General features: G+C 33.7%; 1 long non-coding RNA gene and 1 pseudogene across 4 annotated transcripts; both read left to right on the forward strand.

Moving 5' to 3' along the window:
- The first annotated feature begins 14,924 nt into the window (after positions 1 to 14,924).
- Positions 14,925 to 17,889, forward strand: LOC107888866 (uncharacterized). Of its 4 annotated transcripts, none has more exons than XR_005901620.1 (7): positions 14,928 to 15,308; positions 15,423 to 15,525; positions 15,739 to 15,781; positions 15,965 to 16,274; positions 16,375 to 16,495; positions 16,982 to 17,189; positions 17,644 to 17,889. It is a non-coding gene; the product is annotated as an uncharacterized lncRNA (long non-coding RNA). The 4 variants fall into 4 exon arrangements; XR_001681526.2 differs by having other exon boundaries at positions 14,931 to 15,308; positions 16,340 to 16,495; XR_001681527.2 differs by having other exon boundaries at positions 14,925 to 15,308; positions 16,982 to 17,889.
- An 11,385-nt stretch (positions 17,890 to 29,274) lies between these two features.
- On the forward strand, positions 29,275 to 44,333 carry LOC107889990 (1-aminocyclopropane-1-carboxylate oxidase homolog 1-like; annotated as a pseudogene).
- Positions 44,334 to 72,089: the final 27,756 nt, after the last annotated feature.

Raw genomic sequence — 72,089 nt, forward strand, 5'->3', positions numbered from 1 at the left:
TTCGGGCCATGATATTAGCACTTCGGGTGTAATGACCCCAAATTCACGGGCATCAAAAAAGTGCAATATCAGGCCTCCTTCTTAGTAAACCGAATTAGTAAATAATTATTAGAAGTAATTATGAGTCTAGTAGTGAGCTTAATTAAGTTTTAATTAGGCTAATTTAGCTTAATTAATAGTAATTAGGAAAAAGGACTAAAATGAATAAAGGGTAAAAATTGAATTATAGATTAGAAGAATATAAAAGGGACTAAATAGGAATTAAGCCTATTTCAATGAAAGAGGCGGCAATGTGCATAAAAATCTTAGATTTTTATGTTGATTAAATATTAAATTATATTATATTATATTATATTATATTATATTATATTATATTATATTATATTATATTATTATAAATAAACTATATGTGTAATAAATATATGTGGACAATTGTAAAATACTAATGTATTTTCTTGTAATTTAAGTAAATAGATATTTATTATTTATTAGTATTATTTTATTAAATTATAATTTATATTAAATATTATTGATATATTATGAAATAAATTGAAAATAGACAAGTGTATGGTGATTAAATGATACATATGTAATGCATATATTTATACAATTGTAATATATTTATTTAATTACTTTTTATTTAAGTAAATAGATTTTTATACTAAAATATTAAATTATAAAATAAATTAAGATTTTGATAAATGTTGGGTGATGATTTAGTACAAGTGTATTAATAAAAATACATACGTTTGTAATATTTATATCTAATTAGTAAATAGAGATTTATTATTTATTATTATTAAGTTAAAAGATATTTATTAATTAAATAATTATATTATAAGATTTTTGTATTATTAACAAATTAAATGGTGACAATTGTATAGATAATAATAATAATAATAATAATTATTATTATTATTAGTATCATTATTATTATTATTATTATTATTATTATTATAAGATATAATGAAAAAGAAAGAAACAAAAGGAAAGAAAGAACAGAGACTTTCGAAAGTAAGAAGAAATAGAAAGAAAAAGGGGAAATAGGGTTTTTAAAGCTTGAAGTTTAATTTGGTAAGTCAATTAAGCCATTTTTACTTAATTTTGATGTTTTAGAAGCTTTAGAACAAAGTTTTGTTGAAATTAAGTTGATGTTTTGGAAGTTCTTAGGTCTTTGAACATAGTTCATGTTGAACAAAAATGATGAATTAGGGGTTTAATTGAATGAATTTCAAGTTAGGATTGAATAAGGGATTAAATTGTAAAAGAAGCCATAAGTTTTACATAGTAGGGACTAAATTGAAAGAATTTCAAAATTAGAGATTTATGATGAAATTTTAATAGATGTGTATAAATTTGGTTGAAATTTGAGTAGAAATGAAGTATGAATTGAGTTAGGAAAGTAGATAAATCTAGTTAGGACTAAATTGGAAATTAAGGTATAAATTGAATAGAAACCCATTAATAGTGTAAATTATTTTTATTTTTGTAACTAACAAAGAACCCGAGGCATCGGCATACAAAGGAAAAGAGAAGGCTAGTGAGGATTAAAATGAGGAATTCACGTTTTGTATTACTATAATTCAAATTATTTACTTATTTATTAAATGTTCAATTAATTTATGTGTATTAAGTAAATTTTAAGGTAAGTGTTATTGTTGAATTGTATGAAAATTGAATTGAATGATGAATATGTATTGCAATTGAATTGCATGTGGATTGAAATGGAAAAGTGTATTGAATTGAGTTGAAATTAAATTGAGAATGAAATTGAAATTGAAAAGTGATATGGAATACCCTATTAACTAGTCGAGCTGAGTCGGATATAATTGGCATGCCATAGGATTGGAAGAGTACAGGTATATCGGCATGGCTGATCAGGCACTTTATGTGTTGTATTCAAGCATTTTATGTGTCGTTTTAGGCACCTCGTGTGTTGTTTCAGGCACTTTATGTGTCGTATACTGCTTCTGATATATTGATCAGGTACTAAGTACTGTTTTAGGCACAATGTGTCGTACTGGTGTGTTTGGTTGGAATTCGTGTATCCGCCAAGGTCCGGGTTTGTTAATAGGGTGAATAACTGAAATGAGAAAATTAAATAAATTTGATTGATCGTACTATTAAAAATATGATAAAGAAATTATGAGTTGAATTGTGAATTGAATTGAAATGTGAGATTTGAAGCATGAACCACTACAGCAAAACAAGTTTTTAACGTCGTTAAGATAAAAAACGCCGCTATAGATCTAGCATTAGCGGTGCTTTTTGAAAAACGCCGCTATAGGTTGACCATTAGCGACACTTTTCAAAAAATGCCGCAAAAAAATTAAGCACAACGCCGTCGTTTTATGTTGAGCTTTAGTGGCATTAGAGACACTTTTTGAAAAACGCCTCAAAAAAATTAAGCACAATGTCGTTATTTTATGTTGAGCTTTAGTGGCACTAGCGGCGCTTTTTGAAAAACGCCGCTATAGATCGAGCTTTAGTGGCGCTTTATCAAAAATGCCGCAAAAAACATTTTATCTATCTATTTATTATTTAACTGATTTATTTATATTAATTAAAATACAATTTATTTTTAATTGAATATTTAAATCCTTCAGAAAAAATAATGACATGTTGAAAAAGTTTGAAAGTAAAAACATAGAAAAATTTATGTTAAAAATGAAAAAATTAAAATTTCTATTATTTAAAATAATTTTAAAGTTTTTTTAGTATATGACTGATTGTTTTTTAATTTATATATTAAATGATTTCTTATATAATCGTAAAAGAGATAATATTAATTTTAAAATATTGAATTAATTATCATTATAGTTTAGGGTTTATGATTTAGGGTATATGATTTAAGGTTTAAGGTTTAGGAGTTACTATTTTAAGGTTTAGGGATTACAGTTTATGGTTTAAGGATTGTGGTTTTGTGACAGCCCTATTTTGACCCTAGTCGGGAAGTGGTTTCGGGACCACAAAATCGAGTCGAAATTTTTTTTTCTACATGCTCATTTCTATGTCTATTATATGTGTTTAAATCATGTGTGAATTTTTTTTTTTTTTGATGTTTTGATATAGTCATTTGATGTGAATTTTCCAAATAGGACTTGAGTGTGAAATATGAGAAGTATAATGGGTAAATTTATGATGACCAACAAATGCATGCAAATAAAAAAAATGTAGACTTGTATGTCAATTTACCCAAAATACTTTGAGTGGCCAGCCATGACAAGATCATTTCCACTCAGTTATGTTTTCTTGCAATATTAAATTGATAATGAATTAAATGAATTAAAGATGAATAAAAGAATAAGCAAAAAAAATATGTGTTAGTGTAAGGAGAAACCAAAGTTGGTTCATCCTTGTTCCTCCATTGCTGTAGCTAGAAAAGAGAAAGAAGAAAATTTTTGTTAAAATTTTCAGCTAAGGAAATTGCTAGAATAAGGTATGTGTAATGCTACTCTTGGAAATTCATGCATAATTTGAATGGTTAGTTTGAATTCTACCTATTTCATGGTTTGAATTTTTGTTATTTTGGAAGATTGATATTCGGCCATGGAGGTTGAAATTCTTGGTAGATGTTTTGATGTCATTGGTATGGAAATTTATGTTGGATGTGTTGAGTTTGCTAGTTGTTTTGGCTTGAAATTTAAGGTTTTAGTATTTGATTATGTGATTGTCGAATTTAAATTTACGGAGAAAAAAATAATAATAATAATAATTAAGCATTCGGTCATGTTATAGATTCATGATGAAAAATGTTTAATGCTTTATATGTTATATATATGTGCTTGTAAGTGAATTTGAGTTTTGTTAAATTGTTGAAGGGAGGTGTCGAATGTGGTTTTTGAAAGCGTCTTAAGGAATAATATTATTGTGGCTTGAGTTTAATGACATTCGCCAAAGGCCCTATGTGCTAGCAAATTCGGATATAAATGTTTAGGTGTTATTCATATTGTATTTGATGTTTTGAAGAATAAGTAGTGGTTAATTGAAGTGAAGAAGGTTAAATTTTGAGTTTTAGTTAAGTTTGTGCATTCGGCATATTGCCATAAATTGAAATGGTGTAATATGAAAGTTTTTAAATAGTTCATAATTATGTGGTGATAGAAACATGAATGAATTTTTGTTAAAAGTGCTATGAACATGTTAAAGTTTGATCGATTGGATTTTAAATTCATTTTATATTCGGTCAAGAAAAAATTATATGAAGCTTGAGTAAGGTTAAATTGTAAATGCCGAATGAGCTATAGGAGGTGCGGATAACTTTTTTGCATTTGAGTGTGTGTATGCCATTTAGTTGGTGACATTCGGCATTACTTAATTAACATTAGAGATAAGTGCATGAAAGGCTAGAAATTTTAAAGTCGGTTATGACCTTGATTAGAGCAAGATAGGATCGGCCATGAGCATGATTAAATGGTTCAGTCATTGTTTGGCATAGGTGACCATATTGATTGTTTGTTATAAATGAAGTCAATTGAAATGGTTTTGATCAACTTGTGATTTGACAATTAAAATATAAATAACCATACCTGTAGAATTTATTAAATATATAATTTGTCTTAACGTATACATGCTTATAATTCTAAACTTGATAATTCCTAGTAATGTGTTCGGTTGTGCATGAGTAGGGAATATATATATGGTGTTTAGATAATTAGTTATTAAGGTCATTTGTACCTTAACTATATGATATACATGTATTAAATTAAATTGCCTATAAGTGATTAAATAGTAAATGATCTTAGTTAAGTAATTAAATAAATCTAATTGTTTTAAATTAAGCTCAAGAGCAAAGAGGGTCGAAGTTGGATAAGGGAAAAGAGAAAGTAATTGAGTAGCCTTTCCGTAACCGTTCAAGTATATCCGAGGTAAGTTTTGAATAGTCACATTTAGTACGTAATTGATAATGTCTTGATATGTGTATGATAACTGTGCTGCGATCTATTGATTCTATTTGAATATAGTTGAGTGACAAATAATTTATGTCTAAGGCTTAAAGCCGAATAGACATTAGAAGTTAAGCTTGGAAAGTAAAATGGACATATATTCTTATGTATGTTATTGAGCCAAAAGTTATATGAAAGGTGCCCATGTTATGCTATTATTCGAATGGAATAAATGAACTATGATTGTGAAATGTTAAGTGAATTGAATTTTCTTGCGAATAAGTATGCATGACATTTAGTGATGTTTATCCGAACTTAAGATCCGCAGGCTATGTGCTGGAATTATAACCGGACTTAAGGGCCGCAGGCTACGTGCTGGAAATATGTCCGGGCTAAAGTCCCGCAGGCTTCGAGCTGGTATTATACCGGGTTTAAATTCCCGCAGGCTTGTGCTGGTAATTGGTTTCAAGTTCTAAGACCTGACAAGCTTAATGCCAGTAAGTTAAGTAAGATTACGATATTGAATGTTCGCAGTAAACCATCGTCGAGTAAGTACTATACATTTAAGATGTTCAGGTACGTATTACTTACTCATCGGTGAATTAATTTCGAAGTGAATCATTAGCATCAAAGAAGAATATATATATATAAATATTAGTGATGGTTATATTTGCAAATATGAGAATGATTTAATCACTCATGGTATATTTGTATATGAATTATATGTTAAAATTACTTTCTGTACTCATGTACATTCAGTCAATGATTTTGTGAATTATTAGTATTAAAGAATGATACTTAAGTGTGAATGATTGTTATATCTACGAGTAAAACAATGACCTATTAGGTCAAATGTTGTTAATATATGAGATTATTTGATTTAAATGCATCGTATGAACTTTAAGTAAAAGAAATATATGTGCTGAGAAATCTATGTATATGTTTATGTGTATTCGGCCATGAAGCAATTTGAATTGAGAATAAGTCCGTTTAAATGAATGTTTCGATTTTCGATAAGTCGTTAATTGTTTGTGATGTTTAAAACTTACTAAGCTTTGAAAGCTTATTCTGTTCTTTATTTCTCTGTTTTATAGATTGTTGATTTTGGCCACCGACTCGGGGATCGTCAGTAGTTCATCACACTATCGATCTTTTGGTACAGTTATATTTTGGATTCGATACGGCATGTATAGTTTAGGCTGATGATAACGATGTTTTGAAATTGTAAATATTTTGGCCATACGAAAATGGCATATAACTTAAATATCAGTATGTATTTCAGCTCGATCTCTGTTTATGTTTATTGACAATGTGAATGAGATAATTAAATGTTTAGTTCGGTCATACCTCTTAGCCTTAATCCGGCGATTAGATTTGGGTTAGGGTGTTACATTTTATTAGTATCAGAGCTACGGTTTAGTCGATTCTAGGACTAACGTAACGTATATGAGTCTAGCTATACATGCCATATAGTGTTAATACAATAGTGTGATGATTTCTAACAGTTAAAAATGTGTTTTCGTATAGTAATAGATCCCGATCCCGATCGAGTGGTAGCTGATGATGTAGAGAGTGTAGCGCCTACTCCCGCACACGGGACAGAACCGATGGACTCTCAACTTATTGCAAGCAATCAAAATGACGAGGCTAGACAAGCCTTTTATAATGTGATGAATGATTGGTTTAACCAATACATTCGAACTAATGCGGCTACTCCACAACCCCCACTTCCGAGAAATACACCCCCTGCACCCACGATACCTCCGGTAATTGATCAGATGAGGTTGAATAAGCATCCAGTTGACAGAATTCGAAAGCACGGGGCTACTGAATTTAAAGCTACAGACAGTGATGATGCCGAGCAAGCTGAATTTTGGTTGGACAACACTATTCGAGTACTTGATGAACTATCTTGCACACCCAATGAATGCCTGAAATATGCTATATCTTTGCTACGTGATTCTGCCTATTATTGGTGGAATACATTGGTTTCTGTGGTACCCAGAGAGCGGGTGACGTGAGAGTTCTTCCAAACTGAATTCTGGAAAAAGTATATCAATCAGAGGTTCATCGATCATAAACGGAAAGAATTTCTTAAACTTAAATAGGGTTCCATGTCAGTTACTGATTATGAATGGAAGTTCGTCAGACTTAGTAGATATGCTCGATAATGTGTATCGTCTGAGGCTATTATGTGTAAACGCTTCGAGGACGGGCTAAATGAAGATATTAAAATGTTTGTTGGCATTCTTGAAATCAGAGAGTTCATAGTACTTGTTGAGCGAGCTTGCAAAGCCGAGGAGCTTAGTAAAGAGAAAAGGAAAGCTGATGTTGGAGCTGGAGAGTTTCGTAAAAGATCTTCGGGAAAGCCTTTTCAGCAATCATCGAAGAAATTTCAAGATGATTCGGGCCAATCTAAGAACACTTCGGGCTTTTCCAGACGAGAACGTGATCGACCTCCTATGAGTACGCGAGCCACTTCAGTTGCCAATGTTGGAAATGATCGTCGGGATAGGACCGAGTGCAAGTTTTGTGGAAAATGGCATTAAGGGAGTTGTAGATTTCATGATCACTCCTGTTATAGATGTGGATCATCCGATCACTTCATCAAAGACTGCCCGAGATTGTCAGAGCAAAATGTGAATCAGAGTAGGAAACCGAGTACTGCTACAGCTCAAGGTAGACCACCTAGGAATACGGGGAATGCTAGTGGCGGTCAGAGAGGGTCTAGATATGCTACGACCAGATTCGAGGCTCGTGCTCCTGCTAGAGCTTATGCTATACGCACACGCGAGGATGCTTCTTCGCCTGATGTTATTACCGGTACTTTCACTCCTTTTGATACTGATGTGATTGCATTGATTGGCCCTGGTTCTACTCACTCATATGTATGTGAGACTTTAGCATCCAGTAAGACTTTACCTGTTGAGTCTACTGAGTTTGTGATTCGAGTGTCGAATCCCTTGGGTCGATATGTGCTAGTCGACAAAGTGTGCAGGAAATGTCCCCTGATAATCCGAGGTTCCTGTTTTCCAGCCGATTTGATGCTTTTACCGTTTGATGAATTTGATATTATTCTCGGTATGGATTAGTTGACCGTACATGATGCAGTTGTGAATTGCAAAAGAAAGACTATTGATTTGAGATGTGCAAATAATGAGATAATCCGAGTTGAGTCTACTGATTTGAACGGGTTACCAGCAGTAATATCCTCAATGTTGGCTCAGAAATATGTAAAAAAAGGGTGTGAAGCATATCTTGCGTACGTACTTGATAGTAAAGAGTCAAAAAAGAAACTTGAATCAGTGCCAGTGGTTTGTGAGTATTCAGATGTTTTTCCTGAGGAGTTACCGGGATTACCACCTGTTCGAGAGGTAGAGTTTGGCATTGAATTTGTACCTGGGACTACACCAATTTCGATAGCTTCGTATCGTATGGCACCAACCGAATTGAAGGAATTGAAAGCTCAGTTGCAAGAGTTGATGGATAGAGGTTTCGCTCGACCAAGTTTCTCACCTTGGGGTGCACCAGTATTGTTTGTGAAAAAGAAAGACGGAACCATGAGAATGTGCATCGACTATCGTCAATTAAATTAAGTGACAATAAAGAACAAATATCCGTTACCGCGTATTGATGATTTGTTTGATCAGCTGAAGGGAGCCTCAGTCTTTTCAAAGATAGATTTGAGATCGGGTTATTATCAGTTGCGAGTTCAAGACTCAGATGTGCCTAAAACTGTTTCCAGAACAAGATACAGTCACTACGAGTTCTTAGTGATGCCGTTTGGACTCACTAATGCCCCTGCGGTGTTTATGGACTTGATGAATCAGATCTTCAGACAGTATTTAGACCGGTTTGTAGTTTTGTTTATAGACGACATTTTGATCTATTCGCGAGATGAAACCGAACATACCAAGCACTTGAGATTAGCGTTGCAGATTTTACGGGACAAGCAGTTATATGCTAAGTTCAGTAAATGTGAGTTCTGGTTGAGAGAAGTTAGCTTTTTGGGGCATGTGGTATCTGCATCGGGTATTCGTGTTGTTCCGAGAAAAATATCAGCCATACTTGATTGGAAGCCTCCTAGAAATGTTACTGAAGTTCAGAGCTTTTTGGGACTTTCCAGTTACTACAGACAGTTTGTAAAGGGTTTCTTGATGATAGCCACACCAATGACGAAGCTACTTCAGAAAGATGTTAAGTTTGGATGGTCAGAAAAGTGCCAGAAAAGTTTCAACCAACTGAAAACCTATTTGACTGAAGCTCCAGTGTTAGTGCAGCCCAAATCCAGTAAAGAGTTTGTCATTTACAGTGATGTGTCCTTAAATGGGCTGGGTTATGTATTGATGCAAGAAGGTCAAGTTGTAGCTTACGCTTTGAGGCAATTGAAGCCACATGAGAAAAACTATCCGACCCATGATCTCGAATTAGCTGCCATCGTTTTTGCTTTGAAAATATGACGACACTACTTGTTTAGAGAGAGGTGTCATGTATATTCGGATCATAAAAGCCTTAAATATTTGATGACTCAAAGAGATTTGAATTTGAGACAAAGACGTTGGCTTGAATTGTTGAAAGATTACGAGCTTGTCATTGACTATTACCCGGGAAAGGCTAACGTGGTTGCCGATGCTTTAAGTCGCAAGTCACTGTTTGCTTTGTGAGCGATGAATGTACACTTGTCCGTTTCATCCGATAATGTGTTAGTAGCAGAATTAAAAGCCAAACCGTTATTGATTCATCAAATATGTAAAACTCAGAAAATCGATGATGAATTGGTTGCTAAACGAGTTGAATGTGTTTTGAATGTGGATTCAGAGTTTCAAATTAACGACAATGATTATTTAAGGTTCAAAAGTCAGTTGTGTGTTCCAAGAAATTCGGAACTTATTTCGATGATTTTGAGCGAAGCTCATAATAGCCGAATGTCGGTCCATCCTGGTAGCACGAAAATGTGCAATGATCTAAACGTCAATATTGGTGGCATGGTATGAAACGTGATATATCTGACTTTGTATCGAAGTGTATAATTTGTCAACAAGTGAAATCAGAACATCAAGTGCCTTCAGGGTTACTTCAACCGATCATGATACCCGAGTGGAAGTGGGATTGAGTTACGATGGATTTTGTGTCTGGGTTACCTTTGTCATCGAGCAAGAAAGATGCGATATGGTTTGTTGTGGATAGATTGACTAAATCAGCTCAGTTCATTCCCGTACGTACGGATTTCTCACTTGATAAGTTAGCCGAGTTGTATGTCTCTCAGATTATCAGATTACACAGGGTACCTATTTCAATTGTGTCAGATAGAGACCCAAGATTTACATCAAGGTTTTGGAAGAAATTACAAGATTCTCTGGGTACCAAACTACATTTTAGCACTGCGTTTCATCCTCAGACAGACGGTCAATTAGAACGAGTAATTCAGATACTCGAGGATATGTTGAGATGTTGCATCCTTGAGTTTAGTGGTTCATAGGAACGGTATTTTCCTTTGATTGAATTCACTTACAACAATAGTTTTCAATCAAGCATTAAGATGGCACCTTACGAGGCTTTGTACGATCGTAAATGCCGTACACCGTTGTTTTGGACTGAGCTCAGTGAAAGTAAAATCTTCGGGGTTGATTTGATTAAAGATGTTGAACAGAAAGTAAAAGTGATCCGTGAAAGTTTGAAAGTAGCTTCAGATCGTCGGAAGTCACATGCGGATTTAAAACGAAAAGACATTGAGTATCAGGTTGGAGACAAAGTATTTCTTAAAGTTTCACCTTGGAAAAAGGTGCTCAAATTTGGTCGTAAGGGCAAATTGAGTCCGAGGTTCATCGGGCCGTATGAAATATCCGAACGAGTTGGGCCGGTAGCATACAGATTGATTTTGCCCCTTGAACTTGAAAAGATTCCCAATGTTTTTCATGTTTCGATGCTTCAACGTTATAGATCCGATCCATCGCATGTAATTAGTCCATCAGAAGTTGAGATTCGATCTGATTTGAGTTACAAAGAAGAACCAGTTCGTATATTGACTTGTGAGGTAAAGGAGTTACGGAATAAAAGAATTTCGCTAGTGAAAGTATTATGGGTTAAGCACGGGGTGGAAGAAGCTACTTAGGTGCTTGAGGACTCTATGAAGAACGATATCCTAACTTATTCACTGGTAAGATTTTCGGGGACGAAAATTTCTTATGTGGGGGAGAGTTGTGACAGCCCTATTTTGACCCTAGTCGGGAAGTGGTTTCGGGACCACAAAATCGAGTCGAAATTTTTTTTTAAATGCTCATTTCTATGTCTATTATATGTGTTTAAATAATGTGTGATTTTTTTTTTGATGTTTTGATATAGTCATTTGATGTGAATTTTCCAAATAGGACTTGAGTGTGAAACATGAGAAGTATAATAGGTAAATTTATGGTGACCAACAAATGCATGCAAATAAAAAAAATGTAGACTTGCATGTCAATTTACCTAAAATACTTTGAGTGGCCAGCCATGACAAGATCATTTCCACTCAGTTATGTTTTCTTGCCATATTAAATTGATAATGAATTAAATGAATTAAATATGAATAAAAGAATAAGGGAAATAAAATATATGTTAGTGGGAGGAGAAACCAAAGTTGGTTCGTCCTTGTTCCTCCATTGTCGTAGCTAGAAAAGAGAAAGAAGAAAATTTTTGTTAAAATTTTTGGCTAAGGAAATTTCTAGAATAAGGTATGTGTAATGCTACTCTTGGAAATTCATGCATAATTTGAATGGTTAGTTTGGATTCTACCTATTTCATGGTTCGAATTTTTGTTATTCTGGAAGAATTGATATTCGGCCATGAAGGTTGAAATTCTTGGTAGATGTTTTGATGTCATTGGTATGGAAATTTATGTTGGATGTGTTGAGTTTGCTAGTTGTTTTGGCTTGAAATTTAAGGTTTTAGTATTTGATTATGTGATTGCCGAATTTAAATTTAGGGAGAAAAAAATAATAATAATAATAATTAAGCATTCGGTCATGTTATAGATTCATGATGAAAAATGTTTAATGCTTTATATGTTATATATATGTACTTGTAAGTGAATTTGAGATTTGTTAAATTGTTGAAGGGAGGTGCCGAATGTGGTTTTTGAAAGCGTCTTAAGGAATAATATTATTGTGGCTTGAGTTTAATGACATTCGGCCAAAGGCCCTATGTGCTAGCAAATTCGGATATAAATGTTTAGGTGTTATTCATATTGTATTTGATGTTTTGAAGAATAAGTAGTGGTTAATTGAAGTGAAGAAGGTTAAATTTTGAGTTTTAGTTAAGTTTGTGCATTCGGCATATTGCCATAAATTGAAATGGTGTAATATGAAAGTTTTTAAATAGTTTATAATTATGTGGTGATAGAAACATGAATGAAATTTTGTTAAAAGAGCTATGAACATGTTAAAGTTTGATCGATTGGATTTTAAATTCATTTTATATCCGGTCAAAAAAAAATTATATGAAGCTTGAGTAAGGTTAAATTGTAAATGCCGAATGAGCTATAGGAGGTGTGGATAACTTTTTTGCATGTGAGTGTGTGTATGCCATTTAGTTGGTGACATTCGGCATTACTTAATTAACATTAGAGATGAGTGCATGAAAGGCTAGAAATTTTAAAGTCGGTTATGACCTTGATTAGAGCAAGATAGGATCGGCCATGAGCATGATTAAATGGTTCGGTCATTGTTTGGCATAGGTGACCATATTGATTGTTTGTTATAAATGAAGTCAATTGAAATGGTTTTGATCAACTTGTGATTTGGCAATTAAAATATAAATAACCATACCTGTAGAATTTATTAAATATATAATTTGTCTTAACGTATACATGCTTATAATTATAAACTTGATAATTCCTAGTAATGCGTTCGGTTGTGCATGAGTAGGGAATATATATATATATGGTGTTTAAATAACTAGTTATTAAGGTCATTTGTACCTTAACTATATGATATACATGTATTAAATTAAATTGCCTATAAGTGATAATAGTAAATGATCTTGGTTAAGTAATTAAATAAATCTAATTGTTTTAAATTAAGCTCAAGAGCAAAGAGGGTTGAAGTTGGATAGGGGAAAGAGAAAGTAATTGAGTAGCCTTTTCGCAACCGTTCAAATATATCCGAGGTAAGTTTTGAATAGTCACATTTAGTACGTAATTGATAATGTCTTGATATGTGTATGATAACTGTGCTGCGATCTATTGGTTCTATTTGAATATAGTTGAGTGACAAATAATTTATGTTTAAGGCTTAAAGCCAAATAGATATTAGAAGTTAAGCTTGGAAAGTAAAATGGACATATATTCTTATGTATGTTATTGAGCCAAAAGTTATATGAAAGGTGCCCATGTTATGCTATTATTTGAATGGAATAAATGAACTATGATTGTGGGATGTTAAGTGAATTGAATTTTCTTGCGAATAAGTATGCATGACATTCAATGATGTTTATCCAGACTTAAGGTCCGCATGCTATGTGCTGGAATTATAACCGGACTTAAGGTCCGCAGGCTACGTGCTGGAAATATGTCCGGGCTAAAGTCCCGCAGGCTTCGAGCTGGTATTATACCGGGTTTAAATTCCCGCAGGCTTGTGCTGGTAATTAGTTTCAAGTTCTAAGACCTAACAGGCTTAATGCCAGTAAGTTAAGTAAGATTACGATACTGAATGTTCGCATAAACCATCATCGAGTAAGTACTATACATTTAAGATGTTCAGGTACGTGTTACTTACTCATCGGTGAATTGATTTCGAAGTGAATCATTAGCATCAAAGAAGAATATATATATAAATATGATTGATGGTTATATTTACGAATATGAGAATGATTTAATCGGTCATGGTATATTTGTATATGAATTATATGTTAAAATTACTTTATGTACTCATGTGCATTCAGTCAATGATTTTGTGAATTATTAGTGTTAAAGAATGATACTTTAGTGTGAATGATTGTTATATCTACGAGTAAAACAATGACCTATTTGGTCAAATGTTGTTAATGTATGAGATTATTTGATTTAAATGCATCGTATGAACTTTAAGTAGAAGAAAAATATGTGCTGAGAAATCTATGTATATGTTTATGTGTATTCGGCCATGAAGCAATTTGAATTGAGAATAAGTCTGTTTAAATGAATGTTTCGATTTTCGATAATTCTTTAATTGTTTGTGATGTTTAAAACTTATTAAGCTTTGAAAGCTTACTCTGTTCTTTATTTCTCTGTTTTATAGATTGTTGATTTTGGCCACCGACTCGGGGATCGTCAGCAGTTCATCACACTATCGATCTTTTGGTACAGTTATATTTTGGATTCGATACGGCATGTATAGGTTAGGCTGATGATAACGATGTTTTGAAATTGTAAATATTTTGGCCATACGAAAATGGCATATAACTTAAATATCAGTATGTATTTCAGCTCGATCTCTGTTTATGTTTATTGACAATGTGAATGAGATAATTAAATGTTTAGTTCGGTAATACCTCTTAGCCTTAATCCGGCGATCGGATTCGGGTTAGGGGTGTTACAGGTTAAGGTTTAGGGGTTGATGTTTAAGGTTTAGAGGTTTAGGGGTTTAAGGTTTATATTTTATGGTTTAGGATTTAGAAGATAATGGTTAGGGATTTAGGGTTTAGATTAATTAGTGTAAAAAATATATGTTAAAATTTTGAAATGTCATTATTTAAAATAATTTTAAAGTTTTTTTTTGACATATGACTGATTGTTTTTTAATTTATATATTAAATAATTTCAAATTCTAAAGATTTCAAATTTTAAATAATTTTCAAGATTTCAATTTTATCTAATTCTTTTAAATATTACTTAAAGTTTAAAAAATTATTTATTTAAATGAAAAAATTAAAATACTATTATTTAAAATAATTTTATATATTGTTTTTAATTTATATATTAAATAATTTCAAATTTTAGAGGCATTAACGACATTTTATTGACTTTTTAGTGGCGTTTTCGGTAAAATGTCGCAATAAGTGGGATTTAGCAGCACTAAGAAAAGAAACGCCATAATTTTATCCCCAATTTTATCTCCAACCTAGATACCCGAACAACCTTAATTTTTCCCCCTAAAAATTTTCCCCAAACCTAAATTTTCCCTAAATCAAAATCCCAACCCATCTCTGCATCGCCGGAATCGACCATCTGCTGCGTCGTCGTCGTGCTCCTCTGTCGCAACCAATCTGTAAGCAAGACACAACGAGATTAACCCAAAACCCTCACTCAGCTCTTTTTGTCATATTCTTCTCGGTTCTCATTCGTCTCTTTTGGCGGAACATCTTATTGTTTCGAGGGGTTGTTGTTCAGTTTCAAGGTTTCTTGCTTTTATATTTTTACAAGTTTCAATCTGCAGCTATGGGAAAAGCAAAAAAAGCCCCCAAAAACGTGTAAGCTTATTTATATTCTTGTATGCTATTTCTAATTCTTCTTTACATTGTTTTTTTTTTAATTTAAGATTTTATTGGTTCCTTTCCAATTTTGTTGATTGTTATATGGACCAGGCCGAACGTTTCTTCAGCTCTTTTCTTTACACACAATACCTCCTTGGGACTGCCTTATCGTGTTTTGGTTGATAACAACTTCAATTTCTCCATCTAGAACAAAGTAAGCGCTTCGTAGTTCTTGCCCTCCTGAATTTTGTTTTAGGGTTTAATTTGACTATGATAATAGTAAAATTAGGTCTGTTATAAAATGTTTATAATCCCCTCTTGCAAAGTAAAAAAAATAAATTGTAATGTTAATTTTATCCACATGCTCTTTTCTTATGATTCCTTTTCTTGTCATTGATAATTCTTAAACATTTTTCCCCTTTGGTAGTTGGATCTGAAGAAGGGAATGATGGACTGCTTATATACAAAATGTGAGTTATGGAGTTGGTTTTCCTTTTAAACATTACTTTGAATATATTGTACATTTTTCCTAATTGCTTATCACTTGAATATTTACAAAGCTGGAGAACTTGCTGTAAGTTTGCGATCGAAAAAATAAAACATACCCGAGTTCGATTAACATAGATGATTTATCTGTTTCATTTTTGTTGCAGTTGTGCTCTATAACTCTTCTCACAGGACTCTGTATATTGCTTCGAAGTGCAACAAAGATAACACACAAAGCACAATCAGTTACATCCCTTGCTTCAAAGTGGCATGTTTGTGCAACACTAGATTCCTTTGATGAAGGCGAGACCCCGAGGACTCCGGCCATCCATGACCAACAAGTGTTACCACACGTGGGTGCAAATGGTGTATCTGAAGGTGACGATCCCAGTGAAGAAGAAGACGAGTTGGATAACTGCAAGCGGATCCCAGCATATGCTTATAGTACCATTTCAGACCACAAGAGACAAGCTCTAGGTAATATATTTTATGTCACTTTTTTAATTAAAAAAAAGAAGCTGACTGTGTTGGTTTTCGTATAGGTGTTGATTTGCATTGATGGTTGCTTTGATGACAGTGACGTATTTTGAGAAGAATCAAGGTGGGATTACAGTGTATGGGATAGCGTTGGATATGAGCACACTGCACACCATTTTTGGGATTATCATTTGTTCTATGGATACTTGGAAAGACCATTGGTATTTCTTGATTTTCAACTTGATCGATTATTAAATCAAATGCTTTCTTGCACAACTTTTCTAAGATTTTGAGCTCATGGGACAGTTATACTTTATGGGTCTTATTTCTAATCCTCGTATCTTGATATTTGGTAGAAGGAAAATTATTTGATATGTTTATAAAGGAGTTTTTAGTTCCATATATGAAAATTTTCTATTATTTAAGCTCCTATTAAATTAACACATAAGCTGCAAAACCTGGCTGCCACTATTTGGCTCTTTTGATATATTCAATCAAGCAGTAATATATCTAAATCATATTAACCATTAAACAAAATCAATCACACTGTTCACTTAAGTTTAATAAATCTGTCAAAAAAACCTCGATAAATTACCTTCTTTACTATACTTCTCAAGTTATTTTCCACTTTCCCCCCTTAACATGATTTGGCTACATCCATGCTTGTTTTGTCTTTATACTAATTGCTTCTGATAATTCTATTGCAGTGATTGTTATGCATATGCTCTCGACATAGGCTAGAGTAGTTCATGTCGAAGAGTAGTTCATGCTCTAAGAGTGACAGTGACGAATCTTTTAGTGCTTGAAGAAACTAGCTCTGATGACTCATCACTCGCTAAAAAGAAATGAAGCTGCCAATCCCAATTTAAGATGCCTACAGTAAGCAATAAGACAGAAGTGAAAACTGCAATGGAGGTATGTAGAGATTCATTATTGCTATTAATGGACGGCTTTTGGAAAATATAAGTTGATGATGAGGAGTTTCATGTCATTTCAGTTACATCTCATGTAAACACAGATGTTAAATAAAAAATTTTAAAATTTTATATATTTTTTTATCTCAAGTTTTTTTCAACTTCGTTTTATTTACATTACCTCGCGGCCCCCTCTTTCACTCGCTCGCTTCCCATTTCTGATTTTTCAGTCACTCTCAGGTAGTTGTTTCTTTTCTTTCTCTATTTGATTACAAAGAAATTACAATTTTTTTTCCTCTCAGTAAACAAAAGATTTGTTTTTCTTCTTTTTTATGTAGAGTCTATACTCTATTAGATCTGTATTTAATTATTAGATTCTGTTTTCTCCTTCTTCTTTTTCCCCTGATTCTCACATGATTCCGTTTCTTATTTGTTTTGCTTTTTGAGAGTAACAGGTATCTGAAGAATCAGCAAAATGGTTTCCTTTGAAATGAAGTGAGCTTTTATGTTCCATTTTCAGATATCTGGACTTGGTTCTTCGTTTATCTTGGGATTTTTATTTATTATTATGCATGTTGGTAAAATTTTGTAACTACTTTGAGGCAATTTGGGAATGATTTGATGTGCTAATTTATATCAGACGTTAAATTATGTTTGGCAAAGTGTCGAATATATTTCCTTAGAAAGAATATTTTTTATTATTTGTGATCTAGTTTAGTGTTGATATCCTTAGCATTTGTGTTATTCCGACTTGCTAAGATACACAGATTGAGTAAAACTGATTCATTCAAAGAGATATCAGCTGAGTATTTAATACATGCCAGTAATTAAATGTAACCTCACTAACTACATAACAACTGAACTAACTAACTAGTTTGACTAACTATTACAAATAACATTTCTTTTATTCCATAACGTGGCTCCTGCTTCTCGACTTTCTCTGGTTCTGCATGTTACTCCTGGACAAACAACTCCAAGTTTGCTTCTGAATTTGTCGAACAAACCAATGGGCAAAGGCTTGGTCAGGACATCTGCGATTTGTTCTTGTCCAGATATATGGACAACCTCAAGCGATCTATTCGCTACCTTTTCTCTGACAAAAAATAAGTCTAATTCAACGTGTTTGAATTTAGAATGCATAACAGGGTTGCTTGCTACATTGACAGCAGCTGAGCTATCACACCAAACCAGTGCTTTATTATGAACTGAATCACCTAGTTCTGACAGCAACGACTATATCCAAACCATCTCTGCGACATGCGCAAGGCTGCGATATTCAACCGCAGCTGTGGATCTCGACACTACTTGTTGCTTTCGGGAACTCCAGGAAATTGGATTTCCTCCAAGAAACACACAAAAACCGGAGGTGGATCAGTGATCGTCAGTATCAGACCCCCAACTCGCGTCAGAGTAGCCTTCGAGAAGAAGTTTTGAGCTGCGGGTAAATTGTAATCCATAATCTAGTGTTCCTTGCAAGTATCGGAGAATTTGTTTGACAGCTTTGAAATAAGCATCCAAGGGCTTATGCATATACTGACACCCCTTGTTGACAGAAAACGCAATATTTGGTCTCGTGATGATGACATACTGTAAGGCGCCCACAATGCTTCTAAATAAGCGTTCATCCTCCATTGGATCTCCATCATGAACAGACAACTGGCTAGTGGTTACCATTGGTGTAGGAGAGGCCTTCGACTTATCCATGGAGGCTCGTTGAAGTAAATCCACTATGTACTTCCTCTGGCTCAAAAAAAGTCCACTCGGAGTATATGTAACCTCAATGCCAAGAAAATAATTCAAACGACCCAAGTCCTTCAACGAAAATCGATCATCAAGATCCTTGACAAACTGATCAATGCCACAAGAGTCCAGGCCAGTGACTATTATGTCATCAACGTAGACTAAGAAATAGATAAATCGAGACCCTATTCACCGAATGAAGAGAGAACTATCAGCCTTGGAAGCAACAAATTGCAAAGTCAGCAAGAAATCTCACAGTTTATGAAACCATGCACGAGGGACCTGTTTAAGGCTATAAAGTGCCTTGCAAAGTTTACAGACAAGCTGTCGACCATCAGGGTGGTGTTGCTCAAAACTAGGCGATTGTTGCATGTAAATCTCCTCATGCAGGTCCTCATTCAAGAAGGTATTGTTAATGTCGATTTGTCGGAGAGACCATCCTCTAGACACAGCAAGAGCCAAAACTACATGGATCGTCGTTGGCTTGACCACAAGGCTGAAAGTCTCCAAAAAATCTATGCCTGCCTCTTGTAAATAGCCCTTAACAACTAACCTCCCTTTGTAGCGGGCTATCGAACCATTTGCATGTCGTTTAACCTTGAAAATCCACTTGCAACCAACAGCACGATGACCTGCAGGTAATGGTACAAGGTCCCAAGTGTGATTAGCTAATAGAGCCCCATATTCGGCTTGTGCAGCCGCAGTCCAGACAGGACTTTTAAAAGCCTCGGCAATAGTGGATGGCTCTGCTTCATGCAATGTAGAGGAAAATAACTTTGGTTTAAAAAATTCCATTCTTCGAACGAGTTCGGATCGGGTGCCTATTAACAGGAGAGGGTGGCTGTGCAACAGTAACACTGGGAGCATTAAACGTAGACAAGTTGGCCAACTCTCGTGGTGAAGGGACCGAAGGGACAGGACTAGGAGAACTAGGTTGCTGTGTGAAGGAGCTAGAAGAAGTAGGATTCGGTGATGCCACCACAGGAACGTGAGAGTGGTGATGATGAAACCAAACAGGAGGCACAGCTGTGGGTAGAGAAAACCTAGCCTGAAATGGAAAATTTGTTTAATCAAACAAAACATGACAAGAAACAACAATACGAACATTCTCAGTAAGACATTTGTAACCCTTCTGATTAGGACTAAAACCAAGAAAAACACATTTTTTAGATCGAAATTGAAGCTTATGCTGCTGAAAAGGCCTCAAGTACGAAAAACATTCACTCCCAAACACCTTCAGTTGAGAGTAGTCAGGTTGAGCCTTATATAGTTTCTCATAAGGAGTTTTATGTTGCAAAACATGCGTTGGTAACCTGTTGATAAGATGGACAGCATGAGAAAAAGCAAACGACCAGTATTCCAAAGGTATTGACGCCCGAGCTAGTAGAGAGAGACCCATGTCAACTACATGTCGATGTCTTCTTTCAGCGACCCTGTTTTGTTCTGAGGTATACGGACACGTTAGGCGATGCTGAATTTCCAGTTGAGAAATATTAGCGGATAAGGAATGATACTCAACCCCCCATCTGTCTATACAATTTTGATGTATGCCCCAAATTATACTTGAACCATCTTGTGAAAATGAAGAAAACAACGAACTACTTCTGACTTGGATTTAAAAAAAATAACCATGTATATCGGGTATACATATCTACAAAAGAAACATAGTATGAAAAACCATTGGAGGACACATGTGAAGGACCCCAAACATCTGATGCCACTAATTTAAAAGGAACTGAATACACTGTTTGTGAGGTACCAAAAGGCAACTTGTGAAATTTTCCAATCTTGCAAGGTATACACATAAACTGTAAGTTGCTATGCTTGAAAGAAACATTAAAAAAATTCAAAATAGGAGGAAGAGTATTATGACAAGGATGGCCAAGTCTATCGTGCCAAATTTCAACGGATGAAGGAGTCTAAACATTGCATACAAGAGGAGATCCAGAGCTCGAAGCAGAACTAGGTCTGACAGGTAGATCGAGAGAAGTCAAATCTATACAAGCCATCATGCATATGACCCTCCAGTAAAATCTTTCTTGTCTGAATGTCCTTCATAAAACACAAAAAAGGATGAAATTTGAAAAACACCGCATTATCTCTTGCAAATTGACCTACGGAGATTAAATTTTTACAACCTGTAGGAACATGTAGAACATTTTTGAGGTGTAATAGTCGGAACCAGCAGTAAAGGTAGAAGAGCCTATATTAGCAATGGAAACGGACTAACCATTACCCAGGGCTACTTGGCTTGTACCTGTGTAATGAGAAGCACTGTTGAGGCTAGTCATAGTCGGGGTGATGTGATTGGTAGCACCCGAATCAGGATACCAAGTTTTATTAGCCACATAAAAAGGCAAACACTGAGAGGAGGGCAGAAAGGAAGGCATCGAACATGAGTTACAGCTGTGAGTCAAGGAGCAATGGGAAATAGGAGCTTCATCAAGACGATGGTAGTTTAAGGACAGTGAAGAACTCGAATCAGGACCTGAAAACTCTCATCAAAACGGTAATAACAAGTCTGCACCAAATGTCCTATTTTCCCACATAATTGACACTGTGGTTTAGAACGAGACCACCCTCGACCCGAACCACGAGCATGGCCACGAGACCATCCACGAGTTTGACCCCTGTGTCCATGATTAGAACCACAATTAGATGCAGAACCAGTATTATCGAGAAAACCTTGCTGTGATCGAGACACCAAGTTGGCTTGCAAAGAAATGTCAGTTAAGAGAGCCAATTGTCTTGCTTCACAATCAAAAAGGATCTCAGTGACCAGCTCAAGACTTATTGGAGTGGCAAAAGCAAGAACCTGAATGGATTCAAACTCGATAGGAAGGCCAGCCAAAATAACACTGACCTGTTCTTGTTCCATAACCAGGCTACCAGCTGCAGTCAGATTATCGCTTAAACTCTTGACCTTGGAGAGATAATCTTTAACGGTAAGATTGGCTTTCTTTATCGAGTATAGCTCATGACGCATACTGGAGGGCTTGATATTGGACCTTGCACCAAATCTTCTGTCAATGGTCGTCCAAATTTCAAGACTGGTCTTAGCCGCAATTATATGCACCAAAACTTCATCAGAAACTGTGGACAGAAGCCACGAGGCCAGGAACTTATCCTGCTTGTTATGTACAAGAAACGCAGGATTGGCTACAAGATGACCATCAGCACCAGATATAAAAGCAGGGGGAGGGAGAACTATGCTTAAGACAAAACCTTGAAGACCATAGCCTTCAAGAATCAATAGCAATTGATGCTTCCACAAAAGAAAAGTCTTCTCACTGAGTTTAATAGTATCATGTTTGGCAAAATAATGAACACTAGTCGAGGGAAGAACTCTAGGTTGATGGACAGCTTCATCAGGATTGGTAGAATGCCGAGACATGTTAACAGTGGGCACAGCGTCAGTAGCCATTAACGCGAGGGAAAGAAGAAGGGAAAAAAATTATACCAAGAAACCCTTGGCTCTTGATACCATGCTAAGATGCACAGATTGAGAAGTAAGCTGATTCATTCAAAGAGATATCAGTTGAGTATTTAGTACAACATGTCAGTAACTAACTTTAACCTCGCTAACTACATAACAACTGAACTAACTAACTAGTTTGACTAACTACTACAAATAACATTTCTTTTATTCCATAACACGACTCTTCATTTGATGGATACATTTATGCGTTAAAGATCCCATCTTCTTATCTTGATATACGCTATATTTAACAAACCTTGTCGGGTTTCTTACTTGTCATGGTACTGCTGTTTTATATTAGGATAACCCGATATTAGTATATAAATTTGATTGCTTATACTTAAGATGCACAGTTTTATGGTTCCACAAGTCGACGTATCATTGCATCTTTCAAGCTATTTTTATCTCGAAAAACTATTCATGTGATAAAGTGCTGAATTTTTCAAATATATTTATTTTTTTAGGCTCACATTAAAAAGATTATGCAAGCAGATGAAGATGTCGGGAAGATTGCATTAGCGGTGCCTATTTTAGTTTGTGAGCAGCTATAACTTTCTACGGTTTGCCAAAATAATTCTCTCATGCATGTATATTACTTCATCACGCTTCTTTCCGTTACTTTGCAGCAAAAGCATTGGAATTGTTTGTACAAGACCTTTATTGAAGCAATGGTTAGCATGTAGCAATCACATGTTTTATTATTATTACTATTATTATTATTTGGATGTAATGATGTAACTTAGTTGTATTCCAACTAAGTTTGTTAGTGGTAGTAGGTGGTGATTTATTTTAAGTGGATGTAATGATAAAACTTAGTTGTATTCCAACTAAGTTTGTTAGTGGTAGTAGGTGGTGATTTATTTTAAGTGGATGTAATGATAAAACTTAGTTGTATTCCAACTAAGTTTGTTAGTGGTAGTAGGTGGTGATTTATTTTAAGTGGATGTAATGATGAAACTTAGTTGTATTCCAACTAAGTTGTCAAGTTGTAAGCTTGTATAAATAGGCTTTATGCCATTTTAAAAAAATGAATGAATTCAATCAAGATTTCATCCATATACTCTCTATTTTAGCTTTGCTTAAAATTTATTTCATTTTTCTTCTTTGTTTCTGCCGCAAGTCTCGATTCTTGCTCGGCAAGCTTTTTGTTGAACCTTGCTATTTGTTGCACTTAGCTCCAACAATTGGTATCAGAGCCTATTTCTTAAGGGATCTGTTATACAAATTCATGGCTTCATCAAGCTTTTCACCAGCTGCACCTCAAGTCTTCAATGGAGAAGGCTACCACATATGGGTGGTTAAAATGAAGACCTACCTACAAGCTTTCGATCTGTGGGAGGTAGTCAACTCAGATGTTGAACCAGAGCCACTTAGAGGCAATCCAACAGTGGCTCAAATCAGGCAGCATGCTGATGAGAGGACCAAGAGGCACAAAGCCATGTCTTGCATCCAGAACTCAGTGTCAGATGTGATTTTCACAAGGATTATGGCCTGTGAATCACCAAAACAAGCCTGGGACAAGTTGCAAGAGGAGTTTCAAGGGACAGAGAGGACAAGGCAGCAACAGTTGCTGAACTTAAGGAGAGATTTCGAGAATTTGAAGATGAAGGAAGAAGAAACTGTCAAGCAGTACTCTGACAGGATTATGGCTGTGGTTAACAGCATAAGGCTCCTTGGAGAGCAGCTCAAGGAAGCTAGGATAGTGGAGAAGGTTATTGCAACTCTGCCCGAGAGGTATGAGGAAAAAATCTCATCTCTCGAGGACTCAAGGGACCTGTACACCATCTCCCTGACAGAGTTGATCAATGCTTTATATGCTCAAGAGCAAAGAAGAGCAAGCAGACTGGAGGAGCATCAAGAAGGTACCTTTCAGGCAAGAACAAACACTGCCTACAAAGGCAAGAAGGCCTGGAGAGACAAGCCAAGGACTGATGTTGCAAGAAAAGAGGGTCAGACTTGCAAGCACTGCAGAAGGGCTGGTCATCCAAAAGAAAAATGCTGGTTCAATCCAGATGCTGTATGTCAGCATTGTAAAAAGAAGGGTCATATTGAGAGAGTCTGCAAGAGCAAGGCCAAATCAAGGCAGAGTCAGTTTCAACAGAAGAAAGCTGAGGCTCGAGTAGCTAAGGAGGACAGTGACCAAGAGGAGCAAGTCTTTGCTGTGTTATGCTCAGCTGCTCAAGAAAGGTTCTCATCTGGTTGGCTTCTAGACAGTGGATGCACCAACCACATGACACCTGATGCTGCAATCTTCAAGTCTTTAGACAGAAGCTGCAGAACTAAAGTCAAGATAGGAAATTGACATTTTATTCAAGCTGAAGGCAAGGGTGATGTGCTGATATGCACCCCCACAGGTGCCAAAGTGATTTCAAATGTGCTTTTGGTGCCTGAAATTGACAAAAACCTGCTCAGCATAGCACAGTTGCTGGAGAAAGGTTATTCTGTTGTGTTCAAAGATAACCAATGCCAAATCAATGATCCAAGTGGATCCAAGCTGATGGCAGTTCCTATGGCTAATAAGAGCTTTGTAGTTGACTGGACCAGGGAGTCAGATATTGCCTACACAGTCACATCAGATGAATCCAAGCTTTGGCATCAAAGACTGGGACATGCCAACTTCAGATCGATGGCTCGAATGGTCAGAGAGGACTTGGCTGAAAACTTCATCAACTCAGTGGATCATGATGATGTGTGTGAAGTGTGTCAGCTAGGAAAGCAGGCCAGACTCTCATTTCCCTCGAATCAAGCCTGGAGAGCCTCTGAAAAACTCCAACTGGTACACACTGATGTGTGTGGCCCTATGAGGACTGAGTCATTAAGTGGAAACAGGTACTTCATACTGTTCATTGATGATTTTTCAAGATATTGCTGGCTTTACTTCCTAAAATAGAAATCAGAGGCAGCCTCAGCGTTTTGGAAGTTCAAGACTGCTGCTGAGACTGAAACAGGTTGCAAGCTGAAGTCCATAAGGTCTGATAATGGGACTGAGTACACCTCAGCTCAGTTCCAAGCCTTCTGTGATAAGGCAGGCATCAAACATCAACTTACCAACACATATACACCTCAGCAAAATGGTGTAAGTGAAAGGAAGAATAGGAGTTTGATGGATATGGCCAGGTGCTTGATGATTCAGAAGAATCTGCCTAAAGCACTATGGGCAGAGGCAGTTAACACTGCAAACTACATTCAAAATAGGCTTCCAACCAAGGCCTTGGATCAGAAGACTCCATTCGAAGCCTGGTTTGGATTCAAGCCATCACTGGCTCATCTGAAGGTCTTTGGATGCATCTGTTATGCTCATGTACCTGCTGTCAAAAGGGACAAATTGTCTGAAAGGGCTCGACCTGGTATTTTGGTGGGCTACAGCACTGTTAAGAAGGGCTATAGGATCTTGGATCCTTCAACAAAGAAAGTGTCAGTCAGTAGGGATGTGGTATTTGATGAAAAGTCATGTTGGAACTGGTAAAAACATGAACCTGAGGAAGTTTCAGAAGAACTTGCAGCAGATCAAACTGAGCCAGATCAAAATGTTCCTGAAATGGACATTGATGATGAACCAGTTAGAGGAACAAGACCATTGACTGAGATTTATGAAAGAGCTCATGTAGCCATAGCTGAACCAAGCAATTTTGAAGAGGCTGAAGCTCAGCAAGAGTGGAAGCAGGCAATGGCTGAGGAGATTAGCATGATTGAGAAGAACCAGACTTGGGAATTAGTTGAAAGGCCAGTCAAAAGGAAGATAATTGGGGTGAAATGGGTTTACAAAGCCAAGCAAAATGCTGATGGTACATTGAACAAACTGAAAGCAAGGCTAGTTGTCAAGGGGTTCAGTCAGAGGTATGGCCTGGACTACCTGGAGACCTTTGCACCAGTGGCCAAGCTAGACACCATCAGATTACTGATTGCCTTAGCAGCACAGCTCGAGTGGAAGATCCATCAACTCGATGTGAAATCAACCTTTCTGAATGGTTTCTTAGATGAAGAGATCTATGTTGAACAACCACAAGGGTTTGAGATAGCTGGCAGAGAGCATATGGTCTACAAACTGAAGAAGGCCCTATATGGCTTAAAACAGGCTCCAAGGGCCTGGTACAGCAGAATCGATGGCTACTTGACTAATTTGGGATTCGATCGAAGCAAGAGTGAGCCAACACTTATGTCAAGAAGCAAGGAACACAAACACAGCTCATTGTATCCCTATATGTTGATGACCTGCTGGTGACAAGAGGAGATCGAGCAGTGCTGGTCGATTTCAAGACCAAGATGCAAGAAGTATTTGAAATGTCTAATCTAGGGGAAATGTCTTATTTCCTTGGAATGGAGGTGACTCAAGCACAAAATGGGATATTTCTAAGTCAGAGAAACTTTGCCACAAAGATTCTGACCAAGTTCTCCATGCAAAACAGTAAAGCAACTAAAACACCTGTTGCTGTTGGAGAAAAACTATCGAGCCAAGGTGATTTTGAGAAGGTTTGTGAAACAACCTACAGAAGTCTAGTTGGTTGTCTGTTATATTTAACTGCCACTAGACCAGACATAATGTATGCTGTAGGATTGCTCTCAAGGTTCTTGCATTGTTGCAATAAAAAGCATTTACAAGCTGCTAAGAGAGTGCTTAGATATGTCAAAGGCACTTTGAGCTATGGTTTAAGGTACAGCAAGGAAGGAAATCTGAAGCTGGTTGGCTACACTGATAGTGACTGGGCTGGCTTGATAGATGACATGAAAAGCACCTCAGGGTATGCGTTCAACCTTGGTTCAGCCATGTTTTACTAGAGCTCGAAGAAGCAAAGTCTGGTGGCTCAATCTACTGCTGAAGCAGAATATGTGGCAGCTGCAAGTGCTGTCAACCAAGCCATTTGGCTAAGGAAAATCTTAGCTGATTTGAAAGTGCATCAAAAGGAAGCTACTGAGATCTTCTGTGACAACCAATCTTCAGTTGCAATTGCTAAAAATCCAGTGTTCCATGGAAGAACAAAGCATTTCAGCATCAAGTTGCATGTTGTTCGAGAAATGGAGCAAGCTCAGGAAGTGAAGCTGATCCATTGTAATTCTGAGGATCAACTTGCAGACATTTTGACTAAAGCCCTTAATGTCACAAGGTTCGAATGTCTAAGAAGGAAGCTAGGTGTTTGCTCCATGCAAACCAAGGAGGAGTATTGAAGCAATGGTTAGCATGTAGCAATCACATATTTTATTATTATTACTATTATTATTATTTGGATGTAATGATGTAACTTAGTTGTATTCCAACTAAGTTTGTTAGTGGTAGTAGGTGGTGATTTATTTTAAGTGGATGTAATGATAAAACTTATTTGTATTCCAACTAAGTTTGTTAGTGGTAGTAGGTGGTGATTTATTTTAAGTGGATGTAATGATAAAACTTAGTTGTATTCCAACTAAGTTTGTTAGTGGTAGTAGGTGGTGATTTATTTTAAGTGGATGTAACGATGAAACTTAGTTGTATTCCAACTAAGTTGTCAAGTTGTAAGCTTGTATAAATAGGCTTTATGCCATTTTAAAAAATGAATGAATTCAATCAAGATTTCATCCATATACTCTCTATTTTAGCTTTGCTTAAAATTTATTTCATTTTTCTTCTTTGTTTCTGCCGCAAGTCTCGATTCTTGCTCGGCAAGCTTTTTGTTGAACCTTGCTATTTGTTGCACTTAGCTCCAACAACCTTTGTGATCATACGTATGAGATTGCTATTCAGAGGGGAGCAAAAACCATGAATTCATTGCATTTGTAATTGAATAATTAGCGTTTTCTTTTTGTGCCGTGCAATATCTGTGGTCAACTTTAAGGTTTGATGTTCTTTTCTGCATTTATTATGCATAAATGTTCTTTGAATGCTTTGTTTCAAATTTCTTGATTAGTCTACATGTATTAGCGATGTAGATAGGAACAAAACAAATACAAAATTCCTTGAAACTGTCCATTCTTAATTTACTGGAAACATTGCTAGAAACTTCAATTGTCTTTTGAATATATTATGCTTTCTTCTATTATCTTTCCTCTGTAATAAGTCATGACTTATTGGCTTGCAACGTTTAGATGTTTTGTTGTTTTTATTAGTTAGCACTAGCAACTCATAAGCATATGACTTAAATAAGGCCTGGCACAAGACCACCACCAATCCTTCCTGACAATAGTGATGCTGTATTTCTTTGCCTCTTTTGCTTGTTTATGTTTAAATTATTTGATATATATTGCTTAGAGAATTTGAATGGTTATTTGTGTTATTATCTTGCTTGGATTATGCTATTTCTTTTGTCTCTTAGCATTTTTTGTGTTTAACAGTTTCTTATGATGTTCTGTAGGGTCTATCTGCCCTTAACTGTACAGATTTGTTTTGATGACAAAAGCAGCAGGTAAAGCATAAGTTACTGGTTTATTGAAGTTGAGAACTTAAGGCTTCTCTTCTTGCTTGTAGTGCATTTCTTATCTTCGTATTAAGATAGCATCTCCATTACCAAGTTTAGCCTCTTTACGTAGCATTTGAGTTGTGGCTGTGCAGTTTGATTTTTAAATAATTACTACACATTCACTAATTGTAGCTTTCTTCATCTTATCAGCAAACTACTAGCAATGCTATATGATTTAAACAATGAAATATGGTTGTTGTTGCAATAAATGCTATTCTTATAGCTCTCGGTCCCAAAACTCAAATCCTAGTTTGTCAAAAGATTTAAGATTTGTCCATTTTATGGTTTGATATTTACCGTGTAAGCTGTTAGAGTTACCATAATATAGCCCTTTTATATTTTGACTGGTGGCAAATGGAACAGGAAAAACCAACTACATTAGATTGCGGTCCAAGAACAATTTGCAGAAGGCACATAATGACTAGCTCTTACCTCTACAAATGCTTGTGGAAGGCATTGCAACAGCGAATAAGAATGATATTGATCAACAAGCAGTTGACACCGAATGTGCTCTGAATCCGAATTCAGGTGTGAGTTTCAGATATTTTATGTGCAAAAAAGTATTAGAGTGCCTTATGTTTGTATGTTAGTTAAGCAGATTATAGATAGAACTGCAGGATCAACTAACTAGTTTATCAAAAACTACACCCAGTTTTGTAATCGTCTACTTGCATATTTGCATATACTTAATAATAATCTCGTGTCAACTAATTATTCTATTTTTTTATTTAATTGTTTTGTTTTTATCGTTTTATTTTTATTTGAGTTGAAAGAAGAAAAACACGAATTGCAATTTTGACTTAGAAAAGAGAATATTCATTAGCAGCTTAATCAATTTAAATAATCAATGTTGATATTTCACATGGGAATGGATATTTAAATCTTATATTTTACATGGTTATGATTTAAGTCCTTATTTCATTTAAGTAACTTCTATTATAATATCTTATTATATTGATATTTTTATATTTAATCTAATTTTTATTATTTATTTTAGTTTTGATTCTAAATTTTTATTTTAATATTTAAAATAACTTGAGTACTAACTTTTGGATTTTAATTGTGTTATTAATTTCTTATTTTAAGTTCTAAATTTAAATTCATTAATTTTTATATTTAGTTTTAAAGTTAAAATTTTAATAGAAAATTTTAATTTAATTAATACTTTTTTATCCTTAAAAGTATATAGTTTAAAGTTCAAATTTCAAAAATAAAACATAATATAATATTTATCATAGAAATAAATATTATTTGATTAAAATATTTTTTTAAAGGTCATGTTCTTTAGCGACGTTTGTGGAAAAAGCGCCGCTAAAGGTATGTTCTATAACAGCATTTGTGGGAAAAGCACCGCTAAAGGTCATGCTCTTTAGCAGCGTTTGTGGGAAAAGCGCCGCTAAAGGTCCTGTTCTTTAGCGGCGTTTGTGGGAAAAGTACCGCTAAAAGTCATGTTCTTTAGCGGCGTTTGTGGGAAAAGCGCCGCTAAAGGTCATGTTCTTTAATGGCGCTTTTAGGTCATGTTCTTTAGCGGCGTTTGTTGTAAAAACGCCGCTAAAAGTCATGTACTATAGAGGCATTTTTGTACATAAATGCCGCAAAATATTAGCGGCGTTGTCTTTAGCGACGTTTTTTGCGGCGCTTTTTAGCAGCGCTTATATAGGCCCAAAAAAAGGCCAGTAAAAACCTGTTTTGCTGTAGTGAACTTAAGGTTCATGAATTTGCTAAAATATCGAATTATTGATATTGAAACCAATTGAATAAATGAAATGAGAAAACCGAATGAATTTGATCGATTGAATAATTGAAAGTATGAGAAAGAGAAATTATGAATTGATATGTGAATTGAATTTGAGATATGAGATTTGAAAGCATGAACCTAAAGTTCATGAATTGATTAAAGTGCAAAGTATTGATATATGATAATTGTTGATAATTGTTATAAATAAGATATTATGTTGAATGTAGAATTTGTTCTTATGATTTACTATATTACAAGTTGATGATAAAATTTATTAAAATTATATAGTTTGAATTATGGTAATACCATTGAGTATAGGCATACTCAGCATACAGTTGTTTTCGTTCGCAGGTCAGTAGAAGTCAAGGTCTCAGTTCAGCAACCAAAGCATTCCCGACTTCAGCACAAAATTGGTGATGTAATCTTTCTTTTGGTGAAAGTGGCATGTACTTATGTGTAGTATAGGTCATGTCCATAGGTCAAGTAACTTGGGTTGTAGAGAACGGTATATAATGTTTGAATTTAGATTTAATGAAATGGTATGCAAATTTATATGATATACATGGTATAATTGGTGCTAAATTTAGAATGGAATGAAAGAAATTATAAGTTAATTTTTTAATGGTAATATGAATGTTCCTAGAGTAAATTATCAAATTAATGTTATAGGTATGATTTAAATACGATTAAATATGAAATTGCATTGGTTGAAATATTTGTCTTGGATTGGTCTCGATTTGAAACTTGAAGGGAAGGTTAGATATTTATAAAGGGGTTATATTGAGTTCACACACAAAAATAAAAAATAATAATTTCCAGAGCACCCGAACAAGTCCCAGTTCACCCCTCTTACGTATTTTTGGGCCTCGAAGATCCATTAAAAGGACTTTATGATTAAATTATAATAAGTTTTTAATTAATTATGAATTATTCGTAAGTTGTTCGATTTGTCTGGAAATGCTCATTAACCCTATTCTGGCGACGGTTTAGGGTTAGGAGGTGTTACATCAGGTGCGAGTTATATCGGTTTGGCTTCAGACCATGAATATCGGCTGATTTGGCTTTGGGTCATGGTATATGTACTTATTGTGCAAGACTTCTGAATGTTCGACTTTTATTCCGAATGATTCAACGGGTAAATGAATGATGAGTTTGAGAATGAGATTGGTACGAGATAGTACAGGTATGTGTATAAACCTTATTAGCTTTGAATCGAGAAAGTGTGAAGAAAATATGCTGTTTTGTGAATTAGTAATTGAAAGGTTTGGTAATTTATGTGAATTCATGTATTTACATTCAAATGTTGAGGTATGTGTTTATGGTTATATTGAGTTTATTTCATACGAGCTTACTAAGCTATAAAGTTTACTTAGTTTATTGTTCTATGTTTTATAGTGAGTTTAAAGCTAGCTTGGATTTGGGGATCATCGGAGATTTTGTCACACTATCCTACAATCAATTTGGTACTTTTAAACTTATGTTTTGAGTATATGGCATGTATAGGGTGCAACAGTCCGATTTTGACCCTAGTCAGAATAGTGGTTTCAGGACCACAAATTCGAGTCTGAAAAATATTTTAATATTATTTTCTGTGTCTGTGATATGTGAATTTACATCTATGAAATTTATGTGATTTAATTTGTTTGTTTCTGTGCTTAATTATGAAAAATGATTAAATCGCGTAAAGTGTAAAAGTTGAGTGCTAGATTCTAAATCATCTATTTGGCTTGGCTTTTAAAATAAAGGCCCTTGCATGTCAATTGGGCCATTTTACTAATGCATGGACAAGTATGGACACTAGTGGATGGAATTTTTATTTGTTAATTAAAAGGCAAAATTGGAAAATGCATATTAATGTATATTATAATGAAATGAAAACATGAAATTGGCCATATTATCATGCATATAGTCGAAAATCAAAGGAAAAGAAAAAGGAGGAAGTTATTTTAGGTTTCGGCACTTTGATTTCTTGATTAAGGTACGATTTTCACTCGGTTTTTGATAATTTCTACGTTTCTGTGATCGTTGCTTCGTGTTCTTCAAAACCCATGTTTGAATTTCTGATTTTGTTGAAGATTATGAAATGTGCCATTGATGATTATATGAGCTTTGAAATGTTTTTATATGGATTATGAAAGATATAGTTGAGATTGTCATGTTTTATCTTTGGATTTTTTATGAAATTGAGCTATTTGGGCTAAATTGTGAAAATAATATTTTGGGGGACAAAAATGTGAAATAAACATGTTGTATGGGATTATATAGAAGCCATGAAAATTCAGCTAGCGCTTGTTGCAAAGAAATTTTGTATATTGGTGATTTTTTTAAGAATGGACTAAATTGTCAAAGTGTGAAAATGTAAGGGCTAAAATGCAAAGTGCCCTAAATATGTGTTCATGGATTATATTGAATGAAATGAATGATTGAATGGTTGAATTTGTATTATATTAGATCAAAAACAAAGAAAACAAACTTAGATCGGGGGAAGTCCAAAATAGTTGAATAGATGACTCGTTTTATCCGAAATCCGTCTGGGGTAAATCAAATTACAATTACGTGTTAATTGAAATAAATTATGCACATATAAACTGTAATCTGTATTGCATGGTCTTGAGTGCCTGATGAATATCTTTGGAGTAAAGTATGATAATATGTTAATATCTGAAAAGCTCTGTATGTTTCTAAGAAAAGTTGACATCTGTCTAAGACATTGTGTAAGACTATGTCTGGGACACAGGCCTCGATTGAGATTTACTTATAAGACCATGTCTGGAACATCAGCATTGTATCTGATTTCGTGTAAGACCGTGTCTAGGACAATGGCCTCAATTGGGATTTACGTATAAGACCATGTCTGGGAGATCGGTATCGTATCTGATTTCGTGTAAGACCCTGTTTGGGACAGAGGCATCGATATTGAATTACATTTAAGACCACATCCGGGACGTCAGCATTGTACTTGTTTATGAGCATCTGTATTGTTTCTGACCCGTCTAATGATAGTGTACAAAATTTGAGATTGAGTATATGAAATGTATAACCTATGCAGATACGTTTGTATCGTACTAAATTTTTTAATATGAAAAATTTTGTCTCTGTGAAATATGTATGGAAATGAAGCATGACATATATGCAAACAAAGGAGCATCGTTAAGTTTATGAATTATTCTATGAAATGGTTATGAATCTATATGGTTGAATTGTACTTATATGCTTTAGTAGTTAGACCAAATTGTATTAGGCTTACTAAGCTCTTTGTAGCTTACTCTATGTGTTTACTATCTATTTTACAGTTATCGTAGCTACTGAAGGCTCGGGGATAGTCGAGGATCGTCACCACACTATCAATCTCATTTTGGTACTTTTGAAAGTGTAAATATTTTAAAGTATGGCATGTATAGGCTAGAAGGTCTATGTATATAAGTTTTGTTGTGTATATATTATGCCATGAGAGTTGGCTAACAAATGAAATGTTGTATATAGTTTTGGTATTTGGTTGATGGTGCCAAATGGTGTATAGTTGTAGTTTTTTATGATTTAATATGTTTTTATTATAATGAAGCATGTTATGAGTATGGAATTGGTTGAAAATTTTAGGTACAAATGTTGTTTATTATGGCTTCTAGGGATGACCTTTAAAAGGGGTGGCAATTTGGCTTAAATCAAACCTGCATGGTGCCACATGGTCAGGGGACAAGGGCGTGTCATGTGGCCGTGGGCTAAAGTCAGTAGCTAGCTAAGTATCACACGGCTGCAGAACACGGGTGTGTTTGTTGGCCATGGGTGAAAGTCAATATGCATGCTCTGTTTTGGCACGACTAGTTCACATGGGTGTGTCTGATGCCCGTGTGAGGTACACGGCCTTGACGCACAGGCGTGTGACCTCAACAGAATTGAAAAATTTTCTATGTTCTGAATTTTATGAATGTGTTCACTTTAGCTTTAACCGTTTTTAAACATATGTTTTAGGTTTTGTAGATCATCTTAAGAGATGATTGCTTATGAAATGATGTTAACTAATATCTGTAATTTTGAATTGATCTGAAATGTTCTGTCTGTCTGGTAATGCCCCTTATCTATTCCAGCAACGGATATGGGATAGGGGTGTTACATTTTATTGGTATCAAAGCTATGGTTTAGTCGGTTCTAGGACTACTATAGTGTATGTGAGTCTAGCTATACATGCCATATATCTGAATCTGTGATAGTGTGATGACTCTTGACATTGAAATGTGCTTTTATATAGAAAATGGATCCCGATAGAGCTGTAGCTGACGATGTTGAAAGCAATGTGCCTGCTCCCGTGCAAGGGACGGTGCAAGCTGATTCTAGACCGACTACAAGTAGCCGTGATGGTGAGGCTAAGCAAGCCTTCTATCAGATGATGAATGAATGGTTCACCCAATACATTTGAACCAATCCGACTGTACAACAACCTCCACCCCAATTAATCCTTCTCAAATGCTTGATATGCCACGAGTGAATCTGGTACAGTTGAGTAGACCAACGATTGATAAGATTAGAAAGTATGGGGCTGAAGAGTTTCGAGCTACAACAAATGATGATGCTGAAAGAGCCAAATTCTAGTTGAAAAATACAATACGAGTGTTTGATGAAATGTCTCTGAGTCCTGAGGAATGTGTTAAATGTGTCGTTTCACTTCTGAGAGATACGACGTATCATTGGTGGAAAACTTTAATATCTGTAGTCCCGAGTGAACGGGTTACTTGGGATTTCTTTCAATCTAAATTTCGGAAGAAATATATCAGTCAGAGATTCATTGATCAGAAACGTAAAGATTTTCTCGAGCTTAAACATGGCCGTATGTCTGTTACTGAATATGAACGTGAATTTGTGAGATTGAGCCAATATGTTTAGGAATGTGTATTGAATGAAGCAATAATGTGCAAAAGGTTTGAAGATGGACTAAACGAAGATATCCGTCTGTTAGTTGGGGTTTTGGAAATTAAAGAAATGGTAGTGCTCATTGAGTGAGCATGTAAAGCTGAAGAATTAAGTTAAGAGAAAAGAAAAACTGATTCTGAAACTAGAGATGCTAGAAAGAGATCTTCGAGTAGTTCATGTCAATCTATGTCAAAGAAATTTCGAGATGATCAAAGCCATCTAAATGCTAATATGGGACATTCAAACCGAGATCAAGCTAGATTGTATTCAAACTTCAGAGTCCCTGCTACTTCCATTGTAAGTGTCGGGAATGTCCCATCTGAGAGACCTGAATGTAAACACTGTGGTAAAAGACAACCGGGAAATTGTAGATTGAATGACCAAGCCTATTTCTGATGTGGATCTCTGGACCATTTTGTAAAAGATTGTTCTGAACCTGCTGAGCAAGAGAATGTACACAATCTGAGACCGAGCAACACCTCAGCTAGAGGTAGACCTTCTAGAAATGCAAGAAATGCAAGTAGTGGTCAAAGAGCTACTGAAGATACTATTGTTAGATCTGAGGCCAAAGCACTTGTCAGAGCCTATGCTATCTGAGCTCGTAAGGAAGCCTCGTCTCTAGACGTGATTACTGGTACTTTTACTCTCTATGATACTTTTGTGATTGCATTGATAGATCCTAGATCAACGCATTCTTATATTTGTATGAATTTAGTGCACAGTAAGACTTTGCCTGTAGAGTCTACTGAATTCGCAATTAGAGTATCGAACCCCTTAGGAAAAAGTGTATTGGTTGATAAAGTCTGCAAGAATTGCCTGTTAATGATACGAGATATCTTTTTTCCTATTAATCTGATGCTTTTACCTTTCGATGAATTTGACATAATTCTGGGAATAGATTGGTTAACTTTGCATTATGCTATTGTGATTTACAAACGAAAAGTCATTGATTTAAGGTGTAAGAATGATAAAATAATTTGAATTGAGTCTAGTGATCCAAATGGACTACCAGTTGTGGTATCTGCAATGAAAATACAGAATTATATGAAGAAAGGTTGTGAAGCTTACTTAGCTTATGTGTTAGATTCGAAAGTGAATGATAAGAAAGTTGAATCAGTGCCTGTTGTTTGTGACTTCTCTGATGTGTTTCCTGAAGAACTACTTGGTTTGCCTCCTATTCGAGAAGTCGAGTTTGGCATTGAATTAGTACCTAGTACTACTCTGATTTCAATAACTCCGTATAGAATGGCTCCGACCGAGTTAAAGGAATTAACATCTCAGTTGCAAGAATTGACTAATCGAGGGTTTGCTAGACTGAGTTTTTCACCATGGGGTGCTCCTGTTTTGTTTGTGAAAAAGAAAAATGGCACAATGAGAATGTGTATTGATTACCGACAGCTTAATAAAGTGACTGTAAAGAACAAATACCCTCTGCCTAGAATTAATGATTTATTCAATCAGTTGAAAGGTGCTACTGTGTTTTTTTTAAGGTAGATCTGAGATTGGGTTACTACCAGTTGCGAGTAAAGGATTCTGATATTCCGAAAAATACTTTCAGAATGAGGTACCAGCATTATAAATTTTTAGTTATGCCTTTTGGTTTAACGAATGCACCTGCTGTATTTATGAATTTAATGAATAGAATTTTCAGACCGTATCTTAATCAATTTGTTGTTGTATTCATTAATGATATTTTGATTTATTCACGTGATGAATCTGAGCATGTTGAACATCTGAAAATAATGCTACAGACTCTGCGAGATAAACAGTTGTATGTAAAGTTTAGTAAATGTGAATTCTGGTTGCGAGAAGTTGGTTTTCTAGGTCATATTGTATCAGCTACTAGTATCCGAGTTTATCCAAGCAAGATTTCAGCTATTCTGGATTGGAAGCCTCCGAGGAATGTATTTGAAGTCCGCAGTTTTCTGGGACTTTGCGGTTACTACAGACGATTTGTAAAATATTTTTCTATGATAGCAACTCCGTTGACAAAATTACTTCAGAAAGATGTGAAATTTGAATGGTCTGAGCAATGTCAGAAAAGTTTTGATCAGTTAAAATCTCTGTTAACTGAAGCTCTAGTACTGTACAACCTGAGTTAGGTAAAGAATTCGTTGTTTACAGCGATGCTTCGTTGAATGGACTCAGTTGTATTTTAATGCAAGAAGGAAAAGTTATTGCTTATGCTTCGAGACAATTAAAGCCGCATGAGAAGAACTATCCAACACACGACCTTAAGTGAGCTGCCATTGTATTTGCTTTGAAGATCTGGTGTCACTATCTGTTTGGTGAGAAATGTCACATGTTTCCTGATCATAAAAGTCTAAAGTATTTAATGACGCAAAAAAGATTTGAATTTGCGACAGAGAAGATGGTTAAAACTGCTAAAAGACTACGAACTTGTGATTGATTATCACCCGGGAAAAGCAAATGTGGTTGCTGATGCTTTGAGTCAAAAATCGTTATTTGCAATGAATGCTCATTTAGTTCTGTCTGATGATGGTTTAGTTTTAGCTGAATTAAAAGTGAGACATTTGTTTTTACAACAGATTATCGAAGCTCAGAAGGTTGATAATGAGATTATAGCTAAATTAACTCAGTGTAATTCTGATTCTGATTCTGAATTTCGAATAGATGATGATGATTGTTTGAGGTTCAGAAATAGACTTTGTGTTCCAAGAAATCTGGATTTGATTCAAACGATTTTGAGTGAAGTCACAGTAGTAGATTTTCTGTACATCCGGGAAGTGCAAAAATGTATAACGATTTGAAATAACTATATTGGTGGCCAAGAATGAAAAGAGATATTTCTAACTTTGTTTTGAGATGTTTAATCTGTCAGCAAGTTAAAGCTGAACATCAGGTGCCATCTGGGTTATTACAACCGATTATGATTCCGAAGTGGAAATAGGATCGAGTGACCATGGATTTTGTTTGGGGTTTGCCTTTGTCTCCGAAAAAGAAAGATACAATTTGGGTTGTAGTTGATTGTTTGACAAAATTAGCTCACTTTATTCCAATTCAGTTTGATTATTTGCTTGATAAGCTAACTGAGTTGTATATTTCTGATATTGTGAGATTGCATGGTGCGCCATTGTCAATAGTGTCTGATAGAGACCCGAGATTTACATCGCGATTCTAGAAGAAATTGCAAGATGCTCTGGGTACTAAATTGCATTTTAGCACCGCTTTTCACCTGCAAACAGATGGTCAATTAGAATGGATTATTCAGATACTCGAGGATATGTTGAGATGTTGCATTCTTGAGTTTGAAGGTACATAGGAACAGTATCTACCTCTGATTGAATTTGCTTATAACAATAGCTTTCAATCGAGCATCAAAATGGCACCGTACGAAGCCTTATACGGTAGAAAGTGTAGAACTCCGTTATACTGGTCTGAGCTCAGTGAGAATAAGATTTATGGTATTGATTTGATAAAAGAAACATAACAGAAAGTGAAAGTAATCTGAAATAGTTTGAAAACTGCCTCTGATCGTCAGAAATCTTATGCGGATTTAAAAAGAAAAGATATTGAATTTGAGATCGGTGATAAAGTGTTTCTGAAAGTATCTCCGTGGAAGAAACTGTTCCGATTTGGTAGAAAAGGCAAATTGAGTCCGAGATTCATCGGACCATATGAAATCATTGAGCGAGTTGGGCTGGTTGCTTATAGATTGAGGCTACCATCTGAGTTGGAAAAGATACAGAATGTATTTCACATATCGATGCTTTGAGGGTACAGATCTAATCCGTCCTATGTGATATCCCCTTCTGAAATTGAGATTCATTCTGATATGACTTACAAAAAAAACTGATCCATATTTTAGCTCGCAAGGTTAAAGAATTGTGAAACAAGAAAATTCTTCTAGTTAAAGTGATACGGCATTGTCACGATGTTGAGAGGCTACGTGGGAGCTTGAAGATTCAATGAGACAACAATATCCGAATCTATTTAACGGTAAGATTTTCGGGGACAAAAATCCCTAAGGGGGGGAATTGTAACAGTCCGGTTTATCCTAGTCGGAATAGTGGTTTCGGGACCACAAATTCGAGTCTAAAAAATATTTTAATATTATTTTCTGTGTTTTTGATATGTGAATTTACATCTGTGAAATTTCTGTGATTTAATTTGTCTGTTTCTGTGCTTTATTATGAAGAAGGATTAAATCGCGTAAAGTGTAAAAGTTTAGAGCTAGATGCTAAAGCATCTATTTGGCTTGGCTTTTAAAATAAAGGTCCTTGCATGTCAATTGGACCATTGTACTAATGCATGGATAAGTATGGACACTAGTGGATGGAATTTTTATTTGTTAATTAAAGGGCAAAATTGGAAAATGCATATTAATGTATATTATAATAAAATGAGAACATAAAATTGGCCATATTATAATGCATATAGCCGAAAATCAAAGAAAAAGAAAAAGGACGAAGCTATTTTAGGTTTTGGCACTTTGATTTCTTGATTAAGGTACGGTTTTAACTCAGTTTTTGATAATTTTTATGTTTTTGTGATCGTTGCTTCGTGTTCTTCAAAACCTATGTTTGAATTTCTGATTTTGTTGAAGATTATGAAATGTTCCATTTATGATTATATGAGCTTTGAAATGTTTTTATATAGATTATGAAAGATATAGTTGAGATTGTCATGTTTTATCTTTAGATTTTTGATGAAATTAAGCTATTCGGGCTAAATTGTGAAAAAATGTTTTGGGGGACAAAAATGTGAAATAAACATGTTGTATGGGATTATATAGAAGCCATGAAAATTTGGCTAGCCCTTTTTGTAAAGAAATTTTGTATATTAGTGATTTTGTGAAGAATGGACTAAATTGTCAAAGTGTGAAAATGTAAGGGCTAAAATGCAAAGTTTCCTAAATATGTGTTCATGGGTTATATTGAATGAAATGAATGATTGAATGGTTGAATTTGTATTGTATTAGATCAAGAACAAAGAAAACCAGACTTAGTTCGGGGGAAGTCCAACATAGTTGAATAGACGACTGGTTTTATCTGAAATCCGTCTGAGGTAATTCAAATTACAATTACATGTTAATTGAAATAAATTATGCACATATAAAATGTAATCTGTATTGGATGGTCTTGAGTGCTTGATGAATATCTTTGAAGTAAAGTATGATAATATGTTAATATCTGAAAAGCTCTGTATGTTTCTAAGAAAAATTGACATCTGTCTGAGACATCGTGTAAGACCATGTCTGGGTCACATGCCTCGATTGAGATTTACGTATAAGACCATGTCTGGGACATCGGCATCGTATCTGATTTCATGTAAGACCATGTCTGGGACATAGGCCTCGATGAGATTTACGTATAAGACCATGGCTGGGACATTGGCATTGTACTTGTTTATGAGCATCTGTATCGTTTCTGACCCATCTAATGATAGCGTACAAAATCTGAGATTGAGTATATGAAATGTATAACCTGTGCAGGTACGTTTGTATCGTTCTAAATTTCTGAATATGAAAAATTTTGTCTCTGTGAAATATGTATGGAAATGAAGCATGACATATATTCAAACAAAGGAGCATGGTTAAGTTTATGAATTATTCTATGAAATGGTTATGAATCTATATGGTTGAATTGTACTTATATGCTTTAGTAGTTAGACCAATTTTATTTGGCTTACTAAGCTCTTTGTAGCTTACTTTGTGTGTTTACTGTCTGTTTTATAGTTATCGTAGCTACTGAAGGCTCGGGGATAGTCGAGGATCGTCACCATACTATCGATCTCATTTTGGTACATTTGAAAGTGTAAATATTTTAAAGTATGGCATGTATAGGCTAGAAGGTCTATGTATATAAGTTTTGATGTGTATATTTTATGCCATGAGAGTTGGCTAAGAAATGAAATGTTGTATATAGTTTTGGTATTTGGTTGATGGTGCCAAATGGTGTATGGTTGTAGTGTTTTATGAGTTAATATGTTTTTGTTATAATGAAGCATGTTATGAGTATGAAATTGGTTGAAAATTTTATGTACAAATATTGTTTATTATGGCTTGTAGGGATGACCTTTAAAAGGGGTTGCAATTTGGCTTAAATCAAGCCTGTATGGTGCCACACGATCAGGGGACAGAGGCGTATCATGTGGCCGTGGGCTAAAGTCAGTAGCTAGCTAAGTATCACACGGCTGCAACACACGGGTGTGTTTGTTGGCCATGGGTGAAAGTCAATATGCATGCTCTGTTTTGGCACAGCTGGTTCACATAGGTGTGTTTGATGCCCGTGTGAAGCACACGGCCTGGACGCACGGGCGTGTGACCTCAACAGAATTGAAAAATTTTCTATGTTCTGAATTTTATGAATGTGTTCGATTTAGCTCTAACCGTTCTTAAACGTATGTTTTAGGTTTCGTAGATCATCTTAAGAGATGATTGCTTATGAAATGATGTTAAATAATATCTGTAATTCTGAATTGGTCTGAAATGTTCTGTCTGTCTGGTAATGCCCCTTACCTATTCCGACGACGGATATGGGATAGGGGTGTTACATAGAGACTTTAATCATGTTGGTTATGTTTTGGTAATGATTTTGGCCATTTGAATTGGCTTGTAAATGTATAAGTCTTGGTTTGTATATAATAGCCATGAGAGTTGGCTTATTTTGAGTTAATTTGCTTGTGTATATATGTATGCGCATATAGTTTATGATATGAAAGTTGAGGTTGGTTTTGATGATGCTTATTAATAGTTGGTATTATGGAAGTTGAATGTTGATATTGGTGATGTTATTTGTTTGTGAATCAAGGTAAAGAATGTGTGTTTTATGTAGCTATATTGATGATCTAAGTTTATGAGATTTTGGGTATAAATGAATTGGTCTATTTTTACACTTGTGTGTATTGAGAAATGTGGTATAGAATATGCATAAATTAGGCTTGATTTCGCTGGTTTAAATGTCTAATTATGCTATATGATGGTGCAAAATGATGTGTTGTAGGTACATTCAAATTTGGGTGGCAAATTGGCTTGATAAATAGCCTGTTTTTATCCACACAGGGAGAGACATGGGCGTGTGTCTTAGCCATGTGTGACACACGGTTATGTTATACGGCTGTGTGTCCCCTGGTGTTGAAATTGAAATCAAGTCAGTACGCTCTACACAGCCTCACACATGAGCATGTGACTTGGCCGTGTGGCATATGTCAGTATACCCTATAGGTTTTCACGGCCTAGCACACGGCTTGGTACACAGACGTGTATGGCCATTTTTAGGGCACATGGGTTAGCCATACGGCCGTATGTGTTGGCCGTGTGACCCAAGTCAAAGAGTTATATGGGTTGGGACACGGCCATCTGCTCCCATTTCGAATGTCCATACGGCCTGTGACACGGGCGTGTCTGTGGCCGTGTGAGAGACATAGTCGGGCCACACGGGCGTGTGTCTCCTGTTTTGAGAAAAAATTCTAAGTTTCGTAAAAATTTCTTGAGCTATCAGTTTAGTCCCGAACCACTCCCAAAGCATGTTTAGGGCTTCATAGGCTCGTTTTAAGGACATTATGCTTGAGTTTGAATAATGTTTGTATGAAATGTGAAATTTTGTGTGAATTAAATGTTTAAATGTTTTATAAGTTCAGCAATACTTAATAACCCTATTCTGACGTTGAATATGGGTGAGGAGTGTTATAATAAATGTAAAGTTATTCCCTTAAATTTAAATTGTTTTTAATATATTAATTTTTAAACACCACAACTATATATAGATAGTCAGGGTGTCAAAGATTCTCAAAAGCCAAAATTCTTGAACATGGCAGAAATAAGCTTAGAACGAGCTTAAGAATCCATTGTGAATCGACAACAGGAATTGAAAGCTTTCGATGAAACAAAATCAGGACAGGAGTGAAAGGGCTGGTAGATTCTGGCTTGTCAAAGATTCCAACGATTTTCATCGACGAACAGTACAAGCTTGAGAGAAACAACGTCCATAACCAGAAACCTGGAAACCCCACCAACAATGACGGAATCCCAATCATAGACTTGACCGTTGTCGATGATGATCCAAATTTACGTCGCGAAATAGTGAAGAACGTTGGAGAAGCTTGCGAGAAATCGGGTTTCTTTCAAGTTATCAACCATGGGATTCCGTTGGCGACTACGGATGAAATGATAAATGGGGTTGTCAGGTTTTATGAACAGGATGACGAAGCTAAGAAGGAGATTTATTCTCGAGATTACTCCAAGAAAGTGTATTATGACAGTAACATCGATCTTTACAAGGCGGAAGCAACCAGTTGGAGGGATACTTTGTGTTGTGTTATGGCACCTCGCCTCCCTCTTCCTCAAGAACTGCCCTGCGGTTTGCAGGTAAGTAGTAAATATAATCTCTATCATCAATGTCCGGAATGAATTAATTAATTTTAATTGGAGCAAATGTTGCTAGGAATATAGATCAGTCACGTATGAAATAAAGGAAATTAAAACGTAAATAGCTACTTATATGAAACATATTTTGATCCGATAATATTTTTGCAAAAATCATATCTGAAGCTAACTTAATCTGCAGAGATATAATGATAGAATATTCAAGCAAAATGATGAAATTAGGGCAGACTTTGTTAGAATTGATGTCGGAAGCTTTGGGTCTGAATCGGAGTTATTTGGAAGATATTGGGTGCGGTGAAGGAATGCTTGTGAAATGCCATTACTATCCACCGTGTCCCGAACCGGACTTGACATTGGGCAGCAGCAGTCACACCGATACCGGCTTCTGCACCGTAGTTTTACAAGATGAAATCGGCGGACTTCAAATCCTCTATCAAACCGGCTTGATGTTAATCCTGTCCGTGGGGCTTGTAAATTTGGACGATATGATGCAGGCAAGCCCACCTTAACTTTAACCCTAATATCATAATTTAGGTATTTTATTGCTATATACATATTATATTATAAAGTCTAAAATCGAGCATAACATATTTATATTATTGACATCTCACTTATTAAATTTATATTTTTAAAAAATATATAATAAATTATCTCAATAATTTTTAATTTTAATTATTTAATATTTTTTTATAATTTCAGATTAAATCATCTCAATAGTTGACCATTTGGAAATAAATTTACGTTAAAAACTTATCATTTTAAAAATAAATTTTAAAATAAACATGATGTACAACTAAAAACAAACCTGAATTCAAATAAAAAAAAATAGAAGATATTTACATTATAAAAAAGACACGCGATTAAATATGGAAAAAGACGCACACAAATTTTATTTACTTCTATTATTTTAAAAAAAATAGAAGATAATTTAAAATTATAAATAAATTATTTGATATAAATATAAAATATTCAAATAAAAAAAATGTGATCTCTATAAAATTTTAAATTATATTTTGCTTTTAGATTTAAATTTAGTTAATTTGATTATATAGTAGAAATTTTTTAAAAAATATATATTCAAAATGTTTCATTTTTTAAATTTTTTATATAGCCTGAGAAAAGATTACATGAAACAGTGATGTCGTATCTCTTTTCTAATAATTTTATGTCACATCAATATTTTCATTTAAACAAAAATCAAGTCCAAATTAAAATTCTAAGATTCAGGATAAAATTACTGATGTAATTATAGAAAAGAGATAATATTCATGTTTCATACAATTCTTTCTCATATCCAATTTATTTAATTGTCTTATCTTTAGATTTCTTTTTAAAAATATCATTATAATTTTATCAGAGATAATGTCAAAAAATAAAGTCTGAATATTATAAAAAATATCATTTTTGCATCCATTAATTAATTTATTCATTTTAATATTTAGATTGAAGTTAAAAAATTTCTTACATAATTTAATTGAAATAATTTTTTATTGCTTCTTTGAAAATATAATTTAAATTTCAAAATTCAAAAATATTTATCTTAAACAGGGACGTACTTAAAATTACACTTTGATCTTTTAATAAATGATAAAAATTTAATTTAATCATTTAAAAATTATAAAGAATAAACTATTTAAATAATAAAATGATATTTTTATTATTATAAAAAATAAAATTTAATTTTAGACCTTAAACAAATATTGCGATCATAAATAAAAAATATAATTTAAAATCCTTTTATGAAAATCCATAAGTATTTGGGTGATGACGGATGGGGCTTTCTCGTCTCCTGCTTTTTTCTCAAACGATTTCTCTACCAACCAATCACATTCATAGAATGTGACTTAGGAGGTCTTAGCCTGAGGAAAACAAGAAGAATAAGGAAAAAACCAAATCTATTGCCTTTTGTCAGCCTGAATTGAGCAATTATTGTCCTAAAATTATAAAAAGTAGTGGAGATTTCAGAGAGGACGCATTCAAACGAACATCCATTAGAAAACCACATGGGTTTCTGCAAAAAGCCTTTGGATACTGCATGAAAAAGACCACAGAATCACAGATATCCAAAACCAACAAATATAGCTTAAATTTCATAATAAAACATTTATCATAAATATAAATAAAGTTAAATAATATCTATACTAATATTAAAAATATTTTAATGTTTTTCATAAAGATAAATACTATTATCAAAAAACAAATATTTATTTCATAATTATAGATATTAAATGATTACTTCTTTTATATTCGAAATCTAAGTTCATATATCTTATTTATTATATTGCATTTAATTGTATTTAATATAAAATAAATTTAATAATAATTAATTTCTTTTTCCCTCAAAATTGATTTTTAAAATTTTTAAAAACTTTTATATAATTTAATTTATTTTATGTAATAATTTTTAAATATTTCACTTCTACTTAAAAACGCTATTCATATTACAAAAAAATTAGTGAATTATTTTTTATTTTTAAATAAGTCAAATATATGCTTTTATGTTATTCAACACTTTATTTTGTACCACCAAAATATATTATTTAAAATTTTATTTCTAAAATTAAAAAATTATTAGATATATATAATATGATTTCTAAGATTAAAAATTTTAAAATAAAATTTATTTTAAACTTTATTATAACAATTTTATCTTTCAAGTTTACTTCCTCATAATTAAAGCATAAATTATATTCTTAACCTTATAAATATATTATATTTTAAAAACTTAAGTATATTTTTTAATTTGGTTATATGTTTTAATTATTGTTTTTTAATAATTTTATTTAATATATCGTTATTTAAATAACAGTTTTATAAAACATACGAGCAATCCATACATCACATAGGATAAAAAACTACCATATTATATTTCGAACACTTATTTATATTTTTTAATTTATTTATATCTTTTAAATATTTTTTTATCAATAATTTTATTTAAATAATGATTTTATAAAACACACAAGCAACCCGTACAACACACGAGATAAAAAACTAGTATATTATATTTCAAAAACTTAAGTATATTTCAAATATTGATTATATCTTTTAAATATTGTTTAATCAAATAATTTTATTTAACATAGAATTATTTAAATAATAAATTTATAAAACACACTTACAACCCATGCATCACAGAGGATAAAAAATTAGTTATTTATATTTGAAGCTTTGAATATTCATTTTTCTGAAATGTTTGTCAGACATACATATATAAGATGTGATTTTTAGGGATATCTAACTACATAAAAAAACTTTAGAAAGTTTGATCATATACATGTCGAACACATCTGTATCTGTCTTTCACACTCAAGAAGCAATATAGGTTTAATCATGTTTGTGTAAACTATTTCATGTTGTACTATATAGGTTTTGAGATGTTCATATAGTGTGCATGTTAGTTTTGTGTCATATTATGTTTTTTTTATGTTTCCCAGGTTGTGTTCGATAATGTTTTTATTAAATCTAATTAATAAAAGATATGTAAATATCAATTTTGACATAATTACATGACGTGAGCATGGTACGAATACATGAGTCTCTCAAAATTTATATAAGATATTAGTTTACAATGTTAGTAATCTTACATTATTAACAAATATATAGTATAATAAGTTTAAAATAACCAATTCTTTATAATTTAGGTAATTAAATTGGATGGTTAGCTCACTATATAGCTGAACTTACTTATTGAAATTTATAAATATATGGTTGAAAGATAGGCACTAGGGTTTGAATTTGGTGCTGTGATAATTTTTTTTATATATAATTGGTTAGGGTTTCCATGAATCAAGCATTACTTTAAATCTAAGCATTAAATGTTTGAATTTGGTTAGCTTCATGTTTCGAATTACTCAAACTTCATTTTACAATTTCTAAATTAATTTACAAATTTCTCATTTAGATCCATCTTCCTACTAAGTGATTATGGGTTATTTTGAGTTAATTTTTTAAACATTTTAATGCATTGATTTTATTGAACTAATATTTTCTTTCATTTTCTAATATTTAATGTATTGATTCTATTGAATTTTTTTTATAATTTTCTTTTAATATTTAATTGATGGATAGATATTTTATATATAGCCAGTAGAGTAAAAAAATTTCACAAGCTGGATTGATACAATTTGTTTTTAAGGTATAACAAAATAATAATTAAAAAAGACACTTAGTCTCAACTTAGACTAGCTTATGGAATTTTTTACTTCACTGGTACAGAATAATTACTCTTAAATTTTTTTTTAGCTACATTCGACTGCACTGTCAAAGAAAACAGAGCAACGTCCAAGAACAGAAAAAGAAGCAACAAAAAGCATAATAACAAAATAAAAATTGGGCTTTAGCGTGCAAGGAGATGAGGGGATTATTATCGAGGAGTTAATGAGGATCGATGGCATATGATCGGGTGCTTGGGGGCTCTTATTTTTTGGGTGAGTGTTCTCTTTTTGAGCTTATGCTGTGGTATTTCTTTTGTAGTAGGAGTAATGCGAATTTTGTCATGGAATATTAGAGGGTAGGGGTCGGCTCCCAAAATAGAGGCTGCGAATAGAGTTATTAGGGAGACGAGGGCAGTCGTGTGTTTTCTTCACGAAACCAAGTTAGAGTCGGTACAAATAAAATTAGTTAGAAATATATGGGGGATGACAATTTCGACTTTAAGATTTCTGCTGCTATAGAAAAGTCAGGGGTTTGTTAATATTTTGGAACAAGAGCAATTTCGTGGGGGTAAATGTTATGTATAGGCAGAGATTTTTCGTGGTCGAAGGCAAATGGACGCTTGAGGGGAAGGAGGTAGTGCTAATAATCATTTATGCCCCCAATTGCTTTTCGGATAAAAAATTCTTTGGGATGTGATTGCCAAACTGAATAATCATTTTAGAAGCGCTTGGGTAATTGGAGGAGTTATTAATGTTGTTAGAAACAGAAGCGAATGTAGGTTTTGCAAGTGTATAGAGTAGGGCTCTAAAGTTTTTTGGGTGAGTTTATTGATAGGTGTAATTTGATTGATTTGTCGCTAATGGGGAAAAATTTGCGTGGTTTGGTCCGGGATGTAAGCGTAGCAGATTGGACTGATTCCTATTTCAGATCATACTCCAATCCTGTTGCTTTATGAGTCATTAAATTGGGGGCCCCGAACTTTTAAATTTATAAATGCTTGGTTTAATAAGAAAGATTGCATGAGATTGATTGAGAAAGAATGGTCGGATCTAGTCAGTGTCAAAGGAGAAACGGAAGTGAAATTGAGAAAGTTTAAGGGGTACTGAAGAAGTGGAATGTGGAGGATAGTAATATGTTGGAACTTAGAATTATTGTTAGCAAGTGTAGATTAAAGGAGTTGAATGAAATTAGTGAGATAAGAGAGTTAACAGCGAAGGAAATGGAGGAATTAAAACATTTGAACACAGAGCTTTGGGAAGCAATATGATTCAAAGAATCCGTGTAGCAACAGAAATCAAGATTGTCATGGTTAAAAGAAGGGGTTGCCTTCAGCGTCTTATTTCATAGAGCCGTGAAAAGAAGTTGGTTCGGTGGTGGCTTTTGCGTGGTGTGTTAACAAGGCGCTGAGGCCTTGGTCACTTTAGCCAGTTTTTGTAGAAATTGAGTCTGGCTGATCGGAAAGGTATTGTTTTGGCATCGTCTTTAGCGATGGATGGTGTTAATCGGTCGCAAATGTTTAAAGCGTGGTGGTGAGGTTTTCTGTTCAAGAATTAGCAGTTTCGTATGTTGTATTTGGGTTGTGACTTTATTATGCTTTTTGTTAATTACTCTTAATTGAATATGGATTGTTTTCCATCTAGGAAATTTCTTTTTAACATTTTTCAAATATCTATTGTAATTTGTTTTTTTTTCTTCTTATTTTTATACAATTAATAACCAATGACAAATTTGTAAGTATTGTGCATAGAGTGCTTGCTAAGAAAAAAGGTCCAAGAATTTCAGTAGCAAGTTTCTTTAGAACACAACTTCCACCAGAGAATGCCTCAAGGCTTTATGGACCAATCAATGAATTGACATCTCAAGAAAACCCTCCACTTTATAAGGAGACTACTATAAAAGACTTTATATCAAACTATTACTTGAAAGCAATTCAAAGCAAATCTCTCCAATACCTTAGGTTATGAGTTGCTCGAACTTAATCCAACTACTTTTAAGTTTATTTCCATCTTTCAAGTGCCAAATCATTTTGAAACTATTTGAGTCCAAGACTTTACTTCAGTAAGGCAGAGAAATAAATCATGTATTTGTAGACTATTGTGTTGCTTGTAAATTTAATTGAACTACTGTTAAGTTTATTTCTATTTTTCAAGTGTCAAATCATTTTGGAACTATTTGAGTACTTCAACAAGGCAGTGAAATATATTATGTATTTGCAAACTATTGTGTTGCTTGTAAACTTAATCGAACTACTTTCAAATTTATTTCCATCTTTCAAGTGCCAAATCATTTTGGAACTATTTGAATTCAAAATTTTACTTCAATAAATTAGTGAAATGAATTATGTATTAATAGAATATTATGTTACTTGTTAATTATATTTTTACTTCATTTTCAATCTCTAAGATCCAAATTCTATGTTCTAAAGTTACAATTACTTGGACTTCTTTTTAGTCTAGTTACACGGTTTAAAAATTTGTTACATTTATACGGTAAAGATAAATTGCCATCTCATACATACGTGAATAGGAGCAAAAACAAAAGGAGTAAGCAGATCCTAATTCTCCTAAAATATAAAATTTAAAGTTTAATCCATGATAGATTAAACAAATTTAAATAAATACATAATAAAATTATATTTACCTCCCCAAATGATAATATTTTTGAAGTACACAAAGGTTTTCAGTCAGAGGGTGAAACATATTAAACCCTTTTGAAAATAATTTTATTATAATACTTTTTAAAAGAACTAAAACATTAGAAAATGGACAATCTCATGCATAAGCACAGGATTTAAGTTTGGGGTCAAACCTACTCTTGAAAATCATTTTATCATAATAACTTGTTTTTAAAATTTGAAGCACCTGAAAATTGATCCACCTCACATATATGCAAAGCTTTTCGTTCTAAAGTCAAATATACTCGAACCTTAGGTGAGTAAAACTCGATTCGACTTGAAAAAATCAAAAAAAAATTTGAATTTCGAGTTAAACAAATTAAGTTATTCAAGTTATTTGAGTCAACTAGATTTTTTTTCGAATTTCGAGTTCGAATCGAGTTGAATTTTCGAATTCGAATAACTCGAATAATTTGAATAAATCGAATAATATTTTACATTTTTTACCTCAAACTCCCAAACCTTTTTAAAATTATTTTTTAAAGTTTAACTCAAATAAATATATCTGATTCGATTCAAATTCCATCTCACTCGACTCGATTCGAGAAAATTTTAAATCAAATTAGGATGATAAAATATGATTCGTCAACTTGAAATTTTTCATTCGATTCGATTCGATCTAACGCTCACCCCTACTCGAACCCTTTTTGAAAAATAATTTTAGGCATAAATATAATTGTAGCCCTTAACGTTTATCTTTTTTGTCTCTTTAACACTAATTATTTCTTTTGGATCACTTTGATATTTGATCTTTAATCTTCAAAATCTAGTCATATTGTTTAGTTTTAGATGGAAAAGTTGACTAGATCACTAAAATTTTATGACATTAATGTGACGGCCTACTTGATAGTCCAATTATACTTCATTGCTATCATGAATATTTTTAAAATTATATATATGATTTTTTTTGTAATTTGTTGAATTTTTTTAAGAACTTCTATTTTTTTTTGAATTTTTATGAATTACTGGTGGGCTACCACACAAGCTATCACATTAGTTTCGTTAAAATTTTCATAGTCCATTCAACTTTTCCATATGATAAAAAGTAATTTAACAAGAATTTGAAGGTTAAAGGCCAAAATAATAAAAAAGTAAGCATTAGGGGTTAAATTTATTATTATGCCATAATTTTATTATTATTTAGAAAAATAAAACCGAAAACATTTGAAAATTTAATAAAGGGATAATATATTTTTTTCTTTGAACTTGACAACTAAGCTCAATTTGGTACCTGTACTTTTTTTAGTCCACTTTGGCACTTCAACTTCACAAGTTGGTTCATTTTGGTTAAGGATGACAACGAGTTGGATATCTGCAAATTTTAGATTATCTGAATCCAAATCCACAAATCTACCAAAAATTTGAATCTACAAACTATTTGACTTTTAATATCCAAATCTGAATTCGAATTAAATCTCATTATCCGCTGGATATTCGACTCAACATTGTCGATTACAAAATATATAAAGTACTTCTTGCAAGATTTAGACACATAATCTTTAACAACTAAAGCTATATTTTAACTATAAAAAATAATCCTCAATTTTGTTTAAAGTTTACATAGACCAATGAATAACATATAAATATCAACAAATTAAATAGAATAATTAATAATAAATTTAAATAGAATAATTAATAATAAATTTAAATATGTGTAAAAAATTTATCAGAAAATTATATCCCATTTAATATATTATTCTCTTAAATTTCATGTAGCTTTTCTGATGTCCACAGAACCAACTAAAATATTGAATAAGGCAAGTGCACCTATCAATTAATAGTATAGCTACAGTGAGTAAAAATATCGTTCCCACGCAGAAAAAAAGTACAAGTAACTACTATCTTTCTATTATTTAACTGAATAATTCGAGTGTTTGATTAAAAACTAAAATTAACTAACGAACCTGACAAAGGATAATTCAGGAAATTATCGAATAATAACCATGAAGCGAAACAATACCCAAGAAAGAATCTGCTTAGATTTCATCTGTCACTGTCAATCTAAATTATGCAATTTCTTTATTTAGTATCTTTATCCATAGAAATCCCTAAATTATGCTAATATCTCTTTTGAGAGTAAGAATAACTGACTCTATGTTGATTAATTGAAATTTCTTTCTAATTAAAACCCCTATTATTGCATTAACTCATGTTATGGATTCACCTATTAGATTTGACTCTATCTGGTAGATTTATGTCATCCGATTTATAGGATTGCATACAACTCCACTCAATTACACTAGATTTATTCTTAAACAAGGTATATTCCTCATTTGATTTAAACACATCACACATGGATCAATAATCTAGAAATATCAAACCAATAATTAAGCACACATATTTGAGAACAATATCTAAGTATTTATTGCATAAAATAAAAATCAAATGACAGAATACATCATAAGGTTCATCTCCCTAGGTATTTAGAAAATTGGCTCATGCTTGAAAATAAAAACATCCCAAAAATAGTCCATCCGAAAGAAATAAAGAAACTCATTATAATCTCCTAAGAAATCAATTAGAAGTCTTCAATCTTGATAGAAATCTACTTCAGAATCAGCTTCAATTGTGTTTTTTAAGTTGTTTTCTTGAGTTATTCTATGACGACTCTCTTATATCTTCTTATTTTTGTCATATATACGTCTTAGAATGCCCAAATAACCTAAAAAAATGTGATTTCCCGCAATTTAGGGTACAAATTCACGCAATCGACATGGCCTACCACATGGCCGTGTGGTAACCTGTATGGGTCAGCCGGCCGTGTGGCCAGGCCATGTGGAAGGGGCTAGCCCATGTGGCTCCTGTACCTTACTCATATTTTTTGATTTTTGCTCATTTTTCACTCTCAAATACTCTCTTAAGTATAAAAACATGAATTTAATGGATTAGGAGCATAGAATTTACCATTAACATCGAATAATCACCCAAAGATGTATTAAGAATGAGATTAAAACATGTTACTTGTAGCACTTATCATTTTATTGAATCAAATTCTTTTCTATTTGTAAACCTAACTGAACAATAAGATGGAATCATTTGAAGTTCTTGATTTGTGATTATCCCTTTTATTATTTGATGAATTCAATTAGTTAATTTTTTTAAACAAAAAAATTAATTAATATTTATATAATTAAAATAAATATTATGATATGAATTTATTTTCTATTGTGACATAATTATATTTAGTCCATATTATATTATATAAAATAATATACATGTACGTTTAAGGACATATAATATATTAATTGTTATATAATTAAATTATGAATGTAAAATAATTATTATAAAATTATGATATTACAATGTGTATTCTTCTATTAGCAATATGCAACTTAAACCTTAAATATGTAAATACTTGTATATATGCTACACTCATCTATTACATCAACTAGACTCACTCCCACAAAAAAAACGATTCTTTTACTAGCCAATCCTAGTTTCAAATAGATCACTCTTCTTCATTTGTTTCTTTTTTATTGTCTTTTTTATTAGTGAAGGGGATTCTCAAGAAAGCTTTTTGGCCAATCGAGTAGAACTTGGCACATGGAAATGTTATTTCCGGGCAACAAGACAAATGGAATTTGATATTTAACCCTGTGATAAAGAATGAGTGTGAAACAGGATCATAATTTTTGTCCAAGTTGTAGATTAGGGCTATAGACGATCGAAAAGAAACTTGGATTTTGACACAACTTGAAATGCAAAAAAATTCAAGTCAGATCTTAGAATTTAAAAATTAAAGGAAACAAATAAAATAGATAATTAAGATAGAAAAAACAATTAAATAAATCAAATATTTGAATAATTAAACATGAACAAAATAGAATAAAGATGAAAATAAAGAAGATAGATGGATGAAGATGGAGTGTAGAAGTGCTTAGGAGCCTTGGAAACAAGCTGAGTCTACAACCCCCTTCAAATGACTCCAATTTTCCCTCCAATAAAGAAAACCTGACAAGAAAAAACTTAAAGATCTCCCTACAATCTGAAAATATTATCAACTCTTGTAAAAGAAAAGTCAAGAAAAAATCTTAAAAAGAAAATTTAAAGAGAGTTTTATTAACTCAGTGAATAATGAATGAATTGATTGTGTATAATGAAGAGACATTTACATAGATTAGCCAAGTAAATCCAAATAAAACTGTAACAATCCAATTTTGGGCTTAGTCAAAATTGTGGTTTCGAGACCACAAATCCAAAGGAAAAAAATTATTTAATTATTATTTTGGTGTTATAGCATGATTATGTCGGTGCATGGAAAATTTGGTGAAGTAATTTTAGCGTTTGTAAGCTTAATTGCGAAAAAGGACTAAATCGCATAAAGGGAAAAGTTGTGATTTGCTAGAAAATAGTGTTAAATGGCCATGGATTATAAATTAGGGTTATTTAAAGTGAAAATAGACCCTAGGATGGTGCTTGGCCTGCCATGAGACAAGGAAATTAGAATAGTCAAATGTTAGGTGAAGTTTGGTGACCTATTTGGCTAAAAAGAAAATAAAAGAAAAGAAAGATGATATCATCCCTTTTTCATCTTCTTCTCCACCGAAAAACACCAGAAAAATAGAGGTTTGAAAGCTTGAAAATTTCAGCAACTTGTAACTCTCACAATTTTTGATGGTCTTTCTTGATGATTTTTGTACTTTTAGAACCTTTGTAGCATGAGCTTTCAAATGAGGGGACTATTTTGCAAAATGGTTAAAGGTCTAGGGTTTTACCATGAGAGTGTTCATATTGTTTTCTAAAATTTTATGGAAGAAAATGAATCATGGTTGTGAAATACACAACTTTTGTGAAGTAGTTTTCAAGGAAACCCTAACTAAGGACCATTTTGCATAAGTTGTAAAATAGGTAATAAATGTGTGAAATAATGAGAATTGTGGGCTGCTCCTAGTATAAAAATTATTTGGCTAGGCTTGATTAATGAGAAAATGTGATAAAAATCGACTTTCGGGTATAGGGGCAAAATGGTCATTTTGCCCAATTATAAATTGTTGAGTACCTAGATCGATAAAATGATTAAATTTTCAAATTATTATTATTTTAGATCAAGAAATACAAAATCTGGGCCTAGACCGGGGAAAAGCCAAGCTAACAGCTAAGTCGAAATAGTCGCTCACGTTTTGTATACCGAGGTAAGTTGTATGTCAATAATGAAACTAAATTGTTATGATGTATGATTGAATTAATATTGCATACATTGTTATGATTATGAATATGAGAATGCATGTTGAAAAATTAATGTAGTAAAGATTTCCGATTGAACATTTGGAATAGACTTGGATATTCATACCATGACATTGGGTGGTATGTGAGCCAGTGTAAGACATGTCTGGGACATGCATCGGCCACATCATGAGTGCCAGTGTAAGATGTGTCTGGGACATGCATCGAGCTAGTGTAAGACATGTCTGAGACATCCATCGGCCACAGGATATACAAGCTAGTGTAAGACCTATCTGGGACATGGCATTAGCTTGTTGTGTGTCAGTGTAAGACTTGTTGGGACATGGCATCGACACCGATAGATAAGAGCCAGTGTAAGACCTGTCTAGGACATGGCATCAGCCTATATATATGAAAGTCAGTGTAAGACCTGTCTGGGACACAGCATCGACTTTAATGTGCTAGCCAGTGTAAGACCATGTCTGGGATATGGCGTCGGCATTTTATCCCATGTTCGGGCTATTGAGTATCCGGTAGTATTCCAAATGGTTCAACGAAAGATTTATGATTTATATCGAAATGAGAAAAGTTATGACCATGTGGTGAGTGGTATAGGTACCTATTTGAAACGTATGAGTTATGGGCTCAATATATGCCATATGAATTGTATTGGATGGTGATGAGTAAGTTGTGCTTATATCTATTTATGGTATTCATGAACAAGCTATGAAAGGTTATGAGCATATTATTGTATGATAATTAGTTGATGTTTATTTTCATACAACTTACTAAGCTTTATGCTTACCCTATTTCCTTTCCATTTTCTTATAGTGTTGTCAAAGTAGCTCGTGGATCATCGCCTACGTCGGAGAAGCCAATCACACTATCATTTTGAAGCATTTCGTATAGTTAGTTCCTTTATTTTGATTATGGCATGTATAGGATCCTTTGATTTTGTTAAAGTGTCACATTGTTTTAGGGCCAAATGTGTTGGCTTAATTTAGTACTTGATTCATTTTGTATAAGGCCATGAATAATGACTAATATTGAAAGTTGTTTTATGAATACAAGAAAGTCTTTCATGAATGTGAAAATTGTTGGCATGGTCGTATATGTATGAAATGTATATAGGCCTTAGTTATGGCTGCTTCGTTGAGAAATATGTTGTGATAGACTTGGGTATGATAGATTGTGTTTCAGGGTGGCAAGAGAATTGGTAGATAGCCTTATATCGTCCACACGGGTAGACACACGAGCTTGTGTCTAGGCTATGTGTGACACACGGTCAGCTCCCTGGGCGTGTTGTTCGACCGTGGGTCCCTTGCACCTCGAAATTGCAAGTCAGTATGCATGGTAGTAAACACACGGGTAGAGACACGGCCGTGTGTCTCAGCTGTATAGAGGACACGGCCTTTGGCCAGAGGCGTGTGCCTTGGCCGTGTGCCTCTAAATTGTTGCTTACGTCAGAAACAGAATGTCAAGGTTTTTAGACACGGGTTAGGACACATGTGTGTCATGACCGTGTAAGGGACACGGGCCATGGACACGAACGTGTGTCAGGCCGTGTGAAAACCCCTCTAGGTTGGAATTTGGAATTTAATTTACACGGGCTTGTGGCACGGGCGTATCCCCTTGTGCTTAGGCCGTGTGAACTACACGGGCCTTTAACACGGCCATGTCATAATGGCCACACGGGCATGTGCTTTGCTTCAAGTGGAATTTTTTTCAAAGTTTTCAAAGATTTTGGGATTAATCCCAGGTTATTTCCAAAACATGATTTGGGCCTCATAGACCCATATTAAGAGCTTTTAGATTAAAAGAAAAAAGTTTTAAGTTTGACCTAGTTTTCATAACTCAAATATGATTGTATGTATGCGGTTAAGTCAGGTAATGTCTCATGCCCAGTCCCGGCCTCGGACTCGGGGTAAGGGGTGTTACAAAAACTCTTAAGTATATTGAAACTCTAAATACCCTAAACAAGAAGTAGTTTTAAATTTCTTGTTGACATAAAACCTCTAAATAATTAAATTACTTAAAAATTATCTAAAATTTGGAATAAATAAATAATAAAATAATAAAAAGTAATAAATACAATATTGTGCTCGTATATAATAAAAATTAAGCTTGAAACTTGAACCCAATATGATTTAAACTCAAATAAAAAGCCTGAAAACTCGTAATAATCTCGTTCAGAAATTTTGCACACGCAGTCTTCACTAAAGTAATCATATCTTGAGTTCCCAAACTCGAATTTAAGTGATTCAAAGTGCATTGTAAAGCTAAGAGATAGCTCTTCAAAACTATGTAGACATCTAATCCCAGAAATGCCTGGATCCCATCCAAAAATTCGTTGCATGTTCACTATTCTTTTCAGCTTGAAAATTGACAATTTGGTTGAATTGACTTTAATAAATTTCACCCATTCCGTGCGTGTCATTCCCCCTTTTCTCAAAAAAGATACATCCTCACATATTGTCTTTGATCGAATCTTAGTTTGATTTTCTTGACCATTGACCTTGGTTTTTGACCTAGAGGTATTGTAATCCCATCACATCCATGGGCTTTGAATTGGGCCTTGAGACTCGCATCAACCAATATACATGAAACAGCCCATTACCCGACCTAACCACCGAGTCTAAGTTACAAGATGCCACATTCATTTTTGGAGCAACTACAATCATTCACAATCAATTTATACTATTAGATGATTAAATTCAAACAAAACATGTACTCAATACGATATACAATCATTTATGAGTCTTACACAAGCTTAAGAAATCCCTAAAGCTAACCCAAGATAGAAATAAGACCAAATTGTAAGGAATTCAAAATATAGGATTGACGTCGCGACTTGAGAGAGTTCCTCATCGCAACATAACATACTATTTTTGCCTCATCAATACAACAGGGTGCCTTGTCTCGCCGTGACATTATACGCCATTTCTCGTTGTGACTTCAAGAGCACATCGTCGTGACGTGACATACTGTCTTTGCAAATTTCTTTTTGTTTAACAACCTACAAACTTCCAGACTAAACTCTAAGAACATTCAAAAATTAACCAACCAACATGTGCAATTATATAACATATATTCATGCAATTTAATACCTTATCCAACACTAGGCCAATACCTTAACATTTACAAGCTATCTATCAAATATAAGTCATTCAAATCATTTACACTTTTATCTAATTCACCAAATTCCTTTATATTTACAACATTTCATATCATTTCAAACCACATTTAACTTCATATATAAGCTATATTCATATAAATAAATAATACATTAACCATTTTAAAACCAAAGGTGCATTTAAACATAGTCTTGTATAAAACAATTGACTCAACTTAGGTAGATGCCATATAACCAACAAAAGCAATCTATACAAGCATTGTTGATTCCAGGATCTTGACTGGATGCAAAGTCGATGCTCGGGATCTCATTTGAACCTAATCTGCAGACAAAAAAAACAAACTGTATGTTAAGCAATAAAGCAAGTGGTATTTCTATAATTCAATCAATTTATACATGATATATAACTAATTACATATAATCAATTTTGATTGCAAACATCAACTAACATAACATCTATAACCAAATCTCATCCAATACTTTAATATATACATATATCACAAATATACTGCGTACTTTATATGAATTATCTATACATTACTTCAACTAGCCAAACTATATGAACATATCATAACAACACCTCAATGCCAATGGTATTTACATGTCTATTCAATTTTCAAACTTTTGATCATAATTCATTTCATTTCCAAATTTAATCAATTTATTCTCATATTTTCAAATCGGCCTTGTAACACCCCAAAATCCAGCCTAGAAGTTTTGAACGAATCCCAGAGGTAACATTGGCCACCCAAAGTGGTGGAAATAAAAAGTCTGATATAATCATAGAAAATCCTTTGCTAAACCATCTTGCCATAATTTTAAAAGGTTAGATACAACTTAGTTATATTTTGAAATAGTATTTAACCGGCAATAAAACAATTACAAATAAATCAAATTGACGTTTCATGAATAGTTTCAGAATCCATCAAATTGTGCCAACCTTAAAATTACAAATTTAAAATTGTCCGGAAAATATATTGATTTCTTTAATATGTAAGATTTTAAGACAATAACAGAAAACCTATTTAAAAAAAACTGCACAAAACGTTCGAAATGTTGTTCAAATCCAAAAACCACAGTTTGTATAATCGCCTTACAAATAATCTTACCACAGTTTGTATAATCGACTTAGAAATAATCTTAAAACCAACCATATTAAACTTATGGAATTTTAACTTAAACCAAACCAAATCAAAACTTTTTGAGACCTCCTAAGTGTTGAGTCCAGCCTCAGAACATGAAAAGTACCTGAAAGGAAGGAAACTGGGAGGGGGTGAGCTAAGTGAGCTCAGTGTGAGTCCGAAATATAAATAAATGGCAAAAGACGAGGTTTCAAAAACAAATATCCCAGATAAGAGCACACAGTCAGTTTGTGAAAAACTTGAACTGATAGTCAGAAGTACGAACACATTTCCATAAGCAATTTAAAGAAGCACATATATTACTCCATACACACAGGATTACTAAACACATCAAATAATTGTTTAATTGCCAAACAATTGGACAATTACATAATTAGACACATAAACTCAAATGCACACCGAATACAACAAGTCCAAAACCTACCCCAACCAACCGAACACCACTTCGACCACCCTACACACCACAACAGACCCATGAAAAGCCCAACCACCCTGTACACCACATAGGACCATAATAGAGCCATCCACCCTATACACAACAAATGTGGAACTAAGCTACTCAATTAATAATATGCAGCTGAGCTGACATATGTACAATATAATGCGATAAACCACTGTACAGAAACATTTCAGTTAAACTACCAATTCAATCTTCCTTCTCTTTACAACCAAAATCCCATATTTTTATGCAAATGCAGGAATGCACACAATTCGCTAACGGACTCACAGACACAATAATTCATACTCAGTCGAACATTTTCAGAATCAATAATGCTTGTACACCTTTAATAAGTACCATAACAAGAAAGTATCTCAAGCTCATCCATCATAATACATAAATGCATTTCTCAATTATCTAAAATTTACTCATTCGAACACCCATTCGTACTTAAACCCAAGTTACTCAGCATCCCAAACATAATTACCAAGGCTTACCTGAGGATCGGAATACATAGAAACATAAAACGAGTCAATTTACAACTCAGAACAAAAATATATGAAACAGAGCCACACGACCGTGTGCCCAGGCCATGTGGGGGTTTGCACGGTCATGTGGTGGAGACATACTTGTGTGACCGAGTTACATGGCCGTGTGAGTAGCCTGTGTAATTCATTGTGCAAATATGCTAAATTTAAGAAAAATTAAGAAGCAGAGTAGACACGAGCATGTGGTATTGGAGAACGTCAAAATCCCTAATTTCTCAACATCTAATGGCTGTGTGGACTGCCTGTGTGCGGTATATGCCCCTGTGGCTACCAGTGTTCTCACAAAACCAAACTAAATCAGGCTAAAAATTATGTTTTTGACATCAAAATTGTCCCTAACATTTGGTAGTTCAGAAATATACCAGAAACACACCTAATTTCGCAATCTAAAGCACCCAAAAGGATCGAACGTCACCATCTACCTAACTAAAATCTCATTTCCACAAACATACCAGTCTATAAGAATTTGACTAATTAATATGAAAGTAGTAACAAAAACAAATCAATCAATAAACCTCAAAAGATGAAACTTACCCAATACTTTAGTCGATGAAAGTGTAACCAAATAATGAACAAGAAACATAAACTGAGTAGCGAACAGAACACAAAATTGGTGACAGGAGAACAAAATCTTCAAAAGCAAAAGACCAAAATTTGAAATTGGCGGAGAGAAAATAGGAACATAAGAATAGAAAATGTGAGAAGAAAATAGAAGGTGCAAACTTTTATGGGATTTTCTATTTTCAAAACAAATTAAAATCAAAATAAAGTTAAATGAAATTATAAATAAAATGTAAAAATAATATTTACATAAAATTAAAACAAAATTTCCCTTTTTACACACATCAAAATTTAAACTCAAGATCAAGAGTGAGCTGAACAACTAACCACTGGAGCACACATTCATATTGTTCTACAAATGCTCAGAAAAGCGTATCTACTCAAAATCTCTGACTTACATGCAAAACCTTAACCCTTCTAACCCCTAATTCGCTTGATCTTTCACATGCTATCGATAATCAAATATCGTATACATGTACTTGTATTATAATTTTATAACATTTACTCATTTTTAAATATCATTCAACCAATTCATAGTTTATGTCCTCCTATTAACATGACTTGGACTCGAACAGATACACGGATCCAACCCACACACCAATTTAGAACTTAGTGCCTCATTGGAAAATCCATAGTTAATAGATTATGCCTTACCCTCATTGGTATAGCCAAAGTAAAACTTTTATGCCCAACACTCATCGACATGTCGTCGAAGTAACCCATACTCAATCTATCCTATGACATGCCAACTATATCTGACTCTACCCGAACACAGTAACCATTTATCCAATTCATCATTTCATCATAGAACATAACACATTTCAACCCAATTCAATGCTAATTTCATATAATCATCAAGTTACACTATTTTCTATTCTATTCAATTTAGTCCTCTATTTCGATAATCAATCCCAATCAAGAAATTTATTTCAAATTCTCCCTTACCATAATATTATAACATGCAAACCAATATAATTATGCAACAAATTAATTGATCTGAATTGCAGAAATACAAAACAAAAACTTGAGTTACTCGTCGTCCACTCTCGTCTCTCCTTTCCCTCTTAACGTCTCCGGGCCGTTTTTAGCCACAAATAAAATCTAGCAATACAAAATATCAAATTCCAACTCAAATCACAATCAATTACAAATTCAAACATACTTTACAATTTATTCAATTTAGTCCCTAAAATCGGGACTAGAATAACTTTCATTTTAAAGTCTCGAATTAAAATCTGATTTCACCAAAACATGTTAGGGACCTTCTATTTCTTATCCTATAGAAAATTCATGTTAATTTTCCATTATATTCATCTTAATCCCTAATGTAAAAAACTATCAATTAATTTTTACAATTTACTTATTTTATTAATCTTAGCTTAATTTTTATCAATTTAACACATAAAACTTTCAATTCTCAACAATGAAAACTCTCAAAACCTTAATAGTTTTACAAATTAGTACACGAGCTAGCTAGTTCAAGTCCACGTTGTAACACCCCTTACCCGTGTCCGACGTTGGAATAGGGTACGAGGCATTACCGGACTTAATCGTTCACAAACATGCAAAAACTGGGCTATAAATTTTTTTAGATCAAAACTTTTCATACACATGCATAACGCCTTATACATAGGCCTACGAAGCCTTAAACATGCATTGAAAATAGTTAGGGACTAAATCGAAAACGTTACAAAATTTTGGAAAAAACTTAAAATTTTTTTCCATGATACAAGGTCACATTCCCGTGCGGACACAGGGACACGCCTGTGTGCCCAGGACACACCATGTCCTCAGGCCGTGTAACTCTCTGACTATGACGTCAACAAATAATTTGAACCACACGGCCAAGCCACACGCCCGTGTGCTAAGGCCGTGTTCCCCCACACAGTTGAGACACACAGCTGTGTCTCAACCTGTGTGGCCAACACTTAGGCTATTTTCCAAGCCTTTATGTTACTCTTAATCCTTCATATCTTTATACCCACCAAGGACACATATTATGACATCATTTTAATGGTTTAGCATCCAATATTAAGACACATTCATAACATTGACATATTATCGTTCACACAATTCACATACTCATATAATATCAAGTCGAGACATAACAATACCTATTCATTAGCCTTGTCATTTAATGACTACTTTTACCAAATTTTCATAATTGTCATCTTATTTCCATATTACACGTTTAATTCATGGCCATGGCCATTTCAATTGGTCATAAAGCATTCACCATGCACCTAATTCATAACACCAACCTTATATGGCCAACAAGCATAATTACATCATCACATCACAAGCATTAGAACATAGCATAGATAGATAAGCTCACAAACCGTAATCAATATGAGCCACACATCATGGCCATATATAAGTAACCCAATGTAAGCAAATACCTTTGGCTAATCATAATAATGGTTAACAAAAAACTAAGTCCCTATACATGTCACTCACACGAAAACGCTTAACAAATATGGGTCAATACTTCAAAGGCGATGGCTTAATAATGTGATGCTGCCTCCTACGATCTCCAACCCCGAGCTAACCTGTCAACACTAAAGAAAAAGAAAAGAAGGAAGTAAGCTTTATATCTTAGTAAGACCGTATGAAAATAATAAGAAATTTATCAACTTGCTTCTCAAGGTAATACAACTATATTTACACTTTTATTTATGTTCCAGTCAAGCTGTTTTCTCGAATCATAGTTGCTAAACTATTTATATCTGGAGCTACAGAACTCTAAATTAAGATCCTCTAATTTTCCCTGAAACTAGACTCACATATATTATTATGATATAATATTCAGAATTTTTGGTCTAGCCAATAAATACAGTTTATTCCTTAAAGTTACCCCTTTTCGCTGTCTGACAGTTCTGACCCCTCTTCACTAAAAATTAATTATCTCATGATACGGGACTCGGATGACATTCTCGTCTATTTCACTTGAAAATAGACTCATTAATAATTCTAAGCATATAAATTATAACCTATAAGTATTTTTTTACAATTTTAAATGATTTTCTCAAATCAGAACAGGGGATTTCGAAATCATTCTAACTCTGTCTCACAACAACTTAAATATCTCAAAAAATGAAACTCCTTTGCTTACACCATTTCTTCTATGTAAAACTATATTCATTAAGATTTCCAAAGTCGGACTACTGCTATTGTTCAAAATTGTTTTAGTGTAAATTAATGATACTAAGTTTATCACACCTTATTAATTCATTTTCACCATATTGGAAAAAATACATGTTTATACATCATAAGTATCGACCTATAATCACAAGGTCATCACAAAATCATTCTCATAGGCATGAATTTCCTATTTACATCCTCACCAAATGTTCATCATAAAGTGAAATGATTTCTCATAAGTTTGGCATACATACCTGTGTTACTCAACATGCTCATATAGTTACTCATATTCATTCCTTATTAATCATACAACATGAATTGAATTCACATCTCATCAATTTCATGTAAGTACTTGTACCACTCACAACATAGCCATCAGCTCTATCATTTTGATATAAACCATAAATCTCCCATTAAACCATTTGGAATACGACAAGATATTCACTAGCCCTAAACATGGGATAAGATGCCGACAACATGTCCCAGACATGGTCTTACACTGGCTAGCACATTAAGGTCAATACTGTGTCCCAAACAGGTCTTACACTGGCTTTCATATATCGAGGCCAATGTCGTGTCCCAAACAGGTCTTACACTGGCTCTCATCTATTGGTGTCGATGCCATGTCTAAGACAGGTCTTACAGTGACACACAACAAGCTGATGCCATGTCTCAGACAGGTCTTATACTAGCTTGCATATCTTGAGGCCGATGCATGTCCCAGACATGCCTTACACTGGCTCTCATAATGTGGCCGATACATGTCCCAGACATGTCTTACACTAGCACACATATCACCCAATGTCATGGCATGAATATCCAAATCTATTCCTAATGCTCAACCGGGAGTCTTTATTACATTAATCTCTCAATGTGCATCCTCATATTCACAATCAAAGCAATTTATGCAATATCAATTCAATCACACATCATAACAATGTAGTTGCATTATTAACATACAACTTACTTGTTTCAATGGAATGTCATATTCCATCAACATATAATTAAATGCAATCATAAAAAAATAGATTTCAAGTAAATTAACAATAACATGGATAACATGTTTATTTAGTCACCCGGACTTACCTCAAATGTAATTTCAGCTAATTATCTTTTTTTGTCCTCAACCACCTACTTTCTCGATTTAAGCCCGAATCTCGATTTTTCTTGATCTAACATGATAAAACTCACTCATTTAATCACTAAATAAATTTGGACAATCAAAATTCACATTTTTTGGCAAAATGACCATTTTGCCCCTAGACTATTACAAAATCACCATTTTACCCCTAGGCTCGGAAATTAATTTTTATCGAATTTTCTTATTAGCCAAGCCTAACCGACCATTTATCACTCTTATGAAAACCCCAACAATTACAACCTATTTTATAACTTTTACAAAATGGCCCTTTTAGGTGTTTTCCATGAAAATCACTTTACAAAAGTTGTTTATTTCACAACCATAACTCATATTCTTCCATAAAATTTCAGTTAACAACACATATGCTTTCATGGAAAAACCCTAGACTCTCTACCATTTTGCAAAATAGTCCCCTCAATAGCTAGATTAAGCTTTAAGGGTCCAAAAAATGTAAAAATCATCAAGAAACGTCATCAAAATCACTTACTTGCAAGAGAACTAAGTGGCTGAAAATTTAGGCTCTTAAAACCCCCTTGTTTGCTGCCATTTTTGGTGGGGAAGAAGAAAGATGAAAAAATGATACCTTTTTGTTTTATTTTGTTCTATTTCTAGTCAAAATTAAGTTACCAACCACACCTAATTTTGACTTTTCTACTTTCTTTCACTCTATGGCCGGCCATATAACGCCCTCGTACCCGAGACCGTCGCTGGAGTCGAGCACGAGATGTTAACGGACTTAATTCATTAATTAAACAGCTCAAACAATTTATTTTAGAATTTCTAGACAAGCTAGCTAACTGCATCACAGTCGCTAAAAAATTCATATCTCGAGTTACGAAACTTGAAATACAATTCCATAAATTTTCCTTGAAACTAGACTCATATATCTACTTAATAATTTTTTCTAGAATTTTTGGTCAGGCCAATTAGTACAGTTTATTAGTTAAAGTATCCCCTGTTTCAAGGTTTGGCTACTTTGACCCCTGTGTATTATGAATCAGATATCTCCCTGTACATAGTTTCAATGACTATGTCGTTTGTTTCTCATAAAACTAGACTAAATAAGGAGTCCATACATATAAAATGTGAGTCCTAATTAGTTTTACACAATTTATGGTAAATTTATAAAGTCAGAATAGGGGATCCAGAAATCACTCTGACCCTATTTCACCAAAACGTAAATATCTCATAAAATAAAACTTTTTTTTACCTATTTTGTTTCTTCCACATGAAAATAGATTCATTAAGCTTCAATTAAATATTTTATTCATCATCTAATTCTATTTCTACTATTTTTAGTGATTTTTCAAATTCACGTCACTGCTGCTGTGTGATTCTGTTTTATAGCCTATTTCACCATTTTATGGATTTCCATAGATTAATTAGCACATAAAGAATACGCGTTATCAAATATAATCTCAATTAGCCACTCCAATAGCTAATCATTCTCAAACATTTCCATGCCATCCATGAGCTATATCATAAGATTATATACACAAAAGGTTTATAATGCTATACATGTCATATTCTCAAAATATGCAAGCCACCATACTGAGATGGTCCATTGATAGTGTGAGTGTGCCTCCGACCGTCCTGATCTCCAAACCGGCTTGTCAAAACTACAAGGAATGGAAGGGAAGGAGTAAGCATAAATGCTTAGTAAGTTCACATGCAAATAACAAATAACTTAACAAAGCAATTATACCAACCAACATTAGCATAATATCACCAAAACGTATATCACATTTCTATTCATCATTCATCGTCTTACTACATTATTGTTGTCTTATCAAGTTTCAACCCAAGGGTTAAGTACATACCTGTCCAAAGTGTCCATTCCACAACACTTACCAATACGTCACTTGCATCTTGATTATTCTTCCATTTCACTAGAATTTTACCCATTGAACACATAGGAATATAACTCGGATACATGGAAAGTTTGCACATACGTGCCACATATGTAGCCAAGCTACCATGTAACCAGCCCATAAGCGAACTCGGGCTCAACTCAACGAGCTCGGGCGTTTGCATCCATAAGTGAACTCGGACTCAACTCAACGAGCTCGGATGCCTAGTTACATCTCACAAACTCGGACTCAACTCAATGAGTTCGGACGTTCGCATCCATAAGTGAACTCGGACTCAACTCAATGAGTTCGGATGCCCAAATATCTGAATCTATTCCTAAGGTTCAACGGGATTCTTTTCAATTACACATTTCAAATATTGCCTAATTAGGACTCATATTATTCAAATCAACCCAAAATCATATTTTGGAAAAATTATAATTTTACCCCTAAACTTTCACATATTTACACTTTTGCCCCAAATCTCGTAAATTAAACTTCATCCTATTTTTTATGTTTTATGATATGCTGATCATTTTCCCCTTCTACAGCAACATCCAATTCTCACTCTAACATGTACTTATGAACATTAGGTATTTTTACCGATTGTGTCATTTTAGTCGTTTTTATGTAAAATCACTTAGCAAAAGTTGTTTAACACAATCTCAAGCTTCATATTCTACCATAAAACATCAAAATTCATGCATATCATTCATGGGTAAATTTTTAAATATAAACCCTAACTCAAAATATTGGTAAAAATAGCTAAACCAAGCTACGAGGATTTCAAAAATGTAAAGAACATTAAAAACGGGCATAGAAATCACTTACAATCAAGGCTTAAAAGTGTTGAAACCCTAGCTATGGTGGAAAGCAAAATTCAGCAGCAACTTATGGAGAAGATGATCATTTTTTTGTTATTTTTCCCATTTTATTTCATTTAATATCCAAATGACCAAAATGCCCTTCCTTACTAAACTTTCAAAAATTCCATCCATGTCCAATTTTTGTCCATAAACTTAGAAATTGGTCAAATTGCTATTTAAGACCTCTTAATTAATATTTCAAATCAATTTCATACTAGAAACTTCTAGAATGAAAGTTTTGCAACTTATTCAATTTAGTCCCTAACTTCAAATTAAGCACTTTATGCATAGAATTTTTTCACAAAATTTTCACACAATCATGCAATCATATCATAGACCTCAAAATAATTATAAAATAATTATTTCTATCTCGAATTTGTGGTCCCAAAACCACTATTCCGATTAGGCCCTAATTCGGGATATCACAGGCCAAGCCTTTCTTAAGGGTCTATTTTCTCTTTAAAGACCTCAAATTTTGGTTCTCTAGCTATTTAACATATTTATCTAGCAAAACAAAACTTTTTCCCTTTATGTGATTTAGTCCTTTTTCTTAATTAAGCTAGCAATCGCTAAAATTATTTCACCAAATTTTTCATGCATCATATAATCATACTATAACACATAAAATAACATTAAAAACAATTTCTTTGGCCCTGGAATAGTGGTTTCAAAACCACTGTTCTGACTAGGTCCAAAATTAGGCTGTTACAATTCTCCCCTTTAGGGATTTTCGTCTCTGAAAATCTTACCGAAAAAGTGGTTTTGATATTCACATAAACTTTTCTTTTCCATAATTATTGATAAAGAACTTTCACTCGACTGTGTCTTCAATACTTATCTCATTATTTTCTCATATTTGAATCATGAGCGATTCTTCGTTATACGACGCTTTCACCAAACCTTAACCTCTATCAGAGAGTTCATACACTCAAAAGTCTGATCCATACCATCATGCTACATATACATTCTTATTTGAATCTTTTCAAATCCGAAAAGTGAAACTAGCTAGTTCATCTCGGCCTCATACTCTTTATAATTCCACACAGTCCGATTATTTGCCAATGCAACTCTCAGTTACCTTTCATTTAAAAGCCTCCTCTGGCTTTCCTAAGAAATCATGATATGAAACCTAGATCTCAATCCGATTAGTGAAGACTAGAATCTCAAGATGTACAACACTCATAAAGACACGAAATTCCTTGAACCTGATGAGCGAAAATTTAGTACATACCAGCATGATTTACATATCTCATCAAACATTTAACAATAAGTCACATAACATTTTTCCCTTTCAGAGACAATAATAAATCAGACATGAACTCCATAATAACTTCTTCTTATTTCCATTTTGTTGCCAACATAGGCAAAGATAATTCTGATGACACTAGATATACATCCTTAAACCTTTCAACATTTCAAGTATTCGTACACAAGGATCAACGACGTCGAGTTCCAAACTCGATCGTTAATACATTACTCCTCTAAGTTTTCTTGCGAAATCTCTGTACAAGTTCTGGATTTTCTACCCAAGTGTTTGTCACTGCATTTTGCTCCTCTCAAAGATCATACAACAACTATCACTGAAAATCAAGAAGTCTTTGCCTAATGCATACTAAACCAGTTCAAAGGCTTCGGTTAACATTGTTCTCATTTGTCCAAACTTTGCTAATCATGAATTAAGCTATTAACTTTCACAAGAAGAAAATTTTACCACTTAAGCCTTTGCCAATATTAAATCCTTATATGGAAATCTGAGGAATCTAATCACTAAGATCACCATATTGCCATAATCAAATTAGAAACTTAGTCATGCTTGATATATATATATATCACAAATTGAAGATAATATTTTAGATATGAGCCTTAATTGACAAATTTCGTAATAGAGGTGGTAAGAAAACGAAGATAAAGAAATCCAAAATGGAGAAGCCCAAAATAAAAAGATCCAAAATAAAGAGATCCAAGATTGAGAAATCCAAGATAGGATACCATATCGAAAGACCGAGAGCAAAGTTTATAAGAAGATATGAAAAATTTCAATGGTCCCTCCAATAAAAGGAATTCAAAAAAATATCACTCAGAACACCAAGGATAGATGCAACAAGAATAATATAGCTTTCCATATACATATCAGACAAGGCAACCATTAGAAGAAACCGAATCATAGCATCATACACACTTTCTCATCAATTCCCAGCAGAGGAAAGGTAACAGAATACCAGAAAGAAATACGATCATGTAGATTATGTACCAATCAGACTGACAATGCCTTTGTCTATCATTAAGATTAGATAACACTCCCATATAACAAGAATTTCATCAAAAGATAGATAGCAACTAACATACTTTTGAGAACAATTATCTCTTAAAATATATCAAGAGAGACAGTCATCATCTGCTCACTATAATTTCCATACTCAAACATCTTATATTTCAAATATTATTTCTTCAACTATTTATGTCTTACAAATCCCATATTATTCCTTTCGCTAAAGAAGATCGATTCTAAAAAGGTCACAATCATTACATTCTCTCGACCTTGTACCTGAGCAATTTGATTTACCAAAGTTAATTTCTTCTCTAACTGTGACGGTGCATAATTCACATAATCTTTACGTCAACCTAATACCTTTCTAGCTCTGGCTTTACTTATCAACTTACTTTCAATCTCTAATCGTGTTTATATATATTTCTCCACTGAACTCTTTGGTTTTCACACTTGTGAGTTTATTCAGCACAAATCTCTTGAAATTCCATTATAAAACACCACTTTGGTAAGGGGGTGAGGTCGTAAGGCCTCTAACTCGACTCTCGTATACATATGCATATGACAGAACTTTCATCATCATAGCGACACTATCACAATCATGTCATTCATTTCAGGAAAAAATTATAGTTCATATTTGTATTTCGCAATTCTCCGATTATCTTATTCACTCAAGTTCACTTATGCACACATTCAATGAATTCTGGATAACTTTTCTCGTCATATTCACTTAATCAAACAAGTCATGTACATAACATCATACGAAAGCCAACAAACATGGATCAGTATATTCCAATCGAAACTTTGATTTCGCACATCATCACATGCATGTTATTACAATCATATAAATATATCCGAACAATTTAACACATTTAATTAAGTTATATGAGCTTGCCAATCCTAATCATTCAAATAATCATACATGAACATTCGTTCTACCTGTATTTTCAGTAAGTTATCTAAACACATGCATTCACTCGAACAAATCAATCATATACACCATGGGATTGTCAATCAACCATAGATAAGCTCATTATGCCATGTACACATTCTATTTCATGTTTCTCATATCACAAACATGTATATATATATTTCATGAATTCTTACTCGTACCTTTTCGAGTTTCAATTCATCACAACTGCACTTTATTAGAATACCTTCGTATCTCTATCTACGTGATCGG

This window comes from Gossypium hirsutum, chromosome A09 (assembly GCF_007990345.1).
Source record: "Gossypium hirsutum isolate 1008001.06 chromosome A09, Gossypium_hirsutum_v2.1, whole genome shotgun sequence".
NCBI lineage: Eukaryota > Viridiplantae > Streptophyta > Magnoliopsida > Malvales > Malvaceae > Gossypium > Gossypium hirsutum.